Here is a 72,089-nt window from a genome sequence, read left to right as displayed (position 1 = left end):
ACAATTGAAGTTGTTGAAGTAGGTACTGATACAAGTCTATGGCATCGCAGACTTGGTCACATGAGTGAGAAAGAGATGAGTAGGCTAGGAAAGCAGCATTAGGAGACAGTCAAGTGGATTTTGAGGATTCTGAGAGGTTCATTAAATACATGTCTTTGCTTTACAGGTGCAAGTTTGAGACTATAGGGTCATGTAGATGCTAATTTAGCAGGAGGTATTGATAGTAGAAAGAGTACTACTGAGTTTGTATTTACTCTAGGTGGTACAACTATATCTTGGGTTTCAAATCTACAAAAGATTGTTACCTTGTCTACTACAAAATTTGAGTATGTTGCAGCGAATGAAGCTAGAAAGGAGATGATTTGACAATATAGCTTCTTGGATGAATTGGGTAAGAAGTAGGAGATGGGCATTCTATATAGTGATAGTCAGAGTGCAATTTTTCTTACCAAAAATTCGGCTTTTCATTTAAAGTCGAAGCATATACAGATGAGATACCATTTTATCCATTACATTGTTGAAGATAAGCTGATAATACTTGAGAAGATTTATGGATCTAAGAATCCGGCAAATATGTTGTCTAAGGGTGTCACTATTGAGAAGCTAAAGCTGTGTGCAATTTCAGTTGGTTTTCTAGCTTAAGGACAGAAGAATGAATTGTAGTGATGAGGGATTGTCTTTTGAGGATTGCGGTTGATGTTGGTGATTGAACTAGTCTCTAAGTGGGAGATTTGTTGGGCTTTGTGGAGTTTAATTGTGCTTAGTTCGGATTATGACCCAACCCAAAATAATATTGTTATGGTTTTTAATAGCAGATTTTCTGAGGTTTAGTCTATGGATGTAGGCAAATTGTTGAACTTCGTAAATACTGTCTTATGTGTGATTATTTTTCTTTGGCGTATATTTTTTCTCTTTTTTTACATCTTACAGATCTGAAAATTTCATGAATATTCTCATCAGTCCATGGGTCAAGTTTGAGCCTAACCCAAATTCGACCTGAAATATTCGGGTGGAAAAATTTGTAACCCGAAACTGAACGGGAAGATCTCGTTGGATCTGTTGGTTCAGGTCTCGTCAATTTTGGTTTGTATCAGGTTGGTTTTGGGTTTCATCACTGGCGTCGATATTTGGTTGGATTCGGCCAGTCGAGATATGGCTAATATCTGGCCGAATTTGTTGAGATCTGGCATAGATTTCGTTGGATAACAACAAAAACTCATTGGATCTCGAAGGATTTGGACTAGATCTCGATGAGATCTCGCCAATCTGGTCCAAAAGGCTTGAAAACCTGTTAGAATAATTGAAAATTTTGAGCGGGTTGAGTTTCACTGGTTTTGAAAGAGGAGACTCGCAAACCAACCCGCCAGAGTCGAATTTAGGGATGGGACCGCGTCCGACCACCAGAGTCGTCAGATCGATGTTGATTGGGTATGGGCAGGTTCCTTGGACACCCCTCATATGATAGTTGAGAATAGGCTAAGTCCAATGCAAGGAAAAGACTGATAGTATTTTCAAACACGTCAAGAGGATGAGATCTAAAAATTGTCGCATTTTACAACGAAACCCTCAAATCTCTATGGGATGGAATTGAGAGAGACCCAAACACTATATATTCATTCAACACTCCACTCGCTCAAACCTGTAAATTTGAACCTCATGTATATACACACTCAAGTACGTTCCTTATACAAGATAGAACTGGTATAACAACAAAAAGCAAAGTCCTCAACTTGAGTTAGCTGATAGCCACCGTGCCTCCACCCTGCCCGTGTGGCTCCATCATCAACATCAACATAGCAACCCGTAGTGGTTTAAAACTCCTAAATACTGATTGCTCCTGCCTGGTTCGGTCCTACTTTCACCACCATCTTGATACCAACTAGCCATGCCAGAGCCAGAAGACAACACTACCATTTGAATAGCATTGTGTTTTCAAAATCCTGGTTGCTACTAAGAAATCAAGTGGGGTCTCTTTCCTGGGTAGAAAACATTCATCTTCAAGCAGCAAGTTCTTCTAATAAAGCGTTGCAGCAAAATCATTCCAAAAGTAAAAAAATTGAGGTACATTTGACCAGAATTATATAACAGGACTAGAAAAAATATTAGCTTCTATAAAATCATGATTTATCCACCATATATAGAAATACAGGAGGAGGTGTGTATGAGTTTACTAAATTTCCTTAGCCCCTCCATATATAATTTGTTCGAACTTATCCCTTCGGTTATACTTCCTCTTAGGCACGCTTAGCCTCCTTTCCAAAATATACAGTTGACTTTGCTTAGTAGTTACCTCGATTTTCTTCTTTGCACCCAATCTTGTAAATCCAGACAACTATGAAGATTCAAGAGATGAATTTTCTTCTACTATCACGCTCTCCTTTATCTCCTGTATCATTTTCAAAACTTGCCACATTGCTGGCCTTTGTTCCGGTGATGTCACACTACAAATACAAGCAACCTCTGTCAGCATTCCAAGTCTGTTGTCTTCACCACCATCATCTTCCCTCATTGCTCTGACCCAATTAGGTACATCTGTGGGCACAAGGAATGGATGTTGTGATGGATGTTTACTAGTCAAAAGCTCCAGTAGAAGGATGCCAAAGGAATAGACATCAGACTTGAGAGTAGCTCGGCTGTTGGACCTGCGGGTCTCAGGGGCTTTGTAGCCTGCAGATTCAGGATCTTCATTAGAAGAGTTTACAAGGACTGCAAGGCAATAGTCTGTGACACAAGCCTCAAAGTCAGCTCCAAGGAGGACATTGGAGGACTTCAGGTTGCCATGGATCAACCTTGATACTTGGTGGATGTAAGCAAGGCCCTGGGCCACATCTTCAGCTATCTTTAAGCATGATGTCCAGTGGAGAGACTTTGCCCTAGTTGATCTTGAACCTGCACACAATTTTAATCAAGTCATAAAACAATTGATCAACAATCTAGCTTAAAAAAACAATGAACCAATTAAATGATTTTCTACTGTTTATTTCAATAGAATATGAATCCATCCAGCACCAAAACAGAAGGACCAAAAGATTACATTTAAAAGGCGAGTAATATTTTATATCACTATGAAACCCACAAAGGAAACTCAAGGAGAGTTTGCACGATAAATTTTACATATCACTAGCCTCAGGCACCCTGGAAGGATGTAAAGAAGCCAATTTCCATCATCTTAGAGAAGCTTAGAACCATGCTGTAAGAGTGAAAGTGACGGGTTTTCTTTGAAACAAAACCAAGATCTATATTGTGCAAACTCTAAAAGAAACCTTTCCATAGTAAACTAAAATCATGATGAGAGAAATTTCACACATGACAAAAAACAGCAAGATAGGACAGGAGGGAGAAGTTAAGCAACTACCAGTTGTTATTAGAGATAACAAGGCCCAAGGCCATTGCAACTAGTCCAGATTCAATGAGCTAGGACCTACTAGTAGTCTAAGTAAAAGAATCTTAATCCTACTTATAGCAAGCATACCTCAATGTACTAGGGCCTACTAGTAGTATTAAGTAAAATAATCTTAATCCTACTTATAGTAAGCTTACCTGTAATGCAAGTACCGAGGTTTAATCTATGATTGGCCTAGGGTTAGTATCTCTATACATGCCCCCAATGGGCTCATTGTAATACAATTCAAGACATTAAGATGTAGCTACACAAGGGCTTTCCATTGTGGACATAGGCAATCAGGCCAAACCATACTAACTTTTTTTTCAGAAGTCATATTGCTTCATTGAAAAAGATAAACATACAGGGAACTGTAGCACACATGCAGTGTATTAAGGAACCAGAAAAAAAAAAAAAAAAATCAGAACTAAAGCGCATGGCAAGTACAACTATCAGGAAAATAAACCAAAGAACCAAAGTAAAGACACCCAAAGCATTTGCCCACTCGAACAAATTCTAGATGAAGGAATGCTTTAAAATCTTGAATCGATCTTATGTCATTCAAAAGTACGAGCATTCCTCTCCCGCTAAATGCCCCACATTAGGCAATGGGGAATCGTGCTCCAAATTACCATAGATTTAGGCCAAACCATGCTAGCTCTGCTTTCCCTCTCTTTCTTCTTTCTTACTCATAATCCCAAGTTCCCAACATCTATTATAACAGTTTCTTTAATGCAAAGAGAGGTTATCTTTTTTAATTCTTTTTTCTTTCTTTTCCTTGAAAAATGGCAGTGATACACCTATGGATTGAATAGCGGTGTTTTCTGGTCTGGTATTTTTGTGATGGAGCTTCTATTCACCTTCCACGTAATAGTTGGCACCTTGAGGGACAATTGTACCAAAAATTTGGGCATCGAGACTCCAGGAGTTCAAGAGATGCCAAGTTATCTAGAATTATAAGGGTAGCAAGTGGGATTACCCTCTAGGTCAGACCAGCTGGTTTTTATCCAAGGTACGTTTTTGAGGTCTAAATCAACGGGCATAAAGATATTCCTATATGGCTTCCAGCTGCAAAATGGTACGTACAATTCATCAGATTCTTGAGATGATATTAAGTACAAACAGGCTGTGGTAAACTGATGGAAAAGAGTATGGTTTTCTGGTTTTATCCCCAAACATGCCTTCAAACCTCTGGTTAACTGTAAAGACAGATTGATTACAAGAGAGAATGCTCAGATTGGTTATATAAGTAATACTTTGTGTGTTTTCTGTAGAAGCAGAAATGAATCAAGAGACCATCTCTGGTGCACTATCTCTGTAGAAGGGGGTCTGTTTTCCTGTTTTTATATTTTTCTAAGTTAATAAAATGTGTTGCATTATCCATTAAAAAAAAAAATCAGACAATCTTAATTTCAAGTGTTCTGTCACTAAATGGTTTTGGAAGCAGATCTTGTTAAAGTGTTTTTTGATAGGCAGATTAGCAATCGGGGAACATGGGATGAATTAGGTGATGATTAGGTTGCAGGATACTGGTTTAAGGCAGATGATGTGCAAATAGGCCCGGGAGGATCCCTTAGTCAGTGCTTGCTGATTGAATTCCTAAGTTTGATTGGGTTGTTTTTGTTCTGGTTTTGTAGTAGATTACATTTCTTGAAGTACCTGTTATTGCTAGGGTGAGTTTTTTTTTTTTTTTTCATTTATTTATTTCTCTTTTTCTTCTCTTGTGGGAAGTTTTGGTGCTTGTTGTACAAGTTGTCCAGCTTTGCAGGCTTCCCTATTCAGATTTGAATAAATTTTCTTATTCATCCAAAACAACAACAAAAGAAAGGGCAAAAATATAAGAACTAGCAAATGCTTTCTCTACAAAGAGTTCTACAATCACCTATCTTGGCAGGTGCTCTACAAATACTCGTGCTAATAATCCAGTGCATTTGGTTGGGTGGAAAAATGAGATGATAAAAGTATGGACGCAAAATGAAAGATGAATCAATATTTTCTCCTCATTGATTGAATATAGAAATGGAAGAAAGGAAAAAAATAAGAGATGGATTACACAGTGGAAGAAAAATGGTAGAGAACAAACCTTACACAGTAATTTGAACAATTTTATCCCTCTAGTTTATTAAAACTAATTTAATACAAAGATATAATACTAATTTATCACACAATGCTATGTTTTTCTTCATTTTTCTATCTCTCCTATCAAACACTTAACACTAATCTCTTTCCTTTTTTTTTTTAAATGCTTCTTCCATTTTCTTTTCTGTACATTAAATGATGTACTGGGTGCCGACCAAACATGCATTTTAATTGAAAGTTGACCAAAGTAGAATTACACTTAAAAATGCTAACAGTAAGCTAATAAGCTAGTTTAAGAAAAATTATTAGATACTCTCAGAGTATAGCGATGTGAAATTCTCTCTTCTTAGATGAATGATGTATCCTATCATAGATTTAATGAGCGTAAGCTGCTATTATGTGAGAGTAGAGAATCACGTCTTCCAAAGTTTTTAACAATTACTCTCACTAATTCAAACACGAGAACAACTCATAGGGGTCTTGGAAACTATAGGTTGCCAATTTGCCATAAAATCCGAGTGACATAAAGAGGGTCTATTCCACAATTACTATATCATTTCCTAGATCTAATTTTAAATGACGTGGCACTGATACATCTATAGATTTGTAATATATAATGTGGAAAAATTGCATTGACCTCCCCCGAGGTTTTCTATTATTACACTCATCTTCCCTCTCGTCTAGAATAAGACACTTGCCTCTACTAAAATGCAAACTATTTGCCTTGAATTTTGAATTAGAGAGGGTGTGGAAAGTGGAGAGAGAGTAAAATAGGAAGAAATTAAATATATTTGAAAGGTGTTTTTCAGTCATTCAAGGAGGCAATTTGCATTTGAGGAAAGGTGGGTGTTTTATATCAAACAAGATCGGAGGTGAGTGTTTTATATCAAACAAGCGGGGAGGTGAGTGGAATAACGAAAAGCTCATAGAAGCGAGTGCAATTTTCCTTATTTGACGTGAATCATAAATGGATTCATCTCTCAAGTAGGGTAGAGATTCCTAACACTATAAATCCAAAAAGAAGGACAGTGTTATATGACAGTGGTCCATTTGGTTGTTGCATTTATTAGAGAATCCTAAAAGAATCGGTCCTAAATACTTACGGTCCCCTCCCGTGATCGTGTCTAGACATTAGAACACAACCGTTACCTCAAAACCTGTCCCCGCAACATTTTTTTTTTTTTTTTGACTCAAAACTCCATTTTCTTATTCACCAAGCCAATGGAATCACGACACGTAATTAATCAAACTACTCCTACACCTTTTTTATTATCTTATTTGTTAACTCAGAAATCATCAAATCATAATTCACAAAGATTAACCATCAAAATCAAACCTACCGTGAATGAGACTGAAGAGACTCCCATTAGGTTGATAGTCATAGATCACCAGCCTCTCTCCCTTGGCCTGAAAGTACGCTCTGATCGGAACCAAATTCGGGTGGCGCAGCCTACCCACGGCGGCCATATGGTGGTCGAAAACTTGGCTACTCGTAATCGCAGTCTTATTCGCGTCCATTCTCTTCACCGTCAAAAATAACTGGTTATCGAGCACAGCCTTGTACGTTGTCCCAACCGTACCTCTCCCAAGCAACTCCGCCGAGGCTCTCATCAGCATTTCCAAATTGTACACTTGTGCCTCTCCTCCACAGAACACCAAGTTCCCACTCTTCTGCACCCTTCGTAGCTCGTCGCTTTTGCGTAGCTGTAACACTATGTCGTTTTCCTCCACTTGTTGAGCTTGCGCTGTTGAATTCGGAGGAGGAGTGGCGTTCGAGTTGGCGGCCTCGAACGACGTCGTTGTTGAGGTTTTCGGGTTTTGATCTGGGCTGTTGGCGTTGGTGTCGGAGGCAGTTCTTTTCTTGTTCTTGACCAAGCCGAACAAGAAGAGAAGAGAGGCGATTAGGAGTGAAACTCCGATCGAGGACCCGAGAATTAGTCCGGTGCTCTTGTGCTTATTCGGCGACGGTGGGGAAATAAGCATTCCGCTTTGTGACTGTGCGCTTTGTCCGAGCGGCGTGGTGGTGGTGGTCGTGGCGGCGGCGGAGGGTGACGTGCCATTGTTGGGCTTGGGAGAATCGAAGAAATGAGTGCGAGACTCGCAAGCCTTGTTGATGATCTCGCCGCAGAGATTCGGGTTCGACTGAAACGACGTCGTGTGGAACCGCGAGAGAGTCGGCGTGACCGGTATTGATCCAGTGAGGTTGTTAGCCGAAACGTTAAAGACTTGAAGAGTGGACTGGTTCAGCGGAGGAACCGAACCGTTGAACCCGTTCGAGTCGAGCCGGAGAGAGCTGAGCCGGTCCAACTCGTTCAAACCATAGGGAATCGGACCGGTGAGATTGTTGTGCGAGAGATCAAGTACCTGGAGGCTGAAAAGCAGAAGAATCGACGGAGGAAAAGAGCTCGAGAAAGTGTTTTGGTCTAAAAACAAGGACTTGAGGTTGACGAGTAGAGAGAGGTCAGGAATCGGACCGGAGAGCGAGTTGTTGGTGAGAGTCAAGACTCGGAGCTGGTTGAGGCGAGTCAAAGTGTCGGGAGCGAACTCGCCTCGGAGACCGAAGCCTTGGAGAATGAGATGGACCACACGGCCTTGCGCGCATTTCACGCCTTGCCATTGACAGTAATCGAAGCGCTCATGGAGTTCGTAGAGCAGCTTGTTGTCCAGGTCGGCTTTCGTCTTGAAAGTGAGCAGCGAAACGGCGTCGGATGGTAGTACTAAGTTCGCAGTTGGAGTCACCAACGGCTGAGGTTTCGAGGCGGCCACACAGTGAACGGTAACGATGATGGTAGAGAGATAGCAGAAGATGAGAAGAGAAAGTACTGGTGTTTGAGTAAATGGCATTGTGTGGTTTGTTGGTGTTGAAGTTTCATTGTTTTGTTGTTAGGAATAGCATTTTTAAGCGGCGGAGAGTGAGCGTGAGAGTGAGAGTGTGAGATTGTGAGAGAGAGAAAAATCAAGAAAGAGTGAAGGTATTGGTGTTTTGTTTTTTTGGGTGGAGAGGGAGAAGAGTGGGGCTAGTGTTCTGTGGTGCGGAGCAGCTGGCTTGTTATAACTGGAGACTGACTAGACAGTCACGTGAAAGTGGGGAACGGGGTGGAAAATTGGTGTTGGGGCTTGGGAAGCGTTTAGAGCTACTTGGCCATATTGCCTATGCCTGCCTTTTGATGCCTGTGAATGCTTAATTAAAGAATTTAAAAAGAAAAAATTGTAAGACAATTCACATTATTATGAGTTATTCTATATGTGTATATATATATATATATATATATATATATATATATATAATTGAAAAATATGTAAAATTTAAATAGTTTTGTTTAAAAATAATTGACAGTAGTTTGTATATAATTGTATAAATTTATAAATTTATTATAGTAATCATTTAAATTTATATTGATAGTATTCATTTTATATTTAGTTTTTATTTTTATTTTTTATGTATCTTAAGAGTGAATAGTGGTGGTTGTGTGTGAAGAAAGTGAAATAATTAAAAAATTAAGAAAAATTGATATTTTAATGAAGCGTAGTGTAAAATAGATAATCTGATGTGGGGTGTTTTGAAAAATAAGTATGTAAAATAGAAAAAAATAGTTCTTCTATTAAAACAGATAAAAATTTTCTAATAAATTTAGTTAGGTCATTTTGGTTTTTGGACCTAATTAAATTGGGTGATGCTACTTTAGACTAAACTTTGATACTTTAGAGCATCCACATTGGTGAAGTCAAAAATTTGGCTATCTAGCACATACAAAAGCTACTTTAAATATTTTACCTTTTTACTCTACAATACCTCCAACATCAATGGATTTATATTTTTAGCTATTTGATTATAATAATTTAAAGAACTCATAAAATAAATATAAAAATATCCACCACAACAACCTTTCATCCACCCACAATTACCTCCACCACTACTCCACCAGAAACAACCTCCATACGGCAACTACAACCCACGGTAAGGAAAAAAAAAAAAAAAACCACCACCAACATAGTCACAACCAAACCCACAAACAAGATAAAAAACCAAACCACCACCATAGCCACCAATCCACCACCACAACCACCAAACTCATAGAGAAGAAAATTCAAAAAGCAAACCACCACCATAGCCACCACAACCACCATCAACACCACCACAACCATCAAACCCACAGAAAAAAAAAAGAAAAAAGAAAAAAAAATCATACACCATTCCACCACCATAGCCACCAAACCTATATGAACAAAAAAAAAAAAAAAATCACAACCAACACACCCAAATTTCGATCTGAGCAAAAGAGATGGATTCAAGGGATTCAAGGGCGGCGACAAGGGCATTCTAATTTAAGCAAAGAGAAAAGAGATGGATTCAAGGGCAATAGCAAGGGCGTGATCGGTGGAGGCAAGGGTGTGGCCAGCGGTGGCAAGGGCATGTGATCTGAGAGAGAGAGAGAGAGAGAGAGAGATGAGTTGAGAAAAAAAAAGAATAAAAAAAGAGAAAGAATAAAACAAATATTAAAACAAAAATCTACTTGCTACGTTAAACAAGTACTAGTACCTGTTTACTGTAGCATGTAGCTAAATTTTTTTAGCTACAGCACTATTAATATAGCACACTATCTTGTAGTTTGAGGAGGCAAAATAGCATTATAGCAGTATGTCTTCACCAATAATGATGCTCTTGTGGCGGGTGAAAGAACTTTAAATCTTCTTATTAACAAGTCAGAAGTCATAACGTTTTAGTATTGTAATACTTTTTCATGCCCTTTTAAAGTCACATGTATTGATTAATGTGTTTTGTTTTCAAAATGGTTTTTGGTTGAAGGATCGAGGCCAATAGGGTGGCCAGCCGGCAGTGGCTAATTCTGTGAAACTCATGGGATAGAGCAACAAGTACGGTTGCTGAATTGTAAAAACCTTTGAGTTTGCCATGCCCTTCGTAATTGAAGACCTTTATGCCTAAAGCTAAGTCGTAGTCCAACTAATTAAGGACTCACATAGTACCATCCAAATTCCGCATGGACCAAATCATGTTCTAAAAGCACTCTTTTTGTCGTGATTGTTGCTTTTTTGACAAAATGGATTATGCCCTTCATTAATTATGGATACCTTAACCAAGAAAGGTTGTTAGATGATTTGATGTGTATGACCAATTTCCACATGCAGAAGGTTTTCATTAGATTTTAATACTTATGGTGTCTACATAAACCATAATATCACTTTATATGAACAAATAATTAAAAAAAAGATTTGATGAACATTGGATTCCAAAATATGAATAACCGTAATATAAGTTTTACATCTTTGAGAACTTAAACATAGCAGGGGTGGGATTGGTCATTAGAGACGACAAAGGGCATAGTGATCGCAGGGTTGAGTAAGAAGGGAAAAATTGTTTTGATGATGCTAAAGAGGTAAAAGCTATAGTTGCTGCATGTGCAATTCTATTAGCAGATGTAGGAGTTCAAGAGGTCATTTTAAGGGACATTCACTTATAATGACACGAGCTTCAATGTCAAATGAGCAAAAACAGAAATCCAATCAAAGTGAACATATTCTAGATGAAGTATGGAAATTAGCCCTTAGAGATCAATAAATAAATGGACACATCCCATTTAAGTAATAATGAATACAATATTGTTTTCATGTTCATCATGATGAGCATGAAAACAATATTGTTGCACATTGCCTGACAAGTGACAAGACATGCTCAATATATATAGAACATGCTAATGTTTGGTAATGAAGATATATCTAGTTTCCTTGAAAAACCCCTTCTTTTTAATTTAATAAAAGAATATCAATTAAATTCTCTTATTTTTTCCGTTGGAAAAGAAGAAAAAGTTTAGATTGAAAGCTTAAGGTCTGTTTGATAAAGGGCATTCGTGTTTTTGTTTTTAACATGAAAACAATTTAAAAAATATTGGATTAGAAAACTGTTTTTAGAAAACTCATAATGAGAAATTTTCATTTTAAGAAAAATATGGTGTTTGGTATGAGCATAAATTTTTAAGAGAAGATGTAACTTTTTCAAACGAGTAAAAAGTTTTAGTGCAAAGGGAGAAATTTGCATGATACACCAATTACAATCTCTCTTCTTCCCATTTTCTTCCTATCCACAATTTTTACAAAGAAATCCCAGCAAAGAGGTGGTTCACATACCCAAACTCACCATCAATGGAACCCATGCCACAAAATCAATCTCGTACTTGAATCCAACATTCCTCAATCATGTGAAACCCAACCTAGTAACTAATGAATTAAAAAAATGCTCGACCTAAAAAGCCAAAGTTATTTACTCCACAAAAACCCTAAGAGAGATAGTACATGTGTGTTACTGGACAAAATCACAGAGAGAGAGAGAGAGAGAGAGAGAGAGAGAGAGAGAGAGAGAGAGAGAGAGAGAGAGAGAGGAATAATTATTGTTAAAAGTCATACAAACAAATATATAAAATATATTATGTGATTAGATGTAAACTATAGATTAGGCAAAAATATCTTTTTTGTCCCTACATTTTAGTTAGAGTATATTCGTTTTAGTCCTTGTATTTTTACAATTTTGTTTTGGTCCTTGAGTATTTCAACAATGTTTCATTTTAGAACTTACTAATGGAATGCTCACCTAGCACACACATGACTAATGATAAAATATAATTAATTGCTAATTACAAGGAATCACTAATACAAATAATTAGAAAAGAATCCATTTCTATTAATATTTTACTTTCAAAATATAAAAGAAGAACTGAAAGCTTTGAATTTTACATGATTTTTCAATGAAAACATTATACAAAAGCATATATTACTTTATTTGTGATTTGATTTGTGATTGAGTATTCCAGAGCACTTCATTACAAGGCATGGTAGCGCATTGCAATATTGCATTGATAATCTCGTATATTAATCCAATCTGTCCATCTATGCAATAAAAAGACATTATTAGACTCGGGCTTTAAGTGCACGTCAAGGATAAATTCAATCAATTATGTGAATACGGCTGCCCTTAATAATCATGAGCTCTACCCCTTATGTCATTGAAAAAAAAAAAAAAAAACCTACCCTTATTATCTTCATGAAAATGAGTAATTTTGGTATCATATAAAAAGCTACAACTATTCTACATGGTAGATTGTGATTGTTTGTCTGTCACTTTTCACATAGATTTATAATTTTTTCTCCAACACTCACAGTCTGCCTTATAAATATTTATATTAAAATTTGTATGGTCTTAAATATTATAATCACTATTTTAAGAAACCGGACTGGATCGGTTGGTCTTATCGATTAAACTGGGAACCAAGTACCAATCCGATTTGATAAAAACCGAGAATAACCGGGAGCCGTAGGCAAATCCAGTTTTTCCTCGATCCAGTTTTTAAAACCATAGTTATAATCTAACATATTATATATTTATATATATACACACACATCACATTGAAAGGAATGCAAATGCGCTATTAAAATTGACAAAATTATGACCATCTTCTATGTATGACTTAAAATAGAGAGAGAGAGAGAGAGAGAGAGAGAGAGAGAGAGGCAAATAAATCTCTCTAGTGTGTGTGTGTTGAAAGAAAATTTTGAAGAAAAGTTGTTTACCCCTAATATAGTGCCATATGGGCTATAGAGTGGCTGTCTGGCTGATTCATTTCTTCACATTGTTGGTTGGAGAAAGTTGTACAAACAGGCCGTATTACATTTACATTGTTTATTTTTTTTAGATCAAAACATGTGTTTGTTTTTGAATGGTATGAATAAGTTCAAAATTTAAGAAATTCAAATATTCAAATATAGAAGGTGAAGTTCTATGACTTAAAGGAGTAACGGATCAACAAAAAGGTGTATGAATGAAAAGGCAAGCTCCTAAGCAGCGTGGTTTCTTTCGTTGGTACCTTCAAAGTACGTGTAGTGTAGACATCGTCCTTCTGCGCCAAGGTTTGCACTGGCAGTCGCAGACAATCATAGCGAGGACATTCTTACAAAAACCAGGCTTGCCTTTGTTAACGTTGGCCATGACCATGTCTCTCCTCAATCCATTTCACCAGTATGATGTGGAGGTTCTTCGCCCCCGTACGTCTTGCATGTCTGTGACTCTGCTCAGTCGGCAGAGCTCATCGTTGTTGCCACCAGTAGACAGAGTGACATCCTGAACTTCTTCCCCGCCGATCCTCCAAACCTACATTAATTTCATTTTTAGATTGTGGATACAAAATATTGTTTGGTTGCCAAAAAAGTGAGGGAAAAGTGAAAATAGTGTGATTTTACCTCGCTTTGACATTGTTGATACCTGCCTGTGTATGTGTGGCTATGTAGGGAGCTGAGTGGAGATTCATTGAAGATTTGGTGTGGGGTTTCTTAGGTTTTTTTTCCTTCATCACAAAATCATCGACAACAAATTCTAATTTTAGTTTCGTTATAGAATTTAGGGTTGATGCAGATGGCATTGTTTTAATGAGTCACCTTTTTTTTAAAAAAAATCTAGATGGTGGTGTTGCATATATTGGTAGGTAGGATTTATATGGGCGATGCATGATTGTCCTTTTTTTTTTTGGTGAAAAGGAAACTTCATTAAAACAGAGAACTAAGGGGGAAGGGAGGGCTCAAAGTGCAATCTGTTATACATGATACATTACATCAAAATCCGAGCTTATAAGCTCTTCAAGACCCACAAGCGGGTCGATGTACGAAATAAACTCCCTAGTCTAAGAAGAGCCCATCTTGGCAAGAAAATCCGAACAAGAGTTTGCTTCACAGTAGCAATGTCCTATTTGGACTTGGGGAATTCGGGAAATCAACTGCCTACAATCATCAATGATTGGCATGGCAAAACTAAAAGAATAAGAGGGATTAGATAGCAGACCAATAATAGTTTTAGCATCAATTTGAATATCAACAGCACTGTAATTGAGGTTATTGCAAAGAATGAGCCCATCACGGAGAGCCCACAACTCTGCCATAAAGCTGGTTGAAAGCCCAATATTCCTGGAAAAACCTGCTATCCATCGTCCTTGATCATCCCGAAGAATGCCGCCTCCTCCAGCTTTGCCTGGATTCCCAACTGCAAACCCATCAATGTTGAGTCGAACCCACCCAAGTTGAGGTTTCTCCCATCTTACTCTCACCACGATCTTGTTGTCCAAGCACTTGGCATTAAGGATGCAATGCTGAAATTCCAAGGCTCTAAAGATAATTTCATGGTGTAAATTTGATTGAGCAGTCCTATCCCGAAACACAATATTATTTCTATCCTTCCAAATGCACCAGATGGCAAAAGGAAAGACAATCTTCCAAGGAGGTTGATGCCTCACCTTGTGAGAGCAATCTTTGCAGTTTATCTCCAACCAATACTGAAGATTGCCCTCATAAAAGCTACTTGAAGGATTAAAGCCTATATTAGACTAGATCTCCCTTGAGAAGGAGCAATCTCTAAGTCTATGAATTATCGTTTCAGGCTCTCTAAGTCTATGCGTTAGTGTCTGTACCACTAATAAAGATGGATGTTATGACACTTTTGAAAATAAGACCCAATGTTAAGGGGCAAAATTAAAATTTTGAAATATAAAGAGCCAAAATGAAAACAATCTCAAACATTATAGGCCAAAAATGTAATTTTGTTTTATATATAAAAAAATTTCAATCAACAAAAGATGCACACACACACACACACACACACACACACACACACACACACACACATATATATATATATATATATAGAGAGAGAGAGAGAGAGAGAGAGAGAGAGAGAGAGAGAGAGAGAGAGAGAGAGAGTTGAAGAAAAACACTTATACGACCTTGAATTATTATCTATGCATAATGTGAGTTTTAGTTAATTCAACTTCTAAAAATCTATTATCGTCGTCAAAGGGCTTAACCTTGAATTTCGCTTACCTCAAACCTAATTGGTGTTTTAATTTGATGATAAAGAGCAATTATTATAGATCAGACACCTTACATTCAAATCCATCATATCTATATAAAAAAAATCTATAACTATAACAAATAAATCATTGAAATATATATTATTATCATCCGTATACTATGATGCAGGTGTGTGCAAATATGCATCCAACCTATCAACCCCAAAAAACCAATCTAGTCTAACCCAACCAAACACCACTTCAGGTTGGTTTTGCTTGGGTTGGTTTGCATTAGAATGTTATTTTGAGAATCAGGTTGGGGTAAATAATTTTTTCAATTCATTTGAACTAGCACACTATATACATAAATTTATTTTATTACCAGTAATTTTTTTTTTGGATAGATTTTGGTATTTTGAAAATTATTTTTAATAAAATTAGAAATTAAGAAAATAATTTAGGTATATTATGTGATTTATAGTAATTTATTAGAAAAAAAAACTTAAATAGTTTATGAATAACAAAGCATGAAATATATATATAGCACAATTCATTGACCCAACCCAATTCATATGTATTAGGTTCAGGTTGATTTCTACTCATATAATGGATTGGATTGGACTGGGTTGAGAATTTAGCAACCCAACCCATGCAGGACACTGCACTTTGTAGAAAAGACTTAACATACTTCACGGCATTTGAATTTTAAAATTTGAAAGATATGGATGATTTAGTTTTGGTGTAAAAAGAATACTACGCTTACCCAGTTATGGTGGTTAGGCTCGACCCTTCCTTGGGCTCACAATCTGATTGTATTGTGGGCTTTTGATTCTCTACGATGGGTGGTCCTATGCTTGGTGACCTGGATGTTCTCTTATTTCTACAAACCCCTCTTCCCCAATATGGCACTCCTCCCTTAGTCTGGTCGTTCCTTTTCCCAGCTCTCTCTCTCTCTCTAGAATTGCCAACCCAAATCTTTCCTTTCATTTTCCTATTTATAGCCTTAGATGAGTGGAGGTGCCATGATTATTCCCCTTACTAGTGCAATTGAAGGTCCAATACTATCATCTTTATGTGGGTTTTAGGTGTGAGAGTGGTAGTGGCTTTGGAATTGGTTCCCACCTCCAAAAACCCGCCTAACAGCTATATCTCCGAAGGCACTATCAGGCAACCGGTCATAGGATACCTTTGAGCTACGATACCCCCGACCAGGTTAAAAAAACGATCGGGGGGATTTGTCTGAGGTATTCATGTTGACATAGTCCTATCTCAGCTTTGGGGCATAAATTGGGCCTTGGGGTGCTCGGATTGAGGCCAAAGGACCAAAATGAGGGTAGGGTAAAAAAACACGTCTCAAGGCTTGGGCCCGAGGCCCATGGGGCTTGGGGCCCAGCCCTATACAACAGCAGTCGTAAGGCCCACGGGGTCTGGGGCTCAACCCCGTACAAATACTATTTGAATTTTTGTATTTGAAAAAAGGTTTCTTTCCAAACTAGTTTGGAAAGAAACTCTTCAAACTTCTCATATATTTTTTATTGGGTGTAAATTTTGAAAATCTAACTGTTGGATTTCATATTCTTATTATATCCTCCATGCTTGCAAAGTTTCAAGAAGATCAAAGATCAATAGCTATGTAATCAATGATATGTTTAAGTTTCAAGTTTTTGTAGCAAAAATTATGCATAAAAAATAAGTTTATTGATCGAATCTATATATTACTAAAAGATGAAACATAGCATTTAATGTTGCTATGCTTAGGTTGAGCCACATCAGCTGCTATGTCATTACCATTCTTTTTCCTGAATTTGTCCTACAATTTAAAATTAGTTTTCTTAAATTTAAAAATATTAATAAAAAGAAAATAATTCCCAACCCTTTGTGTTCCATGGTTACAATTTTAGATGGCAACCCTTTGTGTTCTACAGTTACAATTTTAAACAACAACCCTTTGTATTTCACGGTTACAATCTCAAACGGCAACCCTTCAGCTTCCTAACTTCTTCATCTTTTCTTCTCCTCACATTATATTAATACTGAAAAGCTGGATAATTCAGTTTAGGTATCTCTAAATCTCAGTTGCTCTTGACCTTTATTCTTATGGCTGCCTGCATAATAGTTCAATGTAAGGATTAGATTAATAGTGTTGTTCTTTTTTATTGCTGTTTTTTTTTTAAAAAAATTTTGTTGCTACCTCATTTGTGTTGTGGGTCATATACGAGTTTTTATGTATTTAGGTTGGGTATTTGTACAAATATATGATTGTTTATTTCTATGTTTAAAATTGATTTGGTTTATTTATTTTATTTTTTTATTTAATGTTTGAGACGGTAACACTATTGGTTTATATTGTGTAATCTGTGTGATAGAGTTTTAGTAGTTAGAAAATTGAATGATAGAGTTTTAGTAGTATCTGTGCCTGCAAAAATTCAATTGAATGATGCAATTCGTACCTACAGAATTTCAATTTGCTAAGGTATTTTAGTAGTTAGCAAATTAAATTATAGAGTTTTAAAGTCAATACTATACTCAGAACATGATACTTCTCCTTTTTTCTTGGTCTCCTCATTTAAGTGAATCCATCCTTCATCGTTGAAATCGATTTAAAATTCCTTCTCTTAGCTTTGATTGCACTATTGGCTATATCATAAAAGACTATTTTTTTTATATAATCTTTTTATGCTAATTATCGTCATTATTGTTGTAGTTGAATCAAAATAAGATTATGCTAGATATGCATAATTAGTAGTTGTTGCATCTTCATTATTATCACAAGTTTAAGACAGAGATTACCCACATCAATAGCTGCTGCGTCTTTTTCATTGCCAAACTCGATCATCTTGACAAACCTTTTATTTATCTGATTGTACCACATGTATTTATCTACTTATGGATTCTATTTGATTGTAAGTTTTTATGTCTTTTGATAGAAATTAACTTACTTTGCCTCCAACACTATCGTAATTGGTTGTCTCTTTAATGGCATGTTTTGTCTCCATTGCTATATATATATATATATATATATATAATTTTTTTGTAGGATCCAAGCAAGAAAGAGTTTAAGATTATTGCTGTGTTGTTCTCTCAAATTTTTTACAGCATGAACAACTTGCGGTATTGAAGTAATTACTGAATATTTTATATCAATAGTTATTTGTTAATAGGAGTTTGACAACTTTAGAATATGAAAAGTTTTAGGTTAAATGGGTAACAACTTTGATTTTGTTAATTTTTGCTTTCTAAATTACTAATATCAGCAACAACAGGTTTCTATTTGTTAATGTTGCTATGCTCAGATTGAGCCACATTAGCTACCATGTCATTACCATTCTTTTTCCTGAATTTGTCCTACAATTTAAAATTAGTTTTCTTAAATTTAATAATAATAATAATAAATATAAATAATTCCCAACCCTTTGTGTTCCACGGATACAATTTTAGATAGCAACCCTTTGTGTTCTACGGTTACAATTTTAAACAACAACCCTTTGTGTTCCATGGTTACAATCTCTAAGAATAACGACATGGGTAACAACATTAATTTTGTTAATTTTTGCTTTCTAAATTACTAAGAGTGTTTTATCATGTTAAATCAATAGTTTATTTGTATATTAATCAGCTACAATGTTGTAATGTTATTTATTTTTTCTTTCTAATTTGTGAGGTTTAATTCAAATAATTTTGAATAAGTCCTCTGCAATCAAATTCAATACAAAAAGAAATATTGTTAGGGACTCTGTAAGGCTAAGAGGAGCTTGAAAATAATATAAGTTTTGGCCTCATATAATATACTTATATTGTGAGCTTCAGTTGCTAAAAGTAGTATTGTAGTAACTTAGATATGAAACTCTAGATGTAACACAAACAACTAAGGATAACAACATTTACTAATATTTGTCTTTTAATTTAAATGGTATTTTGCATAATTGCTTTGCATTCATTTGATTGTATTTTCAGAAATTTTCTCGTGCATCGCACGAGTTATCGACTAGTTAGATTTGAATGAAATTTGACATGTATGTTAAAAATATAAAGAACATTAAATCTAACGGTTAAATTTTCAAAATTCACATTCAATAAAGAAAAATATAGGAAAAATTTGAAAGATTTCTCTTCAAACTAATTTGAAAAAAAACCTTATTCAAGAAGAAGTCATTCTTACATTAAAGATATCCAGACTGATACGTGTAACTAAAATCATGTCTTGCATAGCATGAATATTTTTATGACATGAATTCTATTAATTTATTCGAACTCGTGAGCTACATGCATTGGACGAGACGAAACAAAAAGTCTTACAAATCATCAAACGCTTTTGAAAATAGTTGCTTGATTTGTGTGATTCCGTTTTGTCTCTGCCATTAGAGTGGTGGGTGCATGATTGACGAGGGGGCTTCTCCATATATAGTGTGCGGTGTGGATGGTAATTAGGTTTAGATGGCATCTTGTCATCTTTTCGAAAAGCCATATTCACCTGCCCAATCTCTATAATTTAAACACACTTAAAAAATGTGCCATCCATATCATAAAAAAAAGTGTCCTCGTGCTTGAACAAATTCAATTAACAAAGTCGATGCAATTCTTGACTAGAAAGAGGCCACTGAGTCCACAAAGATCATGTCAAGTGTGACTTTCTTTGGCAAATAATAATGGTGAGATTGGGCCACAAGGCATTAAGGTTAAAAGCATTCATACAAAAGCTTTCTATAATCCCAAAATTTTGTGTTCTTTAGCCAAAGGCAGACAGACAATTTGGTCTTATATTATTGCTTTATTGTTAATTTTCTGAACGAAAATGACGTTTAAGCTTGTACTTTGTACATGGTCACGAGCCACGAGTATGACCACTGACCACGGCCATCAGGCAAGAGGTAAAAGATCTAGAGGGCACCATATGTCACTACCCATTGACACCTTAAAATTAAAATATGTTTCTTATTGGACCAACGATAATCACTTCCTACTGATTCCCAATGAATGTGAGGTGCAAATTGTTCTCCTTTTCTTTTCCTTCCGAGTAGGACTCAGGCTACTATTAGGTGTTTTGGGCTTTTGAAGTTTGGTTTGATTCCCTCAAGGTTGATCTCAGGCCGAAGCTGATGCAGTTAGAATTTTTTGTAAAACGTTAAAGTGCTCGACAATTTTGGAGAGCAATGTAGCGTTTTGTAGACTTTGTATTTTTATTATAAAAAGAAAAAGAAAAAAGAAAATCAAACTTTCTTTCTCTCCCTTCTATTTATACTTTAAATTGAGTGTACAAGAATATACAGAGTAAAACTAGATGTGTTCATGAAATTTGGCTAAAGTTTGTAAGACTAGGGTGATTAAAAAAGTATCAAAAATAGGGGGAAAATATTTTTACTTTAAAATTTGGCTAAAGTTTGTAAAATGGTAAAACCAGATGCGTTCATGAATAATTTAGCATTGGCATCCAGCTCTTCAAAACATTTTTATTCAAATTAAAGAGTGTTGTAGATAAGAATCACCAAGGCACGTTCCACATTTGGCCCTCCAACACTATTAATATTTCTTTTTTAAATGCTACGGTGCTCAACAAGCTTGGAGAGCATTATAGCGTGAGTTCAAATTTTCTATCTCATGTACTGTGCTCTACTCCATACTCCACCAATAAATTTTGGACAACTGACTGCTTTCTTTGAGTGAGATAACATGAGGGTTAACGTTAACGTTAGAGTAGTTGGGCTAAATCTCACATTAACCTCTGCTTCTGCCACTTTTGCTTTTGTTTTGTTGTTTTTTTTTCTTCTCTCTGTGGTCTCAAGACTCTGTTCATCTTCTTTCTTACTACACACCAATCACGGACACATCCATCTCTTAGTACCAACTGCCAATCACCAACGCTCCCTCTCTTCGAATCTTTTGCTCGTTCTTTTTGTACGTTTTTAGACCTCTTAAAACACCAATTCATTAACCTAGTTATTTAGCCAAGTGATTACTTAGATAAATTATATAGATCTAGGTTAACACAAACAAATCATATCATGTAGAGAGTGCTAAAAAGTAAATAACGCACGATATGATAACCTAGGAAAACCAAACAGGTAAAAAACCTATGAAGGATTTAACCTTGAGGATAGCTAGGTTAAATTCTCCTCAGGTTTTTTACCTAGCTATCCTCAAGGTAAAATAGGATCTACTATGAAAAAATTGAAGTTTTACAATAGCGACTTAGACCACTAGCATCTTATTGCTACCTTGAGTAGAAAACTTACTACCACGACCACATGACACCTCCGAGTCCACAGACTACTTCTTTCTCAGATCCACAGCATCCACAAGTATACCACTTGTTTTTCTTTAAGCTCTTGAAACAGCAACTAAAGCGATCACCAAGCTCTCGACATCAATCTTGATCTTGATAACCCTAAGTCTGTATGAAGGTAAACACCTTTAAATCTCATAAGAGATTCATACACACAACAACAACAACCTCTAAAATGTGGCTAGGGTTTTACTATTTATATGAGACATAAAACATAAAACCCTACACGTCAAACGGACTTGGGCTAAGTTGGAAAAAATTCTGTAGAAAAACATTCTGCACTAGCTTCAATCTATCGAGTCTAATTTTCGATCGATCGAGCCTTGCAGAAATTGAATAGCAATTTCTTACAATTACTCGATTCCAACTTTACATAAACACACACTTTGAGCAACCTAAATCTAGACTAAATGTTTTGAGGGTTTGATGCAGGAGTAATGATTTCTGAGAGTTGAGATTTAGTTTTTCGTTATTGCCATGGTGGACAATTAAGTAGTGGTTGAACTTGAAGCGAGAGGTCAATGACGAATTGTAGATTAGGTCGACTACAATTGTGATGAGTTGGCATTAGTGGCATATTTGGTTGATGGGATTTTCATGAGATTGTTGACTTAGTCCCTTGGCTTCGTTATTCTTGCAAGGCTCGTTCATCACCGCATATGATGGTGGAAGAGGTGGCAACAGTAGCATTGAAGAAAAGTTTGGAGAGAAACAAAGTCACTTGTCTATGGTGATAATGGTGACAATGGTGTTTGATTTTTATTCCATTAGGAAACATGTGGAAAGAAAAAATTTGGGGTTGCTAGATTTTGTATTTTACATGTTTGTTGAAATTCTTGAATGAGTTTAGGGACATGAAGCTCCTCCATAGAAGCATTTCAATAATTGGCTTCCCTTAACATTAATTTGGGAGCTTGCTCTTGTATATATATTATTGTAGAGATTACAATCCAATTTGAATATATGGATAGCATTTGATTTAAGTTTCAGATTACATTATTTTATCAAACTCTATTTGATAAGGACTGACTTGGTTGATGGCTATTTACTGAGAATGCTTGGATTGATATGCTGTGGTTTTGTGCTTCAATTGAGATAAGGACAAATAAGTCTCAATAGATGGTGGGGTTTAAGCTCATTAATTGGTGGTAAGCATGATTCTCAATCCCACGAGTGAATCTTTAAATAGGAACAATTTCTCACAGCTCATACTCATTACTTTGCTTCATTAACTTAACGTCCCTAACAAAGGCGTTATTTAACTCAATGATAGAGGTCAGTTGTCCAAATTTCATTAGTAGAGTATGGAGTGAAGCACAATACATGAGGCAGAAGATTTAGACTCCTATAGCGTTATGTAATTTTTTTTTTACTTTCAAACTCCTTGTCTCTATCTCTATCTCTATCTCTCTGTCTCTCTCAAATTATAATGAATTTATTAATTGGATGTATAAGAGAATAAAGAATTGTATATAAGGTGTATTTGAACTAAATTAGAAAAAAGTGACTTTTTTACTTCAAAATGTGGCTAAAGTTTACCAAATCAGATGTGAATGGTTGAGAAGTTAAATTAGTATTCATTCAATGTTAACAAAAAAAAAAATACATGAAATTTTCTTCTCAATACATTTTAAATCAATCATTTATCAAAATGAAACTCTACATTTTTTTTTTTAATCCTGAAAATAATTTATTATTGATTATGTATTAATTTTATAGTAATTTTCCTTTTAATGTATTAAATCAAAAGTCCTTTAAAAAGTCTTTTTTTTAAAAATTTGTGAAATCTAATTTTGACAATATTCATGATTAAATACCCATTTCGCTAGAAATTATAAATGTAAGTATAAATACAAACACTTTATAAACAAGTTGATAGGTTATACATCTTCAAATTCTTACCGTAATATTCAGTAATAAAAAATGACGATGAATAAGAAAACATATGCATGTTTCGGATATACTACCATCCATCCCCATCAAAATCATGCACACAGACAATAGTGTAAATCTTTAGGGCCTCTTTGGACCAATTGAAATCTACGGCCCTTCTTTTCCATTTATAGATAGCGGATATAAAAAGCCCACCACCAAGCAAATGTTCTTAAGGTGCTTTAGTCCTATGCCTTAATTTTACAAAGGTGTTCCGGCCCAATTATTTTTCTTCATTTTCTGCGGTTCTCCTTTTCATGGTCCCTCAAGAAACTTTTTGAAATTGATTACATGCGCTTTCTCCTTTTTAGGTCTCATTTTTGTTATAGTAATGTTATTTGTATTTTTTGAAAATACATATGAATAAAAAAATGTGTAAAAATACATGTAATGTTGTTTAAAAATTGAAAATTGTTACTCAAAATCACATATCCAGTACAGCTAATTTGGACAGGCTAACCAAATGTTATCAACTTTAGTATAAAGTGATATGCAATTGTAACTATGCATCTGTTCATGATAATATGTCATGGTATAATTTCGACAACTTTGGGCTTTGAATTTAGATGACATTTTGGTGCTTAATCAAAATTCTCACTCTGACCTTAAGATGTTGGTTCAGTGATTCATAAAACTTTGTAATCTCCAATAAGACCTTGGGTTTGAAATCTTTTATCAATATCTTGGGGTTATTCCTTGAAATTCCTTCCTATAATAGCTGGGTGTATATTGAAAATAGTTAGATACCCAAAGAGATTTTGATAAGTGTACTACTCGATCCTCCTCTTATCCAAAATAAAATATTAAAAAAACACACACATTGTTTGATTAGAAATTTTTTATTGTTTTGAGGAATCATTGGTATTGATTAGGAATTTTTTTATTTTTTTAGGAATCATTGGTGTTGATTAGGATTTAGGTGGTCTAGTTTACCAATACAACGTCATCCTCTGCCCCACTCTTGCCATTAGCTCTATCCACCGACAATTTTAACCTCTCCCTGATTTGTATACTTTGACAATAACATAGGAAAATGCTTCTGCTACTGCTCGTGTAAATAAAGTTAACACCACAGTACAATTTGACTAGGTTGCTAGTTAAAATCGTTGGCTTCATAATCAGTCACCAAATCTTACTATTTTAATAATAAAAAAACTCCTTGCAAAAGTCTGATGACTTTCTCTACGACATGTTTTCAATATTTGGAATCTTTGGCTGGTAATTAGTCTCTCTCAAAGGTAACTACTCACTTAAGAAATCCCCAAATATTCAAAAGGGGTTTCCGTAGGAACCAAAGCTGATTTGAAGAAGGAAAAGCGACTTCTTGCTTGTAATTAGTTACTGGGTCGCTACAGCTATTCCTTTCACCTTTTCTCTCCAACAGCTCTGGTCCAACCACCCCCTTGTATTTTTTTCTCTACCAGCTCTAGTCTAATTGGATTGGCTTGCACTATCCTAGCTATAAAATTTATTATGTTTAAGATAGCTAGGCTCCATACAAAAAACATGAAATTGCTTTGTCATTGCAATGAGACAACTCAACCAACACACGCACACAACAACATAGAGTAGGAGAACAAAAATCCTTAATTGTCACTAATTAATTTCTAGAGGGGTAGTGATTGCAAGGTCACCCTCGTATCTCATATATTCAAGTTTTTGTTTTCATACATCAAACACTTCTTTAAATCAAACCCTCTTTCTCAAGCCCTCTCAGGATTCAGAATCAAATACTACTAGTCAAGGAGAGAGATCCAAAACAAAGCTCCACTCTCTCTTTCTCTCTCTCTTCAAAAATGAAGAACAACAATAGTAACACAAAGCTTATTCTCCTCCACCCCTATATTCAAAAACAAGGAGGCTCCAACCGCTTATGGCTCCTTGCCTTTGTTTCGTTCTTCACAATCGCTTTCCTCTTAACCCTTATCTACACTAGAGAATACTCCACACCTACCGCCTCCACTTCCACCACCGCTGCCGCCACCACTTTCGGCGGTGCCCCATTGCCAACAACTGTAATCAACACCCTCCTCCACTACGCATCAACATCCAATAACTCATTCCACATGGCCTACGCAGAGCTCAAGCAAGTCTCTGACGTGCTTCGAAAATGCTCGTCCCCATGCAATTTCCTCGTATTCGGTCTCACCCAAGAGACCCTTTTATGGAAAGCGCTCAACCACAATGGCCGAACCGTGTTCATCGACGAGAACCGCTACTACGCCGCTTACATGGAAGAGAAACACCCAGAAATCGATGCCTACGATGTGCAGTACACGACTAAATTGAGCGACCTACATGAGCTCGTAGCTTCAACGAAAAAGCAAATAAGAAACGAGTGCAGGCCAGTGCAAAACCTATTGTTTTCTGAGTGCAAGCTTGGCCTTAATGACCTTCCAAACCATGTCTACGAAGTGGACTGGGATGTTATATTGGTGGATGGTCCACGTGGTGAATGGCCCGACGCGCCCGGCCGGATGTCTCCGATATTCACCTCCGGCGTGTTGGCGAGGAGCAAGAAGGGTGGGAATGCTAAGACTCATGTGTTCGTGCATGATTTCTATGGTGAAGTAGAGAGAGTTTGTGGGGATGAGTTTTTGTGCAAAGAGAATTTGGTGGAATCAAGTGACACACTTGGGCATTATGTTTTGGAGAGAATGGATGCGAATAGCTTCCAGTTCTGTACTCAAAACAGTACACTACCAAGTGCTTCATCTTCCTAGCTATCTATAATTGATTGATATTGTTGTCATCATCTTCATACAGTTCAGGTGGGTACGTGGGTCAATGGCATAAAGAGGTAAAAACAAATGTGGCTATTTATGATCATGTTGAATTTTTCATACCTTGTTTCTTTGGATGGGGAATGTGTAAAAAATAATTTTTTTTGGCTTTGCAAAAAAATGCAATTTCATTGAATTGAAAATTTTACTTTTCAATTATAGTGTTCTTTCATTTTGTTCAATTGTATTAGAAAGGCCACTTCCGGTCGTCATTCATTGAGATTACATGGAATTTTCAAGCATAACTGCCTAAGTAGTAAGAAGTAAAACTAAGAAATTAAGTTGGTTGTTGGAATTGGACACATACAAGTAAGACATCGATCTATAATGATACAATGTATGAAAGCTTCAATATTATCCTAAAGAGGACTAATCATATAGGTGCTTATCTTGGTGCTGGTGTGTAATGGATAAAATTTTCACCAAACTAATTTGAAGAATCTCCTTCAATTTATTGCGTAATGTCTAATAAAATAATTTGGGTAATATATATTTAAAAAAAAAAAAAATTTATTAAATAGATTGTGTCTGAAATATATGTGATTTTTTTTATCAATTCCCATGTATAATGGGGTTGTTGGAAAACTAATCATTGGAAGTATTAACAATAATTTTTCCAGAATTTTTAATTAAACGGGACCACAAATTTTTTATTTTTAAAGAATTTATTTATCAAACCAGTTCAACTATTTCGGTCGAGTGTCATTTTTTTTCCTAGAACACTGCCTCGTGTAAATTGAACTACTGAAAAATGAACATTTTAATTGTGTATTGTTTGGGTAAAAGATTGTTATCAGGTACATAGCAATTGCAAAACTTTGACATGGCGCAGTGTGAAGTGTAGGATTATTTGTAATGGCCTCCACGTGAGCTTTTGAACACCTCTACTCTCTTTCCAGATATATAAACTTTTGAACACCTCGTTTTGTAGATTGATTAATCATGTAACTCCTAATACAGCAAACAGTTTCGTCTTGTTCTTGCTTTCTAATTCGTTATATCAAATTGCGAATGACTGACCAATACAAGAAATCAATTTTTCAACAAAAAAAAAAGACAGTTATGTTAAAATAATTTTAGATGATTAAATTTATTTTCTTACAACTTTTTCACGACATTTTTACAAAAAATTTTAAGTATTAAGTTTTTACTAATTCTAATTTAAATCCATCACTAAAATTAATTTTTGCCTGCTAATAACAATTAGTTATAACAATGTGTCACATTGGAGTTGTTATGAAAATGTTGTAATAATTACAATAACATTTCTCATCTATTTATCGCCAGCAATTTCATACATCAAAGTTAGAAAAATAAATTTTTTTTTTTCAAATATGTGATGGGCAGGTGACCTTGCTCATCCTCTTACTAATTTTACGTTCCTTGGCCAATTTTCGTGAATGACCCAATCCAGGGGTTTACAGGCTCACTCAAGGGTTTACTATGATGAACGATCACGGAGGAGGCACAGGAGATAATAACTATTTAATAAGGGTGAACTTTGTTAAACTCCCTTAAATAAGAAACTAAACACCTAGAATATTTTAATTAGGGGTAAAGTAGAGAGGTATTTCAAATTTGAGATAATTCATTTTGAAGTATATCTTATGTGACAAATTGTTATTAGCGGGCAAAATGTAATTAATTTATGGGTTCAATTTAGAACCAATAAGAACTTATCACTTAAAATTTGTTATAAAATATTATAGATATAATACTTTTCTAGACAAATAGAATTTATTAACTTGTGTGTAACGATTGCATACAATGTTCTTCTCATATGAGCATAGACTCCATGAACATATATGAGATCCATCTTTATGTGAGAGAGATGTTTGTTATTTGTAGTTGTTACACAAGATACCGGCACGATAAATATTACTTTCTTTGGTTTTATAGGAAGGAGAATGAAATTGGATGGCAACCTTTTCAACTTGGTAAAGGTTTTTATTACTACTATTGTTGTTGTTAATAACACCTTATTATGTGTTTTATGACCTATTAATATATTTATTCAAAAAAATTATAGACGAAATTTATATATATGGACCAAATCCACGTGTATTTTTCTTGGAAAATATGAAGAAATTGTGGTTTGGCGGGTGGGTTTAAAAAAATATTTCGACATCTTGCTTAGGGCTTAATCAGTATCTTGCAAATAGGTTTGGAATGCTTGCAAGTCCATGATAGGTTTACAATTAATAAGCTGAGTTACATGGTGGATCCCGTTGATTTGTTGAATAAAAGCTTACATCATTTGCAATTAATATTGCTGAATTAAAGCTCACAAAATCTGCAACAAACTAATAAGATGCTCCTTTCTCAACAAAAAAAAAAAAAAAAAACTAATAAGATGCTCACATATTTCTTCGCCTCTATTTATATGCTTTATAGCTAGCCTAAATTACACATGAGAAAAACACTATATTTTGTCATTTTATTGTTTTACTCCACTCATTCTTAGTTAAATTATTGTCTACAGGAAAACCACAAGATAGTGGCCAATGTGCAACCCATTGACATTTGAGTATTGGACTCGATTACTCTAAAAAGTCGAGTCTAACCACTATAACTTATCAAAATACGGTGCATGTCCTAGCAAAGAGCAATAGAAAGACTCCAACCATTGTCATTTATAAATGTAAATTTGTAAACAAGAACATAAGTTTTACAAATTGGCTAATTCTTTGACAAAACATACTTTATTTGTAATGCGGTAGATCTATGAAGTGTTTAATGATTTAAGAAATAAAGTTTCAAGATCGAGTGTTAAAGTCATGCAAGTCTGTTCAAGAAACAAGTGAAGAAGTGTTGTTCATTAAAACTCAACAACTACTATCTACAAGGGTTAAAAAGCTGTTTCAGTCTGAAGCACGACAGCTGCTCGATAGATAGGGTATCTGTCGAGATTTATAAAAATCAGTTTTTCAGATCTGATTTCATTCCAATGAGTGTATGTTTAAGTCTTATATTCTCACAACCCTAAACATATATAAGGATTGTTTAATGATTTAAGAAATAAGGTTTCAAAATCGAGTGTTAAAGTCATGCAAGTCTGCTCAAAAAACAAGTGAAGAAGTGTTGTTCATTAAAACTCGACAACTAGTATCTATCGAGACTAAAAAAGTTGTTTCAGTCTGAGGCTCGACAGCTGCTCGATATATAGAGTATCTGTCGAGATTTATAAAAATTAGTTTTTCAGATCTGATTTCATTCCAATCTGTGAATGTATGTTTGGATCTTCTATTCTTACAACCCTAAACATATATAATGATTGTTTTAAGGGTCGTCACAAGTTGCTCAAGTTGCACAAGTGTGAAATAAAGAATTGTTTATGCAAATTGTGATCGGAAACTTAGTTTGCCCTAGTTCATCTTGAAGAAGCTACTATGTTTGTACACCATAGGGTTTTGTGATCGAGCAACTTCGTGATCTTTATTGTGTGATGAGCTGAAGAACTTTGCAGCCAACATCCTTCTCAAGTTGGTAATTAAGTTGCGTACTGAGATCCGAGCATCTATTGGTTAGTCATGTACTGGAAGCCGTGCATTAAAAGGAGACATTGTCATTACAGAACAAGTCCAATTGGGTATTGGGGTAAGGGTTCAACTATAGGTTGGTATAAGGTATTAAGATTCCTTTACTTGTAATCGCTTATTGTGATAATAGTGAATTCTCGGGAGTGGTGACCTTAAAATTACCCGGTGAGGTTTTTGCCTCGGAGGTTTTTGCCTCGAAGGTTTTTGCCTCGAAAGTTTTCCTCATTCGTAAACAAATTACTGTGTCAACTTTATTTTCCGCTGCATTATGTTTTAGTTGGTGATTTGTTTGTGCTGCCACATACATTGTATATTAATTTAATTAATTAATAAACTTAGATAATTAATCAATTAATTCATTACAATGGGTCAATACATTCTTGGTCTACACAAATGAGTGATAAGAAGTTATAAATGTTTGAATCTAATATTAATTCCTGTAAAATATAAATCTTGTATAAAAACTATAGGGCATTGTGACATACTTAGTTGAGCTTTACAATAAATTCAAAAAAAAAATTTCTTTTATAATTACCACAACTATTAAGATGTCATGTTGTTATTATTTTATCTTGTCCACAAATATTATTATCTTAAGCAAAGAATATAAATAATTATATATATATATATATATATATATATATATATATATATATATATATATATTACTTTTTTGGGGGTGGGGGAGATAAACTCATGATAGGGTGAAACCAAAATTCCCCACAAGTTAATTAAGCCATTACAATTTATTACAAGTCTATGATTTTCATTAACGTTATTGTTGTTGTTTGTATGAAGCGATTTGTTTTTTGTGTTATAATTTAATGCATTCAATTCCTTTCTAACGAATCCTTTGTTATGTTTGCATCACAGTTTCACCAACCTTATCGTAAAATGATGGCAAATGACAATGAATTAATTGACTCGGAGGTCCCACATTGATCAATCTCTTTCTCTTCGACGGTTTTGTCACGCCAACTACTTCATATATAGTTCATAAGACAGTGCTCACTCCCTTACCTTGTCCTTGTTGTTTGTTCAGTAAAATATGCATGCAGATTGCAGATAGAAAAAAATAACGAAAATTTACAATATTGTATCAAGTTTTAGAAAAGTCAATTAGTTTTTAAGATTTTGGGTACCAACAAGGCAACATCAATCGTCTTATCACACGAATGAGGAGTTGAGGACAGGTTTTGATGAATGATAGAAGAAATGATATATTTACAATATTTTCTCAGCGCTTTTACAATAAATTTTAAGTGGTGAATTATTATTGATAGATTCAAATTAGAACAAAAAATAACTTACTATTTATAATTTATTGTAAAAATATTTTAGATGTAACACTTTTTGGTATAATAATTACTCTCACACACACTCGGTACAACACACTCTTGTTTTTAACTTAAGCATCTTTTACTGTTGTGAAATAAAAGGGAATAGCTAGTAAGATAAAGAGAAGTAAAGATGCAATAATATAAATTAACTTCTCTATTATAGTGGTCATCCATACAATTTAAACATGTTGTTTTCTTGTGAGTAGTACATGTAACACTCTTTGATCAATAGTAATAGTGTTAGTGATATTAGAGCATTCATATCAATTCGTGTTAAAAGTTTTGTCCGTTTAAAAATAAAAACTTTTTTTTTTCTATTTTATATACCCACTTAATTTTCAAAACACACTACATCAAATATTCTATTTTACACTATATTTCATTAAAATATTAATTTTTCTTAATATTTTTTTTATTATTTTACTTTCGTCACACATAATAACCATTATCTACTCTCTTCTTTCATTTTTGGAATATATAAAGAAAGAATAAAAAATTAAATGTAAAATGAATAGTATTGGTTACTATGACAAATTTATACAATTATACAATGCAGGTTGTTGGGGAGATAATTAAACATCTTGAGGAGACTCCTTGAATAGTGAATATAACATATAGAAACACACTTAACTCAAAAGGCTTAAGTCTAAGGAAAATATATTAAGTTATGTTATATTAATCGCTCACTATTCTTATCATTATTCAATATTGAACTTCACTCATATGTGTACATAGGCCTGTTCACGTGTCAGTTCGAGTCAGGTTTGTGCCTAACCTAGAACTAACCCGACTAGATTGGATGGTCAGAATTTCAACCCATCGCCGATCGGAGTGGTTGATTGGATTGGGCAGATCTAACCTTCAACGGATGGCAGTCGATTTGGTCAGATTTAAAGATCTAAAAATCAGCCAAAATCCAGCAAGTTAACGTCGAAATTGGCAAAATTTCGGTGATATTTTCGCCAGATTTGATGAAATCTCACCAGATTCGGTGAGTTCTCACCAGATCCAATGAGATGTTGCCAAATTTGGTGGAGATTTCATGGATCTAGTTGAGATCTCGCTAGAAAAGGCTAAGATCTCGCCAGATCTAAAAAACTTCGCCGAGAAATGCTCCATATCTCGGTTCGATCGGGTTCCTTTAGGTTTTGGGGAGAAAACCCGCCAGTCGACCCACCGTTTTTGGGTTCTAGAGGCGGAGACCCGCCACCAACCATCACCGCGTTGGTTCGATCGATTCTTAGGCCAGATCAGGTGGGTTGGGCGGGTGGGTCGGGTAACGGTTTTGTTTGAACACCCTACGTGTACACCCAAAATTTTTTAAACGATATTATGTAAATTTAGCCCTTTTTATTTATTTATTGTACACTAATTAACATCAGTGAGTTCTCTTGACTATATACGAAGGGAATCTTTCTTTCATTGGCTGTAAAAACGGCACAAAAATGCCATCTAAAAACAAAAGATGCCGCCTATTATATTACATTTACAACCTGGCTTATTTACAGTCGCCAAAAATGGCAAAATCTGCACCAACTAATCTCTGCATCATTTCACATGTGACATGACTCATGCACACACGACATCTCTGTAGATCTCACTTGGGCTCCTTCACAATAAAGAATGACGAGTGGGTATGAATTTTATCGTTGAAAATTCTTTACTGTCTAGGCAAAAATGAACATATATAGTGCATCATTACTAAAAAGAAGAGTGGGTTTTGATATAATTTGATATCATTTGCCGATCACATGGACTTGTACAGACAAGCACTGGTTATTCAGATAAAAAAGAAAAAAAAAATACAAACAGATAAGAGGCTATACGAAAAGACAAGAAGGCATGGGAAGACATTATCACGCACGCTGTTCAACCACCAATCCAATTATTACACGTTTGCTGTTGAATCTTTAGTTGCTTTTTAGGGTTTGTAAATGTGTGTAAAACAGCAAATGTAGAACAGGTTTAATTCAAGTAAAAAAAATTCTCCGTTTTTATCTTTTGGTAAACTTTGTCCACCATATATAGAGAGAGAAAGTGCGAGAGGGAAAAGCAAGCACAAAGAGATACGTAGTATTTGCTAAAAAATAAAAAATAAAAACAAAGAGCTACCTAGTAGGCAATAGCAGCAGCAGCAGCCAGCATGGCAACTGACTTCAAGTCCATCCCCATTATCGGTACTCTCAATCTACCAACTCTACCTCATATTGTTTGCTTTAGTTTAATCCTCGTTTTTCATCTCAGACCAAGTTTCGTCTTTGTCTCTCTGGGCTCTGATCATTTTTTTTTTTTTTTGGTTCTTCCATAATTATATCAAGCTGAAATAAGTATATATGGTTGTTTTTATTTCACAAATTATAGAAATATATGGATTGGTGGCTATTTTAGCTGTTTCAAGGCATTGAAAGTCATCTTCTCCATTTGCTTAGAAATGTAGAGAGTACACGAAATATTAGATATTTGACAATCAACGAATCTAAAAGTGAATATACTTGTACTACTTTTAAAATCAGTTACCTCTGTTCTTATTGGTGGAAATGGAATTTTCTATAATGTGGGTGACACTATGTATAGCTTAGATGCATGAAACTAAATCTGTACCTCGAAATAAACTCCCTCCAATTTGAGACAAATGGATAGGATCCGGGCGTGTTCATTTTAAGAAATTGAAGGAAGTATATATCATGCATCAAATGCAGGCCTCTTCTCACTGGATTTGTACCAGATCACTGTAAAGTGTTTTTCCTCATTGTGTGAAAAGACATGCTGCCCAGGTGGCATTTTAATTTATAATAGTAAGTGATAGCACAAATATTGATAATTTTGATAATTATGTAGTATTACAGACTAAAATGGGGGTGTTTGAAAGGGATGAAAAATTATGGGAAGGAAAATTGTAGGGAAACACAAGTTTTTCATTGTTTGGTTTAAATGAATAATACTGTTTATGAACAGCTTGAGCTAGGCTTGAAAAACAAGCTAAGTTCAAACGTTAAGTTTATACTCAATTATTAAATGAGTAAAGCTTAACCATAAAAATGTATTCGTAAACATGAATGCTCTGTGTGTGTGTGTGTGTGTGTGTGTGTGTGTGTGTGTGTGTGTGTGTGTGTGTGTGTGTGTGTGTGTGTGTGTGTGTGTGTGTGTGTATTGCGCGTGCCCGATTCTTGGTTAATGGGCCAATCGTGTGATTAGACTCACAATTTACTTATTATTGTGAGTTTATGGGTATGCTACAATGAGAAATTCCTCAAAACAAAGATTAAAGTCCACAAGGATGGTTGATCAAACTGACCAAACACTCTCACTCCTAAGTTTCCTCCCTTGCTCTCTCTATTCTCTAGCTCTCTACTATTCAGTGTCTAACCCCTCTTTCTTCTGTTTGCTCCCTATTTATAGCCTTCCGTTGGTGGATTAACAATGATTGTCTTTAATGTTCTTTGTGTAGGTGGGGTCCATTAGGATTATTCTTGATGAGAGGGGCCCTACTTTAGAAATAGGAATTCAATTCTTGGGGCTCACAATAGACGCTAGGTGCTGCACGATAATGATATTCCTCAAGGCATTACCGAAGTACATCAGAATGGATTCGAGCATGGCTAGCCCCCGAAGACAACACAGTCTATGATTCAGGCTCCCAAACAACATAGATTGGGCCTATCATGTAGCCATTATCCAACCAACCCACTTTTGGGCTTATTGGTAATGGGCCAATAACCATACGTACACACACACACACACACACACATACATACATATATATATATGTATTTGTCAATAGCTTCATATAATATTAAACTATTATTTGTAACTTATAGATAATATAGACATCTATCTGTAGGAATAATTTATGGAATTGTGAAAAGTTAAAATATTTTAATCATAGTTTCACAATATATAGAAGAAAAAAAGTTAATGAAGTAGTTCGTGAACAAGTTCAAGCTTGCTCAATAAGAAAATAAGCCAAGTTTGAATACAAAATTTTGTTTGGTGATAAGTTCAAGCTTGGCTTGTGTTTGAAAAAAATTAAATGAACAAGCTTTAATTTTTAATACTCGGCTTGGCTCGTTTACTTCCCTATTTGGTTCATAATGAAAAAATGGAGGGGAAAAGGGGGGTCCCATGTATTTCCTTTTTGTTTAATGTTTTAATTTGGACATGATTGTGTGTAGGGTGTCAAGTGTGCAGCCAATCCACCGATTTGCCAACACCGATCCAATTCAACCCAACTCAACCCAGTGGGTTGGATCGATTTTTAGGGGTTATAACCCAACTTGACCCACTGATATTTAATATCTATTTAAAATATATACTATATGATTTTTTTTACTTACTATTTTGCCCCTTTCCATAAATAAAATAAAGACTCTAACTTATTTTCTCATTTCATTTCAATCTCTCAAATTATTTGTGTTGATTTGATGCACTAATCAAATAGTTTATTTTGGTTTGGTGCTATGCTCAGGTTTGATTAGTGCATGAATCCAACACAAATAAGATTATAAATCTACTATTATATGTACTGATAATATTCTAAATCTGTTGTTCTAATGCTCAGTTTTTTTTTTTTTTTAAATACCCTCCAATCCATTGGTCTAACTCAATCCAACCTGATCCACGTAGGTTGGGTTTTTTCCCAACCCAACTATGGTGGGTTGGATTAAAAAAAACCGGTAACCTAACCCATGCACATGTGATTATCTCTACTAGGCAAGTTTGCTTCGTCTTTTTGGGTAGTCGTTTTGCTTCTTCTTCTTCTTCTTTTTGTAATTACCACAATTAAAAAAAAAAAAAAAAAAAACTAGACACAATTGGTCTTAAAAAATGAAAAAAAAAAAAAAAAACTTGGCATGATTAAACGGTAGAAATGTGATCTCTAATATTTCTCAAAAAAATAAAACAATTTTTTTTATTTAAAAAAAATACATATATACTATAAAAATATTAGCTCTTATTAATAAAAAAATTATTAGTTCTTTTTCTAATTTTAACAAAAAGAAAAATTAGTTCTTATAAAATAGGGGGCATTATAGTAAATATATATAAACATCCTTTTCCACCCACCCATTTTTCTTCTAACCAAACAAAGGAAATTTAAATTTATTAATTCAATTCTTTCAATTTTCCATCCTAAATACCAAGCACATAAGATGGAAAAGAAAATATTTTCTATTGTCATCCTTTTCTATTCTACCATTTTTTGGATTAAAAAAAAAAATGCTAATGAGATCTAACTCAAGTAGCATCTCCTCCCTTATAAGTTTCAAACTACAAAAATTAATTAAACTAAAAAATAAAATAAAAAAACTTATATACATGGTGGGTCGAGTTTGGTTAATTAAGTTAATTGAAAAAACTATCAACCCAAACTTGATTCGTTACCATCTCAAAATAAATTCTAATCCAACTCAACCCATGAAGCTAGCCCTAGGTGTTGAATTGGTGGATTTGATGTACATCCCAAATCCTGGGTTTAAGATCCATCAAGTCCATGTACAACTTACTAATTAAAAAAATAATTGTTGGAATGGAGCTTTACTGTGTTAAGAATAGATTTTTTTATTAATATACCATATAATGGAATAACTGGTCTTTGGAAATAAGCATTGTTAGGTAGTCTTTTTATTATAAGAAATAATTCTTTATTTTTAAAGAATGACTATTTTTTAAAATAAAGAATCCTTATTAAAAGAGACATATATTACTTTTTTATTTTTTTTATAAAAAGGAAAAAATACTGATATAATAGTTATTCCTAAAAAAAATAGTTATTCCGACCTACTTAATAATATATTAAATTAAAGATTCCAAAAAATAGTTTTTATTTTTATTTTTATTTTTTTTATACCAGTATTATTCTATCTCTACTGCACTTACCTTGAAAAATCAAATGACATGTTCTTTCTTTCTCTTTCTTTTTTTTATTCAATGTTGTACAGTAACATGATAAGGCAAAGACGCCTTAGGTATCCACTATAGAATGCTGCAAAACTCATAAAATATATATATATATATATTGTGGGGACTAAAAGGATCTAAGTAAGTATTTGAGCCTTGAGCTTTATTAATGGGCACTAGTTTGTTTTGGACTAAAAGCCCCCTAGAACTGCAGGTCGGCCCATGAATCGAGAGTCCGAGGATTCGTCCGAGGACAAATCTCTCCTCGGACAAACCCACGATGATCCTGGGATTCGCTAAAAAGATCAAGGCAGAATTCTGGAAAAACCGTTGGTTAAGAGAATGATTTAAGCACCCTCCGGACGCAACGGTGTGAGATAAATATCTCAGAAAAATGCTACATCTCCACATTAAAGACCCTGCACCTACCTCCCTGGCCGCATTAATGAGGAAATGACCCATGAATAGTAGAAGTCAGCCTTCTTGCTATCATTTGAAGACTTCCAAATGGTGGTGGATGGGATATGTGTCTAATAAGGTGATTTGCTTTACACGTGGATGAAGATGGCAGAAGAAGAAGTATTTAAGGAGGGAAGAGAGTAAAGAAAAGAGGGTGGTGAGACAAATATTAAGAACAGTAACCTTTGAGAGAAGAAAGAGAAATAATATATAAGTTGTCCTCGGCTTATATCCGAGGAGGTTCATTTTGCCCAGTTTGTTTATTATTTGCAAATACTGTAATATTCTAGCATGTTCATCAAGTTTCGAATATCATTAAACTAGATTGCGAGCCCACACTCTACAAATTTCATTGTTTAAGGTGAGCACGTGTGTTGTGTTCGGCGCAATTGTGCACTTATATATATATATATATATATATATATATATATATATATATATATAAATTATGTAATTTTTGTTTCGATTTATACATGATCGAGCAAAACTCGTAAAAAGCGTAAAATATATAATTTTTTAAAAATTGGTATTTTTGGAACTTTGACCAAAATATGATGTTATTCACTCCTCATCATTCATGAATGAAATGTTGTACATGTGCAACATTTCATTCATGTGTTGTCACCACATTTCATTCATGTTTCACGTGTTGCCAGCTTCCTATAGTCCTTGTATTACCGATTCTTATTACATTGTAATAATCATTGTGTTGTACCAAACATTCCATAAAAACGTGGATCACTTACGAACACACTGATAGTGCAACAGATTTTTCCCATTAATATTTGGTCTGGATTTCCTTGTTATCTTTGTGATGCAGATATAAGTGCTCTGTTGGCCAAGTGTGATGATCCAAAAATGGCCGAGGATCCAGGTGTGTCTGAAGTTGTTAGACAGATAAACCAAGCTTGTAGAGAGGCGGGATTCTTCTATGTGGTACGAGTATTTTCTAATATATTAAAATGAGAGGCACTTTTGATCGTGTGTTTTTGGTGGGCTGTAGTTTTTAGTGACACTGAAGACATATTAATATATTATTGTGAGCATTTGTTTCACCTGACAACCAAAACACACACACACACACACACACATATATATATATATATATATATAATTTTGGATAAAATCTCATGAGGTTTTTCAAATCCGGGTTTATTAATATTATTTTGGTCTTAAAGCTAGATGTATGAACATGGTTCCTGTCATTCTTTAAATGGCGGCAGTAAATATGGGAAACTAACGGGTGAGGGTAGGGACTATGGAACTCGTATTATATTAGAAAATTCTGGGTTAAACGGTTGTGACCTGTTACAAGATTCCATACTATCTTGTCTCCTTTTCTTGGTTACCAAGTACCAACTAATGGTGTGTTTGAAATCATATATTCTGAATTTTTTATCTGGTAAGTAATTATTCTAAATTATAATCTGATGAAAATCGTTGGGAAATAAGGATTAGACGTGTAACTAAGATCTGACATGCGTACAAGAGAGAATTGGTAGCTGTTCACTGAGTCGTTTTAGAACCACAAATTATTCTTCAATTTTTTTGTCACAACTCTAACGAAGCAAACTATGAATAGTTAACCATCACGTACACATGGACCCATCATTTTTTTCCTTACCAATCACACTCTATTACATCATAGTTGTGGCAAGAAGTGAAATTGTTTTTCATCCTAGACCTTTTTCCTCCACTTATCTCGAAACAAAGTTGATCACTTATTGCAAGCCTATAACTGTAGAGAGGTGAAAAGCAATTAGCTTAGCTATGCAAGAATGTCTTTCAGATTTTCATATATTCTGCATTGTTTTTAAGAGAGAATTTAGTGGACTTTATCATCTTTCCTCTGTTGTTTTAATCAAAATTGTAATTTCATTTGGCAGTGTTATTTTTCTTTACTCTATTAAAAATTTATTACTAAATTTCCGAATATGGTGATGCTTATGGTTGTTCAGAAAGGCCACGGTATTCCTGATTCCCTCCTCAAAGAGGTAAAAAGTGTGGCTCACAAATTTTTTGATCTTCTAAATGAAGAGAAAGTCCAAATCAAGATTTCTCAGGCGGCGGGATACAGGTTTGCTTCATGGGATGACATGCTACATCTATGTGTATTGTAAATGAGCATCAGTTTTATTTTATGATAATGACTAGGGTCCGTAGATCATATTGACTGCAAGTATTTTTTGAATGCAGAGGATACCAGAGAATTAGAGAAAATATAACCAAAGGCATACCTGACATGCATGAAGCTATTGATGTAGGTTTTGCTGTATGCTTTACACATTATTCGTGTTTTTGTAGACATCATTTGCTGTAATCATGATATGTCCATGGTGGAAAGAAGCTGTTGCATATATTAAAATACCTATGTGTTATGTCCATGCCTGATCACATAAATTTTCCCTGCCATTAGCAATGAACTAAAACGTAAATGAAGCACTGAAAACCTTTAAATTTATTCTGGGGGCTTCAACTAAGAGCGTGCAGGTTCCTTACATGATCATATCTTATTGTTTCCATTCGACATGGTAAACATCCAATCATAATTTATAAAGGCACAATGATGTTCTGTGCTTAGCTGCTTGCTGAGAAATTGGAGCAGCTGCATCAATCTTGCAAGCTTCTTACCTTGTGTGCTATTATTCACTTCGATGTAGTAGATAGAAGATAAGCATAGATACTTGTCTATAGTATGGAATTTGTCATCTTTGATATGCTGCTGCTCTTTTCTTATTAGTACTATTAATAATGAGTTTGTCTCACCAATAACAGTACTATAGAGAAGTGAAGGAAGGGATGTATGGAGACCTTGGCAAAACTTTGGAAGGAATTAATCAATGGTATGTGGAAATTAAGGTTTCTCAACCAACTTCTATATTCCAATTTTTCTATAGCAGAAAATATTGTATATTTGAGGATTCATTACTATATCATTGAGATTGATGGGATAAAACTTAATCATGACTTAAACAAGAATTAGCTCGGGCGATTTGCTATTAATCAACCATTGAACAGTGTTTTACTTTTTTTTTTTTCCCTTTTTTGGATCCTTAGAATAGCTAATCGATGCATAGAGTTTAAACTACAACTACCTATGATTCTATGAACTGTTTCTGTTCCATTATTTCCCAACCTCTTAATTGCTTACCTTTTTTGTTTGGGTTCCACAATTCATCTGAATTATGTTGCAAAATGTTATTTGACTCGCTTATTTTTCTTGGGCATTAAAATGTATCCTATTCAATCATCTGGTTGCTGATTCTGAAGTTTTAACATAGGTCTAGGAACTTGAAAAGCTGGTTCTCTTTCTGAATTGATAGTTTATTAACTCAATGGTTGATGGTGTTCATGATACTTCTTGTTCGACTTTTTTATCATCTTATGGTCCTTATGCAGGCCAAGTAATCCTCAAAATTTTAAGGAACTAATGGATGAATATATCAGACTCTGCACAGGTATGCATTCCAAGACTACTCTTTCCTTTCTCAACTCATGATTTTGTACATTTTCTACTTACAACTTTAAAATTCTGTGGGACTTTCAGAGCTTTCAAGAAATATTATGCGGGGAATTTCTTTAGCATTGACTGGGTCAACAGAAGAATTTGAAGGTGAAAGAGCTGGAGATCCATTTTGGGTGATGCGTATTATAGGTTACCCGGGTGCACCAAAACCAGATGGTCCGGACCCAACAGATGAAATTGGATGGTAATGCAATATTGCTGCTGTTGGAGCTTGCACATTTATTTGATTTTAAGAAAATGATCTTATTTTCTTTCTTGTTTTCTTTTGTCCCTATCTTCCATTCAAATAAATCCAGTGGAGCTCACACTGACTATGGTAAGTTTCTCATCCTTCAGATGATCAAAGGCCCTGAAAATCTTGTCTATCAATCTCATTCGTTTAAAATGTTGCATAGGTTTGTTAACGTTGATTAATCAAGATTATGATATAACTGCTCTACAGGTACAATCATTTAGTCATTTTATTACATTTTCATTTTGGAGATACAATCAAACAAGTCTGTGCTATAGTTGGTTGCATGTCAATTATGTGGCTTTTTTGATTTAGATGTAAATTTGCTTTCTTTATGCTCCGTTTTTTTTCGTTGTAAAATGTTTTCTGAAAGCATTTTCAAGTATTTGTTTTGTTGTAAAATTTGGTTAACACTGAAAATATTTTCTATTGTCCAAAAAACAAAGTACCAAAATTTGTAAAACAGTTCACACCAAACTTTTAATATATTACGATTCAAAGAGCATTTTTCTACTTTGCAAGCCAAAAGTAGTACCTTCTAAATTATTATGGAAGTTTTTCTGTCAATCCTGGTTCATTTTTACTACTGCTGCTTTAGTATCCGCCACATTAATTGGTTAAGCTGTTCTAGATAAGAAACCTGTCTGGCGAATGGATATCAGCTCCTCCAATTCCTGGAACATTTGTGTGCAACATTGGTGACATGCTAAAGGTATATATAGCTTGTAAATTAACTGTCCCCAATCTCTTATGTCCTTCAGAGCTGGAATCTCTAACAAAAATTGTAGAAGTGCAGATTTACGCCAATGGTCTGTACGAATCAACCTTGCACCGCGTTATCAACAACTCTCCAAGATTTCGGGTTTGCATAGCATATTTCTATGAGGTCAGTGTGTTTCTTCATTTTCCACTTTCTTGTATTAGTCATTGAATTGTCCTTCTCACATGCTATTTGTTGCATGAACAGACAAACTTTGATACAACAGTAGAGCCTTTGGAAACTTGTATTCAGAGGACAGGTTTTGCTAGGAACTCTGAAAGAGCTGTATACGGAGAGCATTTGGTCAAGAAGGTCCTAAACAATTTCATTCCTGAGCTGCTAATTTGACACTTTTAATGTCATTGTTGCTTTGTACTCACAAGTTGAAGCGATAAGATCCACTCAGAATAATGGAAATTTTCAGATGGTGAGATGATGATGTTCCAGTGAATCTTGCATCAATCATCTGAAGAGAGTGGGAGAAAAATAGAACGTAAAAATATTTTTGTGGAGAGTATTTGTCATTTGGAACCTTTTTGTATCAACGGATTTTACATTATGATTGAATAAAAGTTACAAACTATGTAGCTTATCAATAAGACTAACAGTAACACACTACTACTGTTGCTTCTGTCGTTTATATGATGCAGGAGTAGAACTTGCTTTTTCTTTTATCTCTGAACTCTCAGACAGTATAAACTGCTATGAGGTCATAACAAAATTCCTTATTTTATTCGTGCAGGAAATTTTTCTTTAAATTTAGGTAGAGAAAATATTCATTCCCAATCAATATTTACTTACAAAATTTTGTGCATCATCAAAGTGCAATAGAAATTGATAATTATTCCCTAAACAAACTTTTTCACCCTATATCCAAGAAACATATTACTTATCTAAGAATTTATAAATCAAGGGAGAGGGAAAAAGAAAAAAAAAATTAGAACCCAAAACCCAACAATAACACAGTTTAAAGCCAAAAAAAAAAAGAAGGTTCACATCAAAATCCAAACTCTCTCCCTAAACCCCAATATCCAATACAATGATACATACAAAAGGAATCTCAAATGTTTATAGCAAACCAAAATGAAAATGAGATTAAAGCAACAAGATATAGAGTTTGTCATAATTTATTACTCAAATAATTGATAAACACATTCAAATTCAAATCTATAGCCAAGTCTAGTCACTAGTGTGTTATGACATAAATTAACTCAAATTCATCTTAACCAAAACTTTATATATACCTCAAAGGTGTCACATTTGTTTCGGTAGAGAGAGAGATGGTTAATTCATCCCATATTATGAGACTGGTTTAGAAAATTCAACTTTTTCAAAGAATATTGTTTAATGTTGTCTTCTGGTAAAAAATTTATAAATTTTTTATTAAAAAAAAAAGCTGATGGGGTACAAACTCCAATATCGTCCATGGAGGTCGTCCAGGGCAAGACCAAGAAAGCAAAGGTTGTAAGAACCTCGTTTATAAAAAACTCGTCCATGCAGGAAAGTGCTTAAACGAAGCTTTGCGTGGTCAAGTTTTACAAAACCACACCGTGCCGTCCAAAAGAGCCATCAACCTCGTCCATGAGAAGGTCGTCCATAAAGGAACGACCTCTCTTAGAAGCGAGATATGCTCGTCCAAAGGACCTCCGGATGAGGACCTCTGGACGAGCCCTTGACACTTGGGAAAATTCCTGGGTATGAACAACAACTCCATATCACACACATAACTTCCAATGACTGTTATGTGAGAAAAATGTAACTCTTAAATAGTTGAGGAAGTTATCCCTGAACCCTAACACCTCCTCAAATCCAAGAGAGGTTACAAGTCTAATAACTATTCTTAGGACACTATATAAACGCTTATTCAGACAAAACAAATGTACGTTTTTACACATCCTAAAAAGTTGGAATTCCATTTGAGAGAGAGAAACTAACTTTGCCATCGGAGGATTCTTGGCCGACGACCCCGGTCACCTTTGATTGCTTTTCTTCCTTTTTTCAGGTCATCAAGATAACCAGTAGTCCTTTCAAGTCCGAAGTATCCAGCCTACTGATTTTCTTCGCATCATTAGTTGGCGCCGTCTGTGGGAAAGTGTTTTCTTTTTGTTCGATCGATTATTTTCAACAATTAGCCTTTCCTAGACAAAAGGCTGAATGGTTCGAACAAGATCAAGGGCTACCAACCCAGGCCACTAGGAGAGTAGAGATACTTCTAGTAATCCCCTCCGCGATCGTCAGTCAGTGCTTGTTATGCAACCGCCTTCTGTTCAACATATACAGTCCATGGCTGCCGCTATGGCGAAATTGACCCGTCAGAATCAAGAGTTGAATAGGGAGATCAATCTAAGGAGGCAGCGCCATAATGGGCACATAAAAGGACGAGCCCAAAGTCAGGAAGGTAGAGGAAAAAATGTTGAGTCCAAAAATTAGTCAAGGGGTACTGCTTCAAGAAGAGTGTCACACTTGGAGAGGGAGATGGACTAGATGAGAAAAGCCATGGATGAAATGAAGGAGAATATGAGGCGGGCGAACCCCATGGATGATTTAATTCACCGAACGGACTCCCCTTTCACGGCTTCCATCAACAGTCACCCCCTACCCCTGAAATTCAAAATGCCTTCCTTGGATTTGTATGATGGAAATCGTGACCCGTGTGATCACATCACTACCTTCAAGACAACCATGCACCTTCAAAGGTTCCGGACGAGATTATGTGCAGAGTTTTCCCCACCACACTTAAAGGACTAGCGCGGGTGTGGTTCAGCAAAATACCCCCAAACTCTGTAGGCTCATTCAAGGAGTTGAGTAAGTTTTTCGTCAGTAATTTTATTGGAGGACAACGCCACAAGCGTTCCTCTTCTAGTTTGCTAACTATAGAGCAAGGGGAAAACGAAAGTTTGCGGTCTTTCAATACTCGATTCAATAGAGAAGCCTTAACAGTGGATGAAATGGATGACAAGTTGTTATTGGCCGCCTTTCACAATGGGGTCAACTCTCACTTGTTTATTCATAAGCTCTACGAGCAAGAACCACAGACTATGGCCGAACTCGTCCATTCGGCCCAAAATTTCATGAATGCTGAGGATGCTATTATAGCCAAGAAGAGAAAGAGATTAGAACGCTCGGAAGCAAGTCACCAGCGTTATCCAGATCAGGGTCCTCATCCAAAGAAGGCTCGGGCAGAAGAGAAAAAAGAAAAAGATGGTAAGAAGGCGAGTTCCTCAACAAAAAGTTAGCAATACACACCCCTGAATACGCCACTAGAGCAAGTGCTTATACAAATCAAGGATGATCCGTCCTTGAAGTGGCCAGAGAAAATAAAATGAGATCCTAATAAGTGCAATAGGAACAAATATTGCCGCTTTCATAGAGACCATGGACATGACCCGGACAAGTGTTTTGATTTAAAGCAGTAGATAGAGAATCTTATCAGGCAAGAGAACTTGAGGAATTTCCTTGGACGAGGCCATAGAGATGAGAAGCTGAAGGCCAAGGTGGAAGAGTCATCATGACCCCCACTTGGAGAAATAAGAGTCATTATAAGAGGAACCTCGGCAGCTCAGTCGTCCAAGTCGAAGAAAACATACCTGAAGGTGGTGCAAAACGTCCAGTTGTCTGGACGATCTCCCAAGACGAGGGAAGCAGACAAGCAAGCCATCACGTTCACGAATGAGGATATTGGACGAGTTCACCACCCACATGATGACGCGATAGTCATTACCCTACTCATTACAAATTATAGGACTAGGAAGGTGTTGGTAGACAATGGCAGTTCGGCGGACATTCTGTATTACCCCGCCTTCCAACAAATGAGGCTAGGATGAGATCAACTCCGACCAGTGAATTCGCCGTTGGTAGGATTTGAAGGAATGAAGGTGCAGCCTGTGGGCACCATTACATTACCAGTGGTGGTTGGAGTGTATCCACAACAAATAGCCAAAAAGGTAAACTTCCTTGTTGTTGATTGTGCATCATCATATAATGCTATTATTGGAAGGCCAACTTTGAATAGTTGGAAGGTGGTAACTTCTACCTACCATTTTTCGGTCAAATTCCCGATTAAGCACGGAGTGGGCCAAGAACAAGGAGATTAGTTAGCCGTCAAAGAGTGCTACCTAGCCATGTTGGCGATGGGCGAGTGCGTACACAGACAATGAGCATAGATGAGAGAAGGATCGTAGCGGAACCCACTAAGGTGTTAGAAGATGTCCTTTTGGATGAGAGCAGACCCGAAAAGTTCACTAGAATTGGAGCGAGCATGGAAGAAGAGGCAAAGCATACTCTAGTCTAGTTTTTGAAGAAAAGCCTTGATGTCTTCGCATGGAGTCATGAGGACATGCCGGGTATTGATCCAAGTGTCATTACTCACCGTCTGAATGTGTGTCCCTACTCCAAACCAGTGCGTTAGAAGAAGAGGGTTTTTGCTCCTAAGCGAGACAATGCCATTAAAGAAGAAGTCTAGAAGTTGATCACTGCGAAGTTCATCCGAGAAGTCTATTATCCGGACTAGTTGGGGAACGTAGTCATGGTAAAGAAGGCCAACGGCAAGTGGCAAATGTGTGTAGACTTTACTGATTTAAACAAAGCTTGCCCCAAGGACAGTTATCCATTGCCACGCATTGACCAGCTGGTGGACTCGACGGCAGGTCACAGGTTACTGAGCTTCATAAATGCCTTCTCAGGCTACAACCAAATAAAGATGGATGAGGCAGATCAAGGAAAGACCTCATTCATTACTAGTCAAGGGTTATTTTGCTACAATGTATGCCATTTGGTTTGAAGAACACAGGGGCAACTTACCAAAGATTGGTTAACCACATGTTTAGTCCTCAAATTAGGCGAAATGTGGAGGTTTATGTGGATGATATGCTGGTAAAGAGCTTGGAAGAGGAAAAGCATCTAGACGACCTTCAAGAGACCTTTGATACACTTCGACGGTATAACATGAAATTAATTCCAAGCAAGTGTGCTTTTGGAGTTTCCTCGGGAAAGTTTTTGGGGTTCATGGTTTCACACAAAGGAATTGAAGTGAATCCGGATAAAATCCAGGCGATACTAAATATGGAACCACCGAAGAACATCAAAGAAGTCCAGTCTCTTACCAGACGAGTTGCCGCCCTTAACAGGTTTGTTTCGAAAGCTACTAACAAGTGTTTGCCATTCTTTAAAGTCCTCAGGAAGGCATTTGAGTGGACAAACGAGTGTCAGAGGGCCTTTCAAGACTTGAAGACTTACCTCACGACAGCACCTTTGCTAAGCCCATCTGCACCTGGTGAAGAACTATATTTGTACTTGGCAGCGTCCCTGCACGCTATGAGTTCAGCATTGGTTAGAGAAGAAGGACGGGTTCAGAAACAAGTTTACTATACAAGCCAAGCATTAAGGGGAGCGGAAGGACGATATCTAATGATGGAAAAGCTAGCCTTTGCTTTGATCACGGCTTCTAGAAAGCTGAGACATTATTTTCAAGCTCATGTTATCAACGTCCTAACGGATCATCCCATAAAGAAGGCAATGAACAAGTTGAAAGCTGCAGGACGACTAATCCAGTGGGTGGTGGAACTTAGTGAGTTTGATGTCAGATACCAGCCAAAGAGCGCGATCAAGGCACAGGCGTCGGCCGATTTCATTGCGGAGTTCACCCCAGCCAGAATGAGCTGAACAAAGACGAAGGAGTTGAATGGTGGGTTATCAATATAGACGAGTCGTCCACATTATACACAGGGGGGATCGGAGTCATACTCAAGTCCCTAGAAGGTGACAAGCTAGAGTACGCAGCCTGTTTACAGTATCAAACCACCAATAACGAAGTTGAGTATGAAGCTCTACTCAAAGGGCTAGAATTGGCTAAGTCCTTAGGGGCGGAATCAATAATAGTCAAAGGAGATTCTCAACTAGTCATCAATCAAGTGAATGGAATGTGTGATGCTAAGGAAGATCGGATGAAGAAATATCTAAGCAAAGTAAGGCAGCTTGTTCAAAAATTTACAGAAGTGAGTTTTGTCCAACTCGCAAGGGAGGAAAATATGGAAGCAGATGTCTTGGCGAAAGCAGCTTCGGGAGGAAGTGTTATAGACGAGTACGATAGAATCCAATACATGCCGAGCATAGACCTTCCAGATATACAGCAAATAGGAGGGGGAGAAAATTGGATGAGTCCAATAATAATCTATCTTAAGGATGGAAGGCTTCCGGAAGACAAGAGCGAGGCTAGGAAGTTGAGGGTCAGGGCAGCCAAGTACGTCCTCATAAACGAAGTGCTATACAAGCGAGGCTTTTCTCAGCCTTACCTAAGGTGTCTGGCTCCGGACAAGTCAAACTATGTTTTGAGAGAAGTTCATGAAGAAGCATGTGAGAATCATTCATGAGCAAGATCGCTAGTCCATAAGGTCGTCCGTGCAGACTACTACTGGCCTACAATTCAAGCAGATTCTAAGGCCTATGTCAAGGTGTATGACCAGTGTCAGCGCTATAGAAATGTCCCTAGATAGCCGTCGGAGTACCAGACCCCAATGATGGCCCCATGGCCCTTTGCACAATGGGGACTGGATATCCTAGGTCCTTAACCCCTAGGAATGAGACAAATTAAATTTTTGGTAGTAGAGATTGATTACTTTACCAAGTCGGTGAAGGCCGAACCTCTTGCAAAAATTACTTAGCAAAATGTTAAGAATTTTGTTTGGAAGAATATTCTATGTAGGTTTGGAGTACCTAGGGTACTAGTATCTGACAACGGACGACAATTTGACAACGCACCTTTCAGGGACTTTTATGAACAGTTCGGAATCAAGAATCACTATTCCTCGCCCTCCCACCTACAGGCGAATGGACAAGCAGAAATGGCGAACCGATCCCTGCTGAAAATCATCAACACTCGGCTTGAGGGGGCAAAGGGGATATGGCCAGATGAGTTACCAGATGTTCTTTGGGCCTACAGAATGACTGTGCAGACACCGACAGGAGAAACCCCCTTCAAGTTAGCCTATGGAAGTGAAGTAGTCATACCTACGGAAGTTCACATGGCTAATCATCGAGTGGTGAAATACCAGGAGAAAGACAATGAAGAGCAACTCCATCTTAACCTCGATCTCATTGACGAGGTAAGGATGGAAGCAGAGCAAAGGACAGCGAATATAAGAATCTTATGGCTAGGCAGTATGATGCCATGGTAAAACCCAAACGCTTCAACATTGGGGACCTCGTTCTTAAAAGAGTCTCCTTGGTAACCAGGAATCCAGTTCATGGAAAATTGGGACCCAATTGGAAATGACCCTATAGGGTAATCAACTGCAAGAGGCAGGGATCGTACTACTTGGAAGCTTTGGATGGACAAAAGTTAGAGCATCCTTGGAACGTGGAGCACCTGAGGAGGTACTATCAATAATGAGCTTGGACGAGGGGAAGCAAAGACGAGGTTACAGCTATGGACAAAGTTACAACTATGGTCTACATGTTTATTTATATTTACTGTTGTGTTCTCATCAACTACTATGGTGTGTTTTAAGAATAAAAGTGCACTAGTTCTTAAACAATTGCACTAGTTCTTAAACTTTTGCACCGTCTATAGACAAGTTTGTGAAAGACAAGATTATGTATGTAAGCATGTGCCATATTTGTGGACAATTTTTATATAATAGTGAAAATCTCTGGACGTAGGGATGTAACATTCATAAGCTTTCTTCGAAATGAGGATAAAGTAAAGAAAAATAAGCTAAGGCATACTCGTCTGAAAATATACGAACGAGAAAAAGGCATACAGTGAAGCATTAGTCCATGGATGAGCATCTAGCCAAGACACTTAGGTGTTCTAGGATGAGCCAAACACTAGAAACGTCTTGACGAAAGACGAATGCCAACTGCCTAGCCCAAGGACGAGGTAAAGGACTGAAAAAATCATCATTGTCGTTTCTAAGATGAGTAACACTTAGAAAAATTTAAATAACTAACAAAGACGTTCATGCATAGGTGGGTCGTCCATAAGAAAAATGCATGGACGACCATTCAACACTTAGAATGCTCAGACTGTTTAAAAGCCAATAACATTAATAATGAAAACAGAGGATAAACTCCTCCATACAATAAATAATGGTTAAAAGAAAATATTCATCAGTCTAAAGAGGGTAGACAACCACCGTCCAAAAACCCTTACAAGATAAGCCTTAAAAGACAATTGTTAATAAACTCGTCCAAAGCACTCTGGACGAGAGAAATGTATTCAAATATATCTTAAATAAGGATCCTAAAAACAATGGACCCAACTAAAAGAAATACAAATAATAACACTAGAATAAATTAAAAATCTCGTCTTCAAACAGGAGGGGCATCAGTATTGGGGTCATCCTGAGCTGGCTTTGTAGAGGCATCGTCCTCGACATTAACGTCCTCTGAGCTCGTCTGGAGGAGGGAACTTGAAGCAGCTCCACCAAGGTTAAGTTTAATAAGGCTAAAGTCAATTTCAGGGAACTTCTCCACTGCGTCCATCCTAAAATCTTCAAACCCAGCTGCATAGTTGGTGTCCAGTAGATCAGTGAATTGTTTGGACGCCTTAAATTCTGCAACTGTGCCTTCCTTAGCCTTTGCAAGAAGGGCGCTTAACTCGTCGTTCTTCTTCTGAAAGAGCTCAAGACGAGTGTCCTTCTTTTTGGCGTCTGTCTTCAACTCCTCGACGTTGCTTCTCAGCTTCTTTGCATCCTCCTTAGCCTTGGTAGCCACTTCAGCCCACTTCTCAGACTCGTCCTTCCCCTTTTGGACCGTCCTCTCCAGCAGAATCCTCATCTTGTCTAATTCAGTTGCCTACCTAGACGCGGCGATAAACTTGCACATTGCCTGCATAAGTTAAAATTTCATTATAATACGTATATATACGTAGCTGACAAGACGAGGCATACATAATATGAAAAAAGCATACCTTAAAAAGGTCATGAATGCCAGAACGTTTAAAATCCTCTAAAGACATGTCATAGCATGCCGTTACGTCCTCGTCTGTCACAACCTTTTCAAACCTTTCCCAAGCCAAGTCCTCATTGGAAAGAAGGTTTTGAGGTACTTGTTGAGAAGGCTGAGACAAGGCAGGAGGGGCAATTTTGGACGAGATTTGCATGGACAGGGGGTCCTTAGGTTCAGAATCAACATCCAGAATTTGGATGGAATGACCCTGGGGGACGAGGAAAGGATTAGGTCGATCGTCCTGGGTTTGGGCGTCCTTAGCCTTGGATGACTTACACTTAGCCCTTTTATCCTTACGTCTGCTCGGAAGATTCTCCAAGTCAACGCCAAGAGACAAGCTCTTCCTTTTATCACCAGTGGATGGACGAGGTTGGGTTTCCACCCCCTGCCCAGCTGCCTCATCTACCACTTCCTTGTCCTTGTTCTCCTTTATCGTCGCCATTCTTGAAAAGAAAGACGTTAGCCACCAAAAAAAAAAACTTAAAAAACTTACGTCTACAGACAGTGAGTTCGTGGGCAATAGCTTCAGCGGACGGCTCTGGACCTAATCCCCAAGTGGCAAGATGTTGAAGGCTCACCAAGGAATGGAATGTCCTGTCGGTGTATAAACGTGCTTTCTGAACTCGTTCAAGATAAAACCTGCTCAAATAAGGCCGTCTAGCACCTATAAAAAATAGAGGAGGGTGATTAGACAACTACAATCAAAGGCAACAAAAAGTAAAGGGACAGCCACAGACGTACCTTCAGGACGAAGGTTCCCTAACTCTCCTGTGTAGGGAGGGAATGGATCCCTGTCAACCTCAATATGGCGTCCATACCAAAAGCCAGAGACGAAGAAGAACTCCGTCTTCCATTTCCTATCTGAGGTGACTAAGGACTTTATTAGCCTATAATCTCTCCCTCTGGCTGTGAACTGATAAAAGCTAAGGGATTGGTTGATCTTGGAGGGCTTATAGCAGAAGAGGAACTCGTCCACAATAAAAGGACGATCCCCCTCAAACACGTCCCTCTATAAAACTTGCATAGCAACAATTAACCTCCATGCATTGGGGTTGAACTGACATATACCTAAATTTAACCTAGAAAGCAACTCCCTAGCAAAGGCATTAAGGGGCAGCCTCAAACCCCCCAAAAGGTAAGCCTCATAAATGCCAACGCCAAAATGGGGTTGACAACACCACTAGTCACGCACAGGTATCCTAGGATTCAAGTCCTCAGGAATTTGGTACCAAATCTTAAGGATGCCTAACTTTCTCACGTCTGTCTTAGAGGCAACCCCAACAGCACAGCTATAAACTACCTTTTCCTCATCTTGAGCGGAAGACGAGGGAGCACTTGTGCCAGCCCTAGACCCAGACTCAGCCCTCGTCCTAAGGCTTTCTTGAAGTATCTCTAAGGGAACCCCAAGGACACCTGACGTATACTCGTCCGTAGTGTTTCCCTCACTACTGCTATTGCAGTCATTACCACTATCACTAGACCCACTAAAACTACTAAGGTCATGATACTCGTCTATGGCTTTGTCAACACTATTGCTAAACGAAGAAAGGGCTACCTCAGACATTCTTTAAGAAAGCTTAAAACTTGAGGACGAGGATAGAGAAAATACATGGATCTAGATGAAGGGAGACTATGGACGCAGGAAACTTCTAGACGAGGCGCTAAGACGAGGGATGTCAAAGAAGAAAATTTCAGAAATAAGGAGGGTAGTTGAGGAATTCCACTATTTATAGGCAATAAACCCTAGTACCCGAAGCGACGCGACCAACCAAAATGTGACAAATGGCACGTCCCTCGAAAAATGAGTTGACATGACTAGTCACCAATTAAATCATTACATGTGGCACCCATAACAGCTGACATAATGACACGCATCCAAAAGATGACGTCATTTTATGTATCTCATAGACAACCCATAGACAAGGGGGCAACTGATGGGGTACAAACTCCAATATCTTCCATGGAGGTCATCCAAGGCAAGACCAAAAAAGCAAAGGTTGTAAGAACCTCGTCCATAAAAAACTCGTCCATGCAGGAAAGTGCTTGGACGAAACTTTGAGTAGTCAAGTTTTACAAAACCACACTGTGCCGTCCAAAGGAGCCATCAACCTCGTCCATTAAAAGGTCGTTCATAAAGGAACGACCTCTCTTAGAAGTGAGATATGCTCATCTAGAGGACCTCCGAACGAGGACCTCTGGACGAGCCCTTGACACTTGGGAAAATTCCTAGGTATGAACAACAACTCCATATCACATGCATAACTTCCAGTGACCGTTATGTGAGAAAAATGTAACTCCTAAACAGTTGAGGAAGTTATCCCTGAACCCTAACACCTCCTCAAATCCAGGGGAGGTTACAAATCTAATAACTGTTCTTAAGACACTATATAAACGCTTATTCAGACAAAACAAAGGTACGTTTTTACACATCCTAAAAAGTTGGAACTCCATTTGAGAGAGAAAAACTAACTTTGTCATCAAAGGGTTCTTGGTCGGCGACCTCGGTCACCTTTGATTGCTTTTCTTCATTTTTTCAGGCCATCAAGACAGCCAGTAGTCCTTTCAAGTCCGAAGCATCCAGCCTACTAATTTTCTTCGCATTATCAAAAGCTATCATTAATCCATATTGTAGTGAAAGAATTGTATTGTTTGTTTATATAAAGTAAACCACGAGTTAGGAAATTTATTTATTAATTTTTCAAAGATGACATCATTTTGGCATAACTCAATCATTTGTAGGGATGGCAATTTAAATCCGACCCGCGGATACCCGGTCTAGCCCGACCCTAATGGGCCGGGTTTTACCCGGTCCGATAAAGAATAGGGTCGGGTATGGATTTTAAAAAAAAAACCCGAAGCGGGTCCGGGTCGGGTCCGGGTTTTATCAAAAAAATCCAGACCCGACCCGGATAAATACCCGGTTAAATACCCGGTATATGAAATTACTAAAATACCCCTTATATATATATATATTTTCTGATTTTGTTTGGGAAACCCTAATCTCTACTCTCTACTCTCTCACACTCACACCAGTGACCAGCCGCCTCTCACACTCAGCCCTGCGCCCCTGCCCTCTCGCCTCTCTCACACTCACAGCCAGCCGCCCTCTTGCCTCAGCACACAGCCCTCTCGCCTCAGCCCGCAGCTCTCGCCTCGCCTCGCCTCGCGGCCTCGCCTCGCCTCGCGCCTCGCCTCGCGGCCTCGCCTCGCCTCGCGCCTCGCCTCGCCTCGCCTCGCCTCGCGGCCCGCCTGTGGATTCTTTGTCAGGTTGATTTGTGTAGCTGAATCTTATTGTTTCCTCGATTGATTCATTGGGTTCAAATTTGGGTTTTGTTGTGATGCCCATTTGGTGTAGCTGAATCTGATGGATTTGTTAAATGATTCAGCTGAATTTGGTTTTGGGTGGTATGCCCATTTTTTATTTGTGTAGCTGAACCTGATTAGTGTATTAATTCTGTTGGATTGGCTTTTTGTTCTAATGCTTTTGTGGTGGATTTTTTTTTTGGTCATTTTGGTATTTAAATGGGTTGCATTGGTTTTGAATTGAATTCTATATATTCTGGTACGGTGTAATTGATAATGATTCGTCTCACAAGTTTCATATTTGTTGGTACTTTATGTTGGTTTACTAATGACTTGTTGGAGTGTTTATATTGTTGAACATGTGAAATGAATAGACTCTTATCAGGAATTCAATTGTTTTGTTTGATTGAATTTGAGTATGAATTGAGAGTTGATATATTTTTCCTTAATGATATATGCAAAAAATCGTGATTGGATGATCACTGCATGTTCTTTTTTTGGAGATGGGCCCAAGTTATCTCAATTGTTGGCAAAATGAAAATGGCAATCATGCTTACTTCCCATTTACTTCGTTTTGCAGCCTCAGCACAGATTTGAGGTAATGATTGTTTTTGCCTTTTGAAAAGCTCAGCTGGGTTTGATTTGGTTTTGTTCAATTTTGTCATGTTTTGGTTTGTGATTATTGTTTATGATCTGGGTTGTGGTTGTTGAGGAAATTTTTTCAGAACAGGGAAAAAAGATTGGTTGGGCTAAATTTGGTTGGCCTCGCGGCTTAATTTTTTTTTTTTTTTGGTTGGGCTAAATTTGGGCCCAATAAGTTAAACGGGGCCCGGCGGGGCGGGTCTGGGCCCCGAGAAAAAAACCCGATTATTATTCGGGCCGGGTCCGGGTTTCGGGTATTGGCCCGCGGGTCGGGTCCGGGTATGCAAAAACCCGGCCCGAACCCGACCCGTTGCCATTCCTAATCATTTGGGAAAAAAATACTAGGAACACACTCATTGTCATACCCAAATTTTCACTATGCTTATGTATCAACTCTTGATTAGACTTCATGTTTTTTTTTTTTCAAGTACATGTTGTAGACCATGTAAAAAGAGTAAGTCTAGTGCTACACATTTTAGCACAACAAATACCACAACTCACCACATGGCGAGTTATGGTTGGTAGAGGCGTGATGGTGGGTCCATGTGGGGACACCCCTCTACCAACCACAACTCGCCATGTGGCAAGTTGTGGTATTTGTTATGCTAAAATGTGTAGCACAAGACTTATTCATGTAAAAGTGTTTTTCTCAAAGATGACATCATTTTGGCATAACTCAATAATTTGGGAGAGAAATGCTAAGAACACACTCATTGTCATACGCAAATTTCCACCATGCTTATGTATCAATTGATAAGATTTCATTTTTTTTTTCAAGTACATGTGGTAGATCATGTAAAAATGTTTTTTTTTTTAAAAGAGAGTTTTAACATATGGCGTTCGTTCATGATAATAGCTATTTATCATCAGATTAAAATATTAATTAGTTTTTGGTATAGGTGAGAATTGAATCTCAAATTTCTTATACAACTATTAGAGACTTTATCAGTTATAAAAGTGTTGAAATCCAATAAAAAATTGACACATTTGTATTTTTTTTTTTTTTTTTTTTTTTGAGAAATCATATTTGTAAATTTGAGTGTGGGGATAAGTAGGTCCCTATCATTTTCCTAATTTGGTCAGTTGGTGAAGCCGATGGGTATTCATATTCTTATCTAGGACCATTCCAAAGAAAGAAAAACAGAAGCTGTACTAAAAATAATCCGCATCATCAGTCAGTCCAATATATAAATAAAATAAAATAAAATAAGCATTGAACAAATCCAGATTTTGATCGTTTGGTAAGCTTTGCCCACTTCAGAGAAAGACAGAGCAGAGCACAAAGAGGTAGTAGGAATTGGCTGCACCATGGCCACCGACTTCAAGTCCATCCCCATAATCGGTACTCCCAATCTACCTCTACCTCATATTGTTTGTTTTAATTTAAACGTCTTTATTCATCTCAGACCAAGTTTCGTCTCTGCCTTTCAAAGCTTAATTTCATAAATGAACTCTCTTTCCATTTTAAAGACAAATGAATAGGTTCCGGATTTGCAAGCAATTAAAGAAGTTTCATGCATTAACTTCCTCTATTCAATACCCATTGAGTGCATGTGTAAGGTTTATGAGAAGATTGATATTTGGTCTGGTTTTCCTTGTTATCTTTGTGATGCAGATATAAGTGCTCTGTTGGCCAAGTGTGATGATCCAAAAATGGCCGAGGACCCAGGTGTGTCTGAAGTTGTTAGACAGCTAGACCAAGCTTGTAGAGAGGCTGGATTCTTCTATGTGGTGCGAGTTACTATTTTCTATGCATGTGTTGCGAATTCTATAATTTGTTTAAGACCCAAGTGCTGAAAACAATGGTTAAAGGATTAGAACTTTTGATTTTATGTTTTTGGTGGGGTGTACTATTTATATATTATTGTGAGCATTTGTTTCACCTGAAAACCTGAATATGTTTTTTTTGCATTCTATAGAATTCCATGATTTAATTCTGACTGGTAATTGTTTGTGAATGCATAATTTGATTGTCCATTGCTAAAGTAGGTAAAGTCATGAGATTTAAGCCACTATCAGTTTTGGATATAAGTGTCAAGTTCCTTATACAAATCTATGACGATTTTTAATCCTGGTTTTCTAATATTACTGTGGTCTTTCAGCAAGATGTATGAAAATAGTTTTTGTCATTCTTTATATGGCGCCTGGTAATATTGGAAACTAAGAGGTGGGAGTGGGGAACTTGTATTCTTTGAAAATACTGGGTCAAATGGTTGTTACAAGATTCATACTATCTTGACTCCTTGTCTTTAAAACCAAAAAAGGGTGTGTGTGAAAGACTGAAATCATATATTCTAAATTTTTATTATGGTAAATAATTATTCTAAATTATCATCTGATAAAAATCGGTGGGACAAAGATTAGGCATAACTTGGATCTAACATGTGTACAAGAGGCACTCAGTAGCTGTTCCGCTTATCTTGAGGAGGGTCAGAAACAAAGTTCCTCACTTGTTGGAAGTCTATAACTAACAGTGGAGAGGTGAAAAGCAATCAGCTATGCAAGAATGTATTTCAAATTTTCGTATATTCTGCACTGTTTTTAAGAGAGAGAATTTGGTGGAGTTTATCATCTTTCTTCTGTTCTCTTAATCAAAATTGTAATTTTGTTTTTGCAGTGTTATTTTCTTTTATTTTCTAAACTTGTCTCTGAATTTTGAATATGATGATGCTCATGTTTGTTCAGAAAGGCCATGGTATTCCTGATTCCCTCCTCAAAGAGGTTAAAAGTGTGGCTCACAAATTTTTTGATCTTCCATATGAAGAAAAAATCAAAATCAAGATGACTGCAGAGGCTGGATTCAGGTTTATTTCATGGAATAACATTCTACATATATGTATATTGTAAATGAGCATCAACTTAATTTTATGATAATGACTAGGGCCCATAGACTTCATATTAACTGCAAGTATATTTTCAATGCAGAGGATACCAGAGAGTTGGAGAAAATATAACCAAAGGCATACCTGACATGCATGAGGCCATTGATGTAGGTTTCGCTAAATGCTTTACAAATTATAGATGCTTTTGTAGACATCATTTGCAATAATTATGATATGTCCATGGTGGAAGCTTTTGGATATATGAAAACACCGATTTGGTGGAATCATTTCATCTGCCATTCTATACACGTTGGTTTAGAAAGTACTATTATGCATGTCATAGGTGTGCTCCTATAAATGAGAAAGTACTGGTATCAGGTGCCTGATCACATAAATTTTCCCTTCCATTAGCAATGACCTAAGTCCTGAATGGAGCACTGGAAACCTTTAAATTCAATTAAATGTATTCTGGGGGCTTCAACTAAGAGCAGATCATATCTTATTGTTGCCTTTCAACAGGGTAAACAGCCAATTATAATTTATGAAGGTACATTGATGTTTTATGCTTGCTGAGTAATTGGAGCAACTGCATCAATCTTGCAAGCTGCTTACCTTGGAGTCAATGGTTTTTTGGTTCAATGGCTAAGATGTTACTTTTTTATCCATCTGCATAACACTGGGTTATTTATCACTACAATATAGTAGATAGATGCTCATCTATAGTATGGAATTTATCATCTTTGCTGCTGCTGCTCTTTTCTTATTCTTACTATTAATAATATCAATTTGTCTCACCAACAACAGTGCTATAGAGAAGTAAAGGAAGGGATGTATGGATCACTTGGCAAAACTATGGAAGGATATAACCAATGGTATGTGAAGATTATGGTTTCACAACCAAACTCCTATATTCCCAATTTTTACACAGCAGAACATATTGTACATCAGCGTATCAGGATTTTCTTGCTGTACATCATTTACCTAGTAAAGGATTATTTCCGTATCATTGAGATTGATGGATTAAAACTTAATAACCATCATGGCTTTAAACGAGAATTAGCTCGGGCTATTTGCTATTAATCAGCCATTGAACAGTGTTTTACTTTTGTCCCTTTCTTGATATTTAAAATAGCTAATCAATGCATAGAGTTCAAACTACAACTACCCATGATAACTGTTTCTGTTCCATTGTTTTCCAACCTCTTAATTGCTTACCCTTTTTTCTCCATTTGGGGTTACTCAGTTCATCTGAATTGTGTTGTGCAATGTTATTTGACTTGCTTATTTTTTGGGCATTAAAATGTATCTTAATCAATCATCTGGTTGCTGATCCTGAAGTTTTATTATAGGTCTAGCATCTTGATGCTAATTCTCTTTTTGAAACAATAGTTTATTGACTCAATGATTGATGGTGTTCATAATACTTCTGAATTTCTTGTTTGACTTTTATATCATCTTATGGTCCTTTCTGCAGGCCATGCAATCCTCAAAACTTCAAAGAACTAATGGATGTATATATCAGACTCTGCACAGGCATGCTTTCCAAGACACTCTTTCCTTTTTCATCTTATGGTTTTGTACACTTTCTACTTACAAATTGAAATTTCTGGGACTTTCAGACCTTTCAAGAAAAATTATGCGGGGAATTTCTTTAGCATTGACTGGGTCGCCAGAAGAATTTGAAGGCAGAAGAGCTGGAGATGCATTTTGGGTGATGCGTATTATAGGTTACCCAGGTGTGCCAACAGCAGATGGTCCAGGCCCAACAAATGACATTGGATGGTAATGCAAATATTTCTGCTGTTGGTGCTTGCACATTACCCTTTATTATTGGATTTTATGAAAATGACATTATTTTCTTTCTTGTTTTCTTTTGTTCCTGTATTCCATTCTAATAAATCCAGTGGGGCTCACACTGACTATGGTAAGTTTCTCATCCTACAGATGATCAAGGACCTGAAAATCTTGTTTATCAATCTCATTCATTTAAAAATTTTGCATAGGTTTGTTGACGTTGGTTAATCAGGATGATGATATAACTGCACTACAGGTACAATCATTTAGTCATTTTTATTAGGAGGCTCATTTTGATTTTGGAGATATAATCAAACAAGTGTGTGCTGTAGTTGGTTGTATGTCGATTATGTGGCTTTATAGATTTAGATTTGCTTTATTTTGTTAATTGAATCCCCTGCCTCTCTCTGATATTATGAAGCCTATAGCTGCTAATACAATGTTTATCATATAACCTTTACTTGTGAAACATCCTGTATTAGAACCTTTTTATACAAGATAGAATTTCTACTCTAACTTAATCTAAGTGTATATGTGTGTGAAGCTCCCTCCTCTAAACTTGAACCCCGGCCCTTGTCCCCCATACTCCACAAGCATTTATACTTGTGGAGTGACCACCGCACCAACGGTGAGCGGTGGTCTGTATTAGATCCTACTGTTGCTTTAGTTTCGCCACATTAATTGGTTTTGTTGATTTAGGTAAGAAACCTGTCGGGCGAATGGATATCAGCTCCTCCAATATCTGGAACATTTGTATGCAACATTGGTGACATGCTTAAGGTATATTGCTTGTAAATTAATTGTCCCCAATCTCTATATGTCCTTTGGAGTTGAAATTTCTAACAAAAACTGTTAAGAGTGCAGATTTACTCCAATGGTTTGTATGACTCAACCTTGCACCGCGTTATCAACAAGTCTCCAACATATCGGGTTTGTGTAGCATATTTCTATGAGGTCAGTGTTTCTTCATTTGCCACTTTCTTGATTTAGTCCTTGAATTGTCCTCCCCACATTCTTTTGTTGCATGAACAGACAAACTTCGATACAGCAGTGGAGCCTTTGGAAACTTGTATACAGAGATCAGGTAGAGCTAAGAAGTTCGAGAGAGCTGTATATGGGGAGCATCTGGTCAGCAAGGTCCTAACCAATTTCGGTTAGGAGCTGAGATGATGAGATGAATGTTACGGTGTTATTACAGTGATTGCGTTCATCTGGAGAGAGTGGGAGAAAAATAAACTGCAAGTTGTATATTGTGAAGAGTATTTGTCATCTGGAACCTTTGTCTCAACGTCCTGTTGGGATTTAAGAAAATTGTTTCAGTTTTCTTGTAGTTGTGCAGTATAACTATAAACTGCTGGTCATTTCAATCCTTCTTTTAGGCTTTCTTAGAAATTAAAATGGAGTATCCATTGCCAATTCATTGAATAGCTTAGCGGCAGAATTTGGGTTTGAATGCCCTCTGCTCCACTTATTGTAAGCAAACTAACAATAATAATATGAGAATAATTTTTTTTTTTTTTTTTGAAATATCAATTGCTTGCGTTAGTTCAAGGAAAGAACAACAACATTCTCTTGTTCTTTATTTTCCTAGACCCGACTTCCCTTTTATTAAAAAAATGTCTCCAGAATGGTATTAAAAAGTTCTTCAAATATCGTAGTTACAAATTGCAATTAAAAACAAACCATTTCTAAATGTTGCAAAAATAAAATTACAAAAAAAACCGAGAAACTTATCAATTACAATTAAAAAGTTCATCATACAAATACTGAAGCTAAATTAAGTACAAGTCTTTTTTGCACTTGGAAAAGATAAATGCTTCAAAACCATTAAATCTGCAAAATTTTTAATTTTCCCAATGAAGGGAATTTGATACAACATGAATGACCTCAGTCACGATACAATAACTCTACCCTAAAAAGAAGAAAACCTAGAATTAGGAAGCATTTTCTATGCCAGTATACTTTCTGAATTACTCAGCATCAGCATTGCAGCAATAATCAAGACACCAACAATTGTAAACTTTTTATGTGAAAAAATAATGACTAAAATCATAAAATTAACAATGAACCAGATTGATGGTTATCATTTTGCAATGAGTCCAAAATTTGGGGACCTTCAACCTAGTAACTCACATCATACATTTCCGGTTGCTAGTCCATTTGCCAGAACTCTATCTTCATGAGAATCCTTTGTATAAAGTGGCATTTTTGTGCCAAGCTCCCTAAGCCGGTCAACCATGTTATAAAGAAATTCAAAGGTCAGTTTGGATTGGGCATTGAGATCCTCTCTCACATGTGGATGCAACCTGAACCAGTCTCCTAACATCTTGTGCACATGAGCACGAATCATTCTCCATGGCACAGGGTATCTTTCACAAAGCTTCAAATATTCCACCAGTAGATCTGTCTGGTCCAGTTTTCCCACTTTATCGCATCCTTCACTGCCCACTACCCATTCACCAGTTCGATAACCAGCAAAAAGAGCTGGATTTTCAAGGAGAGACTCAGCAGAAAGCACCCCTTCAGCACCAGTCTCTTCCAAACATTTCTGAACATCATCAATGTGGCGAATGTTCCCATTTGCAAGGACTGGGATTCTGAGTGCATCTTTCACAGCCCTGATAGCATTCCAGTCAGCCCGAATTTTTTTCCCATCTTTCTCGTCTCTTGTTCGGCCATGAACAGCTAAAAGAGAGCAACCTGCTTCCTCTAGCATCTTAGCATAGTTGATTGTAACTTGCAAATCTGGGAATAAACGGATTTTGCATGACACAGGAACTTGAAGGTTGAGAGCCAATTTTTGTACTAGAGATTTTACAAGTGGAAGATTATCCATAAGGAAAGCTCCATAATTTCCCCTCTTAGCAATACGCTGAGGACACCTGCACAAAAATCAAAGATCGATTTATATCTTGTGTTAAAGCTCTGCGAACTACAGTTGCCCCATTAACTTAAATGTCCTTCAGAAATTTGTGTAGAATTTATGTTGCTTTTTGCTAGGACAGGTGAAAACTGAAAACTGCTTAGTTTATTGTTACAAGGTTAATAAAATGACCTTTATAGCTTTGAAGCAATTTGATATTCTGCCCCCAATATATCTGAACCCCCCAAAAATAAATATAAATAAATAAAGAAAAGAAGGACAATTGCAGTAGGTTAACAGCAATTGTAAAATTTAATGACTTTATTATGAATGAATCCCTAAATATACACGTTAGAGTGTTCCCTCCTTGACTAGGATTCGTATTGGTAGTTGGAATATACGGTCCTTAACATGGAAATTGATGGAAATAGTAGATATAATGACTAGGAGGATAATGAACATTGTGTTCCTTAGTAGGTAGGTGAGAAATTTCAAGAAATGGAGCAAACAGGATATATATTATCGTATACATGATAGAAATGGCATAGGGATAATCATAGATAAAAGTCTTCAAAAAGAAGTTGTGGAGATTAGGAAATATAATTATGTTAATAAAACTTGTTTTAGAAGAAAAGACTACTTGATATTGTTAGGGATTACACTTCTCAAATAGGGTTGAAAAAATCAATGAATCAAAGATTTTTGAAGGATATAAATGAAAAGATTCAAGGGTTATCAAATGGAAAAAAGGATTTTACAGGAGGAGACCAGAATGGTCATGTTGGAAAAGATGGTGGGTGGTTCTAAAAGCATTCGTGGAGGCCAAGGACATACAGTAAGGAGTGAATCAGGATATACTATTCTAAACTTTGCAACAACGTATGATATGATATTAAAGAACACTTGGCTCAAGAGGAGGGAGTAGGGACTCACACTTCATTACCATCAAAAGTGTGACAAACATTAAGAGGACAGCTTGAGCTAGTATGGTGATTATGGGTTTGTTTGTGTAAGCTGTTAGAAAACTGTGTTTCGAGTTTAAAATGAGCGTTTGCACAAAAACTAGGACAAGTTGTGGTTGCAAAACAGAGTTTTGGGCTTTAAAAACACTCTTTCAAACTCCCAAAACACATAACCAAACGGACCCTGTGTATACAGCCAACAGACAGAAATATTCTAAGCAAGCGAGATGCGAAAGGAAATGCTTGTGTGTGTGTACATTCCGAGTCAAGCTTTAAAAAATCCTAGGTGTTTTGTCAATTCCAAATCCTGTTCTAGAGTTCTTTCACAGCGGCCTTCACTCACCTTCAACTTCAATTCTTTCCAAGTGATAAGAGGTTTTAAAGTCTTCTTAGCTATTAGTTACCAGTCTAATGAAAAAAAATCCCTACATGGAAGTGTAAAAATGGTTGAACATGCAAGTGGAGCATAGACATCTCTCCTCTTAAATCTTCTCCTTTGCCATTACGGTTCAAAATGACTTCAAATAATAAAATTCTACCCAGTTTTTTCATAACAAAGACAAATTGGAACATAACTTCTAAAATACTTTATTTGTCACCATCCCATTAAATTAGACTACAGTTTTCTTAAACCATACTCAAATAAAAAGCTCAACAGCACTAGATGTAGCAAAAGCTGTAATTAAGCACAAAAAAAAAATTATTACCCCAAATTGATGTCAACATAGTCACAAAAAGGTTCCACTCTCTTTGCTGCCTCTAACAAAATGTCTGGATCATTTGCACAAAATTGGACAAACAATGGCCTATCCTCCTGCAATTAATAGCAAAGTTAAAAAACCAGTAAAATTTTACAGAGGTAAATGGATAAAATATTAGCTGTAACTTTTAAATACCTTGCAAGTGGTAAATTCCTGGTCACGGTACTTTTCAGTCTCGGTAAAAATGCGAGAGTGCAACATGGGCGTGTAAGCTGCCTCGGCACCGTACTTTCTGCAAAGCATTCGAAAGGGTAGCTCCGAATTGTCGACCATCGGGGCAACTATCAATTTGGGTCGACCCAGTTTCAACCAGTGAGCCCATGCGCGGTCGATGTGGGACTCTCCGGCCAAGCACCGTGTCAGCGAGCCCAAGCTAAACGGCAACGTGTCAGACGAAGAAAGAAGTAACTGTTGCTGCTGTTGTTGTTGTTGGTCGGAGCAGAGGAGGTCGTCTTCCGGGTCGGGTTGTGGCGGGTCGGAATGGATGGTTAGGGTTTGGGTTTGGGTTTGCGTGAGAGAAGAGGCCATTAGAGATTTGAGTATGGGGAAGCAGGAATTTTTGGAGGAGCTGAGGGGTATGGGAGGAATTTTGAATTTCATGAGCGGACGATGGGGATGAGGTTGGTGAAGCAACCCATCGCCGCCGTAGGTTTGGGATCGTAGAGGAGGCTATCTGATGAGAGAGCTTTGGAGGACTCCTGGTATGTAATGCTATTGCTATGTCAGAGTTAGGGCTTTTTGGTTATTGGGCGGGTAGAAATGAACCGGCCTGCTTTAACACCAAGTTCAGCCTCTTGTTGGGCCAGTCTCAAATAATTCTCAAGCAACTTGAATTGTTACAAAAATAGTTTTTTGAAAGAGTTTGACTGGTCTTTGTTTTTTTTTTTTTATAACCAAAATGAAAGGGAAACTCACATGCCCTGCAAGGGGCCCAAGTTGGGGATGTATTCTCTTCCGTGGGGACAAGAATTTGGTGTGCCCACTTGAACATGATTTAAAACGGTGAAATCCTTGAGTGTCGCATAAGAAAGAAACTGGACATATTGTGAACTTATATACTCATGGGTTGGAAATTAGATTGGGTTCTAAGGGACACCACACTTTTAGTGGAAGGAGGATGTCTTACCCAAATAGACCATCTACCACACACGCGTGCCGCCACCTCAAGTGGGCTCTATTTGTCCAAATTTAAATGTTTTTTACCATTTAAAAATAATAGTTTTATTCTTGTTTATAGAATCTGCTTGTTGTTCTTGTTTACTTAATTACATAAGTAAATTATTTGGTGAGATATCTCTAAACACTTGTTCCATTAGAGGAAAATTATTGACGACTTGTACCTTTATAGAAAAAATTATTATTGAGAGAGAGAGAGAGATTGAACTCAAATAATACTTTCTCGAGGTCATTCTATGGCACCTCAACTTTAGGGAGACCACCGCTCCCTCTTGGTGCAGTGGTCACTTGGTGCAGTGGTCATTCTACAAGTATAAATGCTTGTAGAATATAGGGGGTGAGGGTCGAGGTTCAAGTCTCCAGGAGGAAGCTTCACACACATATACACTTAGATTAGGCTAGAGTAAAAATTCTATCTTTTACAAAAAAATAATAAAAAAAACTTTAGGGAGTATTAAAAGATCATAATAGTGCTAATAATATATGAACTACTAGTGTAAATGATGCTTCCATGTGCATTTTCTCTCTTTTAATTTGGTAACTGAAGAGTTCACTTTGAGCTATATGCATTTTCACTTAAGCAAGTAATAATTGCTTAAAATTATACTATTATCTTAGTTTTGGTAAACAATATCACATCAATTAAATGTTTAATTACACATAAATATGTGAGTTTGAAAGATTTCTCTTAAATATACTCATTACGAGTCTGTTTGTGATCTACTTATTTTACTAAAACTGAAAACTTTTTACTGAAAGTACTGTAGATAAAGGTAAAAATTAGCTGGAATAGTACAGTGAGACCCATGAATAGTAGCAAAAATAAGCTGAATAGTAAAATATGTTGGCAAAAATAATCTTTGCCAAACAGACACTACGTGTATTTTCTCTTGTAAGAGATTAAAACTACTAAGCTAATCATGCAGACATGCAGCAAAGAGAATCTAAGGGTCAAGATCAATTGAGGCATGGTTTTTGAAGCATTAAATAAGTAGAAAACGATTAAGAATAAAAAAGTGAAGCAAAAATAAGCTGAATAGTAAAATATGTTGACAAAAATAATCTTTGCCAAAGAGACACTACGTGTATTTTCTCTTGTAAGAGATTAAAACTACTAAGCTAATCATGCAGACATGCAACGAAGAGAATCTAAGGGTCAAGATCAATTGAGGCATGGTTTTTGAAGCATTAAATAAGTAGAAAACGATTAAGAATAAAAAAGTGAAGAAAGAAATTCTTTCAAGCCAAAATTGGAAAAATCCTAATATAGAAACATCCTGCATTGTCTCAGTAGTTTTGTCATAACGTTTTGCACATATATCCAACTCACCTGATTCTTGTAGCCACAGAAAGAAAATTTGCAAACATACACTGTGTATTTTCTCTTGTAGGAGATTAGAACTAATAAGCAATCATGCAGACATGCAGTGAAGAGATTCTAAGGGTCAAGATCAATTGAGGCATGGTTTTTGAAGCATTATATAAGTAAAAAAAAAAAACGATTGAGAATAAAGAAGTGAAGAAAGAAATTCTTTCAAGCCAAAATTGGAAAAATCTTGATATAGAAACATCATGCGCTGTTTCAAGAGTTTTGCCATAACGTTTTGCACATATATCCAATTCACCTGACTCTTGTATCCATAGAAAGAAAATTTGAATATCTACAACTTTTTAGTTTACCACAAATTCGGGAAGAAGTTTTTTTAGAGGTCAAATGTGGGCTGGAAGTTAACTGTGAAAAAACTCCAAAAATAAAGGGATTCACATCCTAAATTTGAGGGAATTTCTCTTTTTCTTTTGGATGAGGCTAAGCTTATAGAGAAGGGAAAACCCTAGAACATATTTTATCTTGCTGTTTACTTCTTTTATACATTTAGCATCATTTTTATGGATTTTATATGTGCTCTCCGGATTATCTATATGTCTTTTATGGATCGATGATTGAATTTTGAGATTGATTTTACTATTTCGAATCATTACATGGTGACAAATTTTTTAGATTTAATATGATTTTTATATATATCAAATGCTTGAACTCCTTGATTTGTTATGATTTAAGAATATATTCAATACTTAATCTCCCATGTAGCATGCCAATTGAACTACTTGCTCAATCACTCACAATCAATCTACTTTATACATTGTTTGAGTACTTTATTGTTATATCTTTCGATTAGGTGAGTTGACTCTCTACCCTAATTAAGTTAAATATAATTCAAGTTCATATGATAAAATATTAGGTGTATCTTTGAATCCTTGGTGTTTTTTTTCATTAATTTATCTTAAATTTATTTTGCTATTTTGAATTGAAGTTTTAACAACTATCTTACTCTTTCTTTGGGTGCAAAAAAAATTTCTGCTAAATAATAGAGATTTTTACATTAGTACAATCATTCTCTATGGATCAACCTTCAACTCACCGAAATATTATTACTTGCAAATAATCTGTACTTGAGTTTGCATTAATTTAATCACATCTGCAAGATACTTACAAATTAATTCAATTTTGTGCAAAATTCTACCCAAGAAAAAAAAGGTCTAACGGTTAGTAAATAGCCCTGGCTACATTTTAGAATGTTTGTCCCAGCGCAAGTCACCTCTCAACTTTGTCTTTTCATCAAACTATTTAGTGAGTATAAATTAACATCCATATTAGTTATTTATAGATTTTTTTATATAATATATATACATATTTTGGCACACCACTTATGGAAATTCATAGGAACTCTCCAAGATTTATACTTCTAGAATCTTATTTTAATTGTATCATGAAGACAATTTGCCTAAACTCATTAGCAAAATCAATTGAGCTGATGAAAAAAATATTATTTTAAAGAAAATGATATTTTCGTGTTCTAACTTCTAAGCCTACTTCAATTATTTGTTTTCACTTTTCATGATTCCCCCACTAATTTCCCAACAAAGCTTTACATAGTTCCTTATCTTTCTTTGTATATGCTTCAAAGCCTAATTATTTTCATCAAAGAATACTCTTTTGCTCATTATTTTTTGACTTCCCTCCCTCGTTATTATTTTATTGTTAAAGGAAATTCAATGGTCGTAGCTAGCAAATGACCCTTGAACGTGAGTACCAAATTCGACTACTCCAAACAACCTAGGTTGAGCCACTAACTTATCAAAACTTGATAGGAAAATATTCATCTCTGATGAAGCAGTATCTCGTCGGTTCACTGGGATTCGTCCAGATGGCTCCTGGCAGTACTCTGACGAACCTGCGGGAGCAAGAACTTATTCAAGTGGTCACCGGTGTGGTGCCTGCCACAACGCCTCCGATGATAAAGTCAGTACGAGAGAAGATAATAATCAAAATATCAAAAAAAAAAATTATTCAGGTTGTGATGCTGTCTTTTTCCGTACCTTGTATTGGTGTTGTGAGGGTTTTATATACCCTTGGGGATTATAGCCGTTGGAGTGTTAATGACTCCCTGATAACGTCTCTGGTGGAGTTATGGACTTTAACGCGTTCCCATCGGTTCGTCCAGCTGGTCTTGTAACGGTTGGAGCATTGAATGGCATTAATTCTTTTTTGATGACGCGGATACTGGTCATGTTCGTCCGTGGAGGCAGCTTCGTCTATACTTATCTTCGTCAGTCTCATCTTCGTCAGTACCATCAGATGCCCCCCGGGCTTCATGGTCGTCAGTGACGATCGTGGAAGCCGAACAGTTTTTTTTTTTTTTTTGCCCTTTGGGATTTCGTGCCGCATTGAATGCGTTATGGCGGCGTTACGTGGGTGGTGGCCACGTGGCGTGATGTGGTTGGAAATGGACTGACCCTTGGGTTTCCCGCCGATTTTCGGTTTTCACCTCTATTTGGTTTTTAAACTCCTTTCTTTGTACTTTACTTTTCATTTTCTTTCAAACTTCAGTTCTTCTCCTCTAAGCACCCTCTTCGTATATTTCTTTGCTTCTTTCCGAGTTTGGTTGTTTGCTTGGCTGTTGGGCTTCTTGTTTCTTCGAGGTAAGCTCTTTCTTCCTCTCCCTTCTTCTTTTTTCCTTCTTCGTAAGTATCTGATTTTTGGTTTTTTTTTTTTTGTTTCTTGGTTCTTTCTGTGTTTTTGTTTGTTTCTCCCCTCTTTTTTGTGGGAATTTTAGTATTTTTCTAGGAGTTCATGGTCAGTAATTTAGAGGTTAGGGAAGTTTGTCCTTCAATTTCTTTTCTCTTTGCTCGCTTAGGGGGGTCTTTAGGCGCTTTTCCCAATTTAAAGGGTTTTGTTTCTGAGGGTAGCAGCTTAGGTGTTGTTTTGGGTGATTTATTTCCATTGCTCCGAGAGTCGGTCGATTGGTTTGAAGGCTTGGTGAAGAAGCTGCAGTTGATGTCTGAGGTTAGGTCTAGTGACCTCGATACTGGGTTGTCATCTAGCAACGACCCTATGGAGGGAGATACAGCCGTCTCGACTTTTAGAGAGGTTAGGGCTTTTCATGCCCTCGTGGAGCCGTGCGGGTTAGATTCCGACGCCGTCAGTCGGTTTAGGGATAGGTTTCAGTTTCCGGAGCGGGTACGTGTTCGTCGCCCCACTGACGACGATAGGGCTTGCCAGTTTTTCCCCGGTGAAGTGTGCTTCTACGAGGCCGCTTTCACTTGTGGACTTAGGCTTCCTGTCCACCCGTTTGTGATGGAGCTCCTGGCATATCTGGGGATTGCCCCAGGCGCCTTATGCCCAATTCGTGGAGAATAGTGGTCAACTGTATGGAAATATGGTTGGCCGCTAACGGGGATATGATTAAGGTAAACGAGCTCGTCTATTTATACCGTCTAAAAGAGTCCAAAGAGTACGGGTATTACGAGCTAGTACCTTGGGAGAGAAGAACCAGGATCGTCAAGGGCTTACCTTCGTCCTTCGTGCGGAAGTCCGCATTTGTGTTTGTGTCTGGGGACGATTTTGAGACTCCCTCTAGCCAGGACTGGGGTGAGATCCCCAGGTTGCTTCGTCGGTGGGGAACCCCGACCTTAGGTGCGTCAGTCTCCTTTCTCGTTTTTTTTTTATATTTTTTTTTGGAGGTTATTGTTACTAACTCTCTTCGTTCTTGTGCAGCTAAACGAAGACCGAAGTTGAAAAGTAGGTACAAGGAGCGCATCGAGGCGGCCATCACGTATTCCCAGTCCATTGAAAACAAGGACGACTTGGTAGACCCGAGGACACTCGCTTTCTACAACCTCGGCCCCGATCCGTCTCCCTACGTCTTGCGGAGCCTTGATATCGAGGGAAAGAAGAGTAAGCTTCTGAGTTCGTCGGACTCGACCCTGTGGCTGTACTTGTTTGACTTGTTCTTTCTCTTATAAAATTTTTCCCTTTCGCAGAGATGACGACGAAATTCAACAAGGGTATGTATGAGAAAATGAGGTCTAAGAAAGACGAACCCTTGTCGAACCTCGGGAAGAAGGTGGTTCGTGTGAAAGGAAAAGTCTCTTCCGTTACTCCGACGGCCTCGACCACACCCATGGTTTCGGGTGTCGAGACGACGAGGACGGCTTCTCCGGCCACCTCCGTAGAAGAAATCCCGACACCTGCTTCCAAGAGGCCTCGTACATCGGACAGAGGAAAGGAGGCCGCCTGCTCGTCCACTATTTGGGACGACAAGAGGTTGGCGACGGATCGGGCTCATGGGGTCGTGAATGCTGAGGACCTAAAGGTGCTTTCAGGTTCGACCCGAAGTGAGTTGATGGGTCGTCACATCCATAAGCTCGTCCAGGTAACCTGTTTGTTTTACATGACGCATCTACATATATGCACCCCCCTTTCTTATTTATTCCTTCGCATGTCTCTTTTTTTTTTTCTTTTTTTTTTTTTAGGTGCTGGGGGAAGCCGTCCATTTTTCAGCGGAGTATCTAGCTCAGGAAGCCAAGGTCGAGTCCTCACTTTCTCGGATCAAAGTCCTAGAGATGGAGAACTCGAAGCTGAAGAGGGACCTGATAGCCGCGATGGAGGACGTTCACCAATACAAGGACGAGGTCAAAAAGCTGGGTGACGATCTTAAGGTTAAGCAGCAGCTGGTTCTGGAAAAGGATGAGCAGCTCGCAGCCGCGAAGAAAAAAATTAAGGTTGTCGCCTCTAGGGCCATCGAGGGCTTCCAGCAGACCGAGGAGTACAACTCCGTGCTCTTCAGCTAGTATTTTAAGGGGTTCGAGCTCTTGAGGAGGTATTGCATCAAGCATCCTTCCGGGGTAGATTTGGAGGAGCTGGATATGGAGGAGGTCGACAAGGAAATCTCTGCTGACGAGGCCGCCCAAGCCACCGCCGCTGAAGCTCCTGGGGACGTTCCTGATGCTCGTGTCACCGATGCCCCTGCCCTCGATGCCCCAGCTGAAGACGATGCCGATCCGGATGTTTGAACCTGTTATTAAGAAGTTTCTTTCTTTCTTTTTTTTTTTTTTTTTTTTTAGGTGCCTGACATGTTTTCAAGGCTCAATTTCCAGGACAACTAAAAAATTTTCATGTGTATTTTTAGCCCAGTGTTTATGGGTTTTTTTTCTATGAACAATGGCCTTTGGTTTTTAGGCTTTTATAATATCGTATCTACTTGGACATGTTCTCCTGTATGTCAATTTTTTGCATTCGTCATCAATGTATGTTCATCCGGTGGGAACGTTATTGCTTAAGCTTTCCGCTGTACTTAGGCTTTTTTTTTTTTTTTCTGCCTTCGTCAGTAATGTACATCCGTCGATGCAGAATCTTATTACTTAGGCATTTTTCTTTTGTTTTTGCCTTCGTCAGTAATGTACATCCGTCGATGCGGAATCTTATTA

At 36.8% G+C, this 72,089-nt stretch overlaps 5 protein-coding genes across 5 annotated transcripts; 3 read left to right on the top strand and 2 right to left on the bottom strand.

The window, feature by feature from the left end:
• Positions 1-1,488: 1,488 nt before the first annotated feature.
• On the bottom strand, positions 1,489-8,443 carry LOC142623211 (putative inactive receptor kinase At5g67200). The gene is made up of 2 exons (XM_075796608.1): positions 6,802-8,443; positions 1,489-2,889 (listed from the first exon to the last, which is right to left on the bottom strand). Exons 1-2 carry the CDS (start codon positions 8,303-8,305, stop codon positions 2,333-2,335), a joined length of 2,061 nt encoding a protein of 686 aa, XP_075652723.1. The 5' UTR covers positions 8,306-8,443; the 3' UTR covers positions 1,489-2,332.
• A 16,597-nt stretch (positions 8,444-25,040) lies between these two features.
• On the top strand, positions 25,041-26,454 carry LOC142623734 (protein IRX15-LIKE). The gene has a single exon (XM_075797190.1). It carries the CDS (start codon positions 25,312-25,314, stop codon positions 26,236-26,238), a length of 927 nt encoding a protein of 308 aa, XP_075653305.1. The 5' UTR covers positions 25,041-25,311; the 3' UTR covers positions 26,239-26,454.
• Positions 26,455-38,306: 11,852 nt separating this feature from the next.
• On the top strand, positions 38,307-42,580 carry LOC142626030 (homoarginine-6-hydroxylase 2-ODD-C23-like). The gene is made up of 11 exons (XM_075799794.1): positions 38,307-38,470; positions 39,493-39,611; positions 39,731-39,794; positions 40,310-40,377; positions 40,934-40,992; positions 41,082-41,244; positions 41,357-41,376; positions 41,456-41,502; positions 41,924-42,004; positions 42,089-42,178; positions 42,260-42,580. Exons 1-11 carry the CDS (start codon positions 38,393-38,395, stop codon positions 42,398-42,400), a joined length of 930 nt encoding a protein of 309 aa, XP_075655909.1. The 5' UTR covers positions 38,307-38,392; the 3' UTR covers positions 42,401-42,580.
• A 13,533-nt stretch (positions 42,581-56,113) lies between these two features.
• Positions 56,114-61,078, top strand: LOC142623454 (homoarginine-6-hydroxylase 2-ODD-C23-like). The gene is made up of 12 exons (XM_075796873.1): positions 56,114-56,285; positions 56,559-56,674; positions 57,629-57,747; positions 57,869-57,932; positions 58,570-58,637; positions 59,240-59,298; positions 59,385-59,547; positions 59,670-59,689; positions 59,769-59,815; positions 60,259-60,339; positions 60,424-60,513; positions 60,592-61,078. Exons 1-12 carry the CDS (start codon positions 56,252-56,254, stop codon positions 60,715-60,717), a joined length of 987 nt encoding a protein of 328 aa, XP_075652988.1. The 5' UTR covers positions 56,114-56,251; the 3' UTR covers positions 60,718-61,078.
• Positions 61,079-61,275: 197 nt separating this feature from the next.
• LOC142626029 (tRNA-dihydrouridine(16/17) synthase [NAD(P)(+)]) lies at positions 61,276-64,958 on the bottom strand. The gene is made up of 3 exons (XM_075799793.1): positions 64,281-64,958; positions 64,092-64,198; positions 61,276-62,441 (listed from the first exon to the last, which is right to left on the bottom strand). The coding sequence occupies exons 1-3, from the start codon at positions 64,743-64,745 to the stop codon at positions 61,694-61,696; spliced, it is 1,320 nt and encodes a 439-aa protein (XP_075655908.1). The 5' UTR covers positions 64,746-64,958; the 3' UTR covers positions 61,276-61,693.
• Positions 64,959-72,089: the final 7,131 nt, after the last annotated feature.

This window comes from Castanea sativa, chromosome 2 (genome assembly GCF_040712315.1).
Source record: "Castanea sativa cultivar Marrone di Chiusa Pesio chromosome 2, ASM4071231v1".
Taxonomy (NCBI): domain Eukaryota; kingdom Viridiplantae; phylum Streptophyta; class Magnoliopsida; order Fagales; family Fagaceae; genus Castanea; species Castanea sativa.
This window is presented reverse-complemented; position numbering and strand designations above follow the sequence as displayed.

Coding starts and splice junctions, on each gene's coding strand:
- LOC142623211 (XM_075796608.1), bottom strand. CDS start 8,305: ATGCCATTTACTCAAACACCAGTACTTTCTCTTCTCATCTTCTGCTAT. Junction 2,890..6,801: donor TCTCTTCAGTCTCATTCACG/GTAGGTTTGATT, acceptor AATTGTGTGCAG/GTTCAAGATCAACTAGGGCA.
- LOC142623454 (XM_075796873.1), top strand. CDS start 56,252: ATGGCCACCGACTTCAAGTCCATCCCCATAATCG. Junction 56,286..56,558: donor CAAGTCCATCCCCATAATCG/GTACTCCCAATC, acceptor TTTGTGATGCAG/ATATAAGTGCTCTGTTGGCC. Junction 59,690..59,768: donor TGGGGCTCACACTGACTATG/GTAAGTTTCTCA, acceptor AATTTTGCATAG/GTTTGTTGACGTTGGTTAAT.
- LOC142626030 (XM_075799794.1), top strand. CDS start 38,393: ATGGCCGAGGATCCAGGTGTGTCTGAAGTTGTTAGACAGATAAACCAA. Junction 40,993..41,081: donor ATATATCAGACTCTGCACAG/GTATGCATTCCA, acceptor TGGGACTTTCAG/AGCTTTCAAGAAATATTATG. Junction 42,005..42,088: donor ACATTGGTGACATGCTAAAG/GTATATATAGCT, acceptor GTAGAAGTGCAG/ATTTACGCCAATGGTCTGTA.
- LOC142623734 (XM_075797190.1), top strand. CDS start 25,312: ATGAAGAACAACAATAGTAACACAAAGCTTATTCTCCTCCACCCCTAT.
- LOC142626029 (XM_075799793.1), bottom strand. CDS start 64,745: ATGAAATTCAAAATTCCTCCCATACCCCTCAGCTCCTCCAAAAATTCC. Junction 64,199..64,280: donor AGGAATTTACCACTTGCAAG/GTATTTAAAAGT, acceptor TATTAATTGCAG/GAGGATAGGCCATTGTTTGT. Junction 62,442..64,091: donor TATGTTGACATCAATTTGGG/GTAATAATTTTT, acceptor ATTTTTGTGCAG/GTGTCCTCAGCGTATTGCTA.